Raw genomic sequence first — 64,800 nt, 5'->3', positions numbered from 1 at the left:
TCACAGGAGGAACACACAATGAGAAAAAGCGGGGACAGAAGAGATGGCGGCCGGTGCCTTTAATAGCGAGGCAGGGGAAAAGAAAGTCACGGTGAGTGCAGGGGAGCACACAAAGGGTCACAGCAGAATGATTAGTTTGATGGAACTAGAAAGCTCAACAATTGATGCGAACAGAAATCAGGATCTAGGATGGCAAATATAAGCCCGAAATGTATGGATGATCCCAAGTGTGAAGAGCTTCGATGGTCCTGGTAGGAGATAAAGAGGTGTCGATCATGTGACATGCATTTTAAAGAAAAATAACTACCTGACAGCTTGAAAAACATTAGCAAGGAGCCAAAATATTATAGGAGAAGGTCCATCAAGAAAATCAGGTGTGTGGGGCGCCTGGGGGGCTCAGGTCTGGATCTCCACATGGGCTTTGTACTCTGTGGGGCGTCTGCTTGAGATTCTCTCTCCCTCTGGTCCTCCCCTTTCCGTTACATAAATAAAATCTGTGGTTTTCTGGAAAAGGCATAGCTCTGGAGACCTGAAGAGCTCAGAGCTCATCAATCACCTCCCCGGCTGGGGAGGAGGGAGGGACAGGCAGAGCCCCGGGGATTCTGGGGGGCAGTGAAACTCCTCTCCCCGATGCCATCTGGCAGGTGCACGTCATTCTCTATGGCCCCAAACCCATGGGGTGTACAACACAAAGAGGGACCCCTCATGGAAACCACGGACTTCATGTAACGTGAGCGCACCGAGAGTGTCTCCCATGTCGAATATGACAAGTGCCCCACACGAAGACAGGAGGTCAGCGCTAGGAAAAGTTGTGCTGGAGGGAGGGGCGCAGCCGGCGAAATGTCTGGTGTGCTCAGTCCTTCTGGGCGTCTCAGACTGCTCTGAAGACATAAAACCCATTGAAGCAAAGAGGCAGTAGACACAGAGCACCGGAACAGAAAGGCTGACTGAACCCATGTTACGGGTCGAGTAATGCCCCCTACAAAATACAGCTTGATGTCCTAACCCCTGGCACCCGTGAACACGACTCGATGTGGACTAGGGGCTTTGTGGGTGTAGTCAAGACACAAATTAACGTGAGGTCATAGCGGAGTAGAGTCGCTCATGACCCAGGACGACTGATGGGCTCAGCAGCAGGGGAGAGAAGCGCGGAGGATGGCCCCGCAGAGAGACGGAGCAAAGAAGCTGCGAGCCCAGGAAGGCTGAGGGCGGGCGGCCGCCGCCGGGTGCTGGAAGAGGCAGGGAGGCTTCTTCTACCCCGAATCTCAGAAGGACGGAGGCTCTGACGACACCGGCATCCCAGACTTCCAGCCTCCAGGACTGGAGAGAGCAAATTTCCGTTGTTTTCAGCCACTCGGCTCTGGTGCTTGGCTACGACAGTCCTCAGACGCTAATGCAGCCCCACCACCGAGGGTGCTGGTCCTGACACACGCGGAGAGTCCTGGTCCTCTTATCTGGCATCTCATCCACATCAGTAACACACGAACTATGCCCGGCAATTGTGTACGCCCTCCACCGCCTATCCCTGCATGAAAGACATCCGTCCCCTCCTTGAAGTCCCCTGGTGCCCCGTGTCCAGACGAGTACTGCCACCTCCCTCCGTGGCAGCCCCTGTCTGGGATCAGTCACCACAGAGGGGTATCGCCCCCACTTGGCTAGGGCCCGTGGAATCCGACTGCCTGTGCCCTCCCGGGTCTGGTCTCCCACTCAGCATGGCGTCCTGGAGACTCATCTGCGTTCCTCATGCACGTGCGACCCATTGCTTCTCTGAGCTGAGGAGCTCTCCACTCAGGGAACGTTCCACTTCGCTTGCCTGCCCTTCTCTTGGTGGACATCCGAATTGTCTCCGGTCTGGGGCTTTATCAAGAAGGCTGATCGAAACATTCCTATACAAGTCTTTGTGTGGACATGTGTTTTCAGGTCTCTTGGGCAAATACCGGGGAGTGGAACTGAGGGTTTCCAGGGTAGGTGTGTGTGAACTTGCCCAGAAAGTGCCCAGTCATTCTCCCGAGTGTTCGTACCATTTTGCCTACATTCTTTGCAAATGCCCACAACAACGTTTCGAACAATCCATCAGTAAGCCATAAAAGAAGCTCAACACACTCCCCAGAGTTAAAATTATGCACTTGCTCTATTCTTGCTATGAAACTATACACCCAGAAACACACAACTAAAAGATTGCAACAGGAATCACAACCGACTCTTGGAAGTTTTAAGATTTCTTTTAAATAATTCTGAGTTAAAGAGGAATTAAAGCAGACTATTTAGAAAGGAATGACAGTGTGGACGAACCAACCAACAACAGGGTAGAGGCTTCTTTCAACAAATAAAATAAAGCAGATAATCCTGGAAACTCGCGTAAAAAGATCAGAAAGGTGGAGAAAGAAAGCACAAAGAAACCGCACTAGCGATAAGACAGTATGATTTTAGATTGCAGAGACTGAACGTTACTGTAAAGCTTAAATCCTGTTCTTTTTGCCAACAAATTTGAAAATCAACGTGTGAGGTAGACAATCCTCCGAGAGAATGTAAATGATCACACTTGACTCAGGAAGTAGAACACCGGAATGCGACTCTAGAAGGAACTCATGTGCCACAGAAGGAACCAGAAGAGCCCACCAAGTGTTAGCGCCATCGGTGACAGTAGGCTCCGCGGGCTCTCTGAGCAAAAACAAACCTCGAGATGATTCAGATATCCCAGAGCATAGAAAATAACGTTCTGAATTCAGTCTCCCAGACCATCTGGACCACAATAGCACAGTCTGCTGAGAAGACCCCAAACGACCCCCTTAGATGGGTCCTCCGGGTGACTACGGACAGAAGGAAGAAGAAACCAAAATGGCAGAGTGACGCACCACCACCGAGTAGGGCCAGTTCCAGATCTGTGAGGGGAATGAAGCCCAGAAATAAGGATTTTGCATTGACAAGTCATGTACATTAAGAGAGAAATTATATGATTCTCACAGTAGACTACAAAAAGATTTGACCTAACTCAAAATCCACTCCTGATTTAGCGGGAAAAACTAGTTTTCATTAAGCAAGACTAGAGGGAAACGTTCTCAGCGTAACAGGAGAGGGTGCCAGGCAGCAACCACAGGCAGAGTGTCCTGCGCGGAGTCCCCAGTGACACTCCACTTCAAGTAAGGAAGGCAACAGGGATGCCCCAGGCCAGCCACGGAGCCCCGCGGAGCACTGTCTGCAGGTGACTCTGGCTGGACACGGCCTGGGGGGCTAGTCCCCGAATCGTCATTTCACAGAAGACCAAAGAGTGCAAACTGTGTGGACCAGAGGCCAGGGGGTGTGCAGGGCAGCATGCTCCGAGCCGCGAGAACAGTGGACAAGAGGGAGAGAGAGAAACTGAACCAAAGATGAAAGAAATGGGGAAGCTCCAATTGTTTTTTTTCAATCTCGAGAACTACTTTCTTCATCAAGTGATTTCTGAAGGAAGTGTTAGGAGGGAGCTGGACAGGTAGGTCATCAGGCCAGAGTCCACAACAAGAAAATATGGAGTCGGAATGGCTAAGATCAAGCAGCGCTAACATCCCATTTTACGGCTTAGACAGGACCTAACTAACATTCTGCTTTATACCTTTGCAGAAATGACTTCGGCAAAACATCCTGAACTAAGGCAATTAACCACAAGGCATTTGTCCCTATCACAGGCAGGGGGCAGTTAAGACATAAGCCCCCAGATGTCAGCAAAAAAGGACCATCAACACATTGACATTAACCTAACAGGGGGACAGATATGTGACCAAAGCCCGAATGGCAGGACTCAGCAAGCCCTGACTGCTTAAGATAGTTTTGCAAAAGAGCTCATAAAACCCCCTAAAGTTAGAAACTCTAGGGGCAGCCCCCTCAGAGCCCCCGCCTCTGGGAGGTTTACACGCTTGCTCAATCTACTTTGCTTTGGTGTCCACCACTCTTCATCGGGTCTGCCTCGTCATTCTCAAAAGCTGCGGGACCAAGAGCTGCGGGCACTAAAGGCAGAGAATTCCTGCAACAGAAGGATCCTGTGTGTTGTGTTCTGTGAACTCTCAGCTGCTCAGAAGGGGGGCTGGGCACACACGGAGGATGGTCTGCAGAGATGGGGGCGGAGGGGGAGCAGGTGCACCAGCACAGGGGAAGCACCTGCAGCCGCCCCATGGGCCAGGCGCTGGGGGCAAGGAAGCGGCGGTCTCCCTCTAGCCTCAGGAGGACCCAGCCCTGGCTTGTGAGCCTTCCCGCGGACTGCGCTCCTGAGGCCACCTCCAGCAGCCGGCGGTAGTGCTGCTCAGCTGGGCGCAATACTTTTGAAAACTCCAGCCAGGGAGTCGGTGAAGCGTCTGACTCTTTATTTCAGCTCAGGTCCTAATTTCAGGGTCGTGAGATGGAGCTCCCAGCCGGCCTCCACACCGGGCATGAAGCCTGTTTAAGATTCTCTCCCACTGACCCACCCCCGCCTCTCACTTGCATGCTCTCTCTCTCTCTCTCTCTCTCTCTTTCTCTCTCAAAAACATAAATAAATTAAATAAATAAAAACTCCAGCAGGCTCCTTTCTGCAATTTGACAAAAGATTTAAAAGTGACATGGAAATGCAACAGCCGAGAGCCATCAAAGTACTTGTGAGGAAACAGGCGGGAGGGCGTGCGGCCCGGACGGAGGCTGGACTACGGGCCTCCAGGAACTAAGAGGGGGGTTATGGCCACAAGCCCAGACCCACAGACAGACCCAGGCCCATGGGGACAGACGACACTTGGAGGCCGATGATATTGCAAGTCAGGGAAAAGACCTTTCCCATAAGTTTCCAAATAGGTTTTCAATCAGTGGTGCTCAGATGATGGTTATCCAGAGACAGGAAAATTAAATCAAATCCTGACATTAAAAGCACACACAAGTCAGTGTCAGTAGATTAAAGACCTAAGTGTGAGGCAAAAACATAAAACTTCTGGACACTATCTTCTAACAGAAGACACTATCTTCATGATTTTGAAGCAGGAAAGGAGTTCTTAAATTCATCCATGTTAAAAGAGTTGTAGTAGCAACATAAAAACCAGAAGAAGAGATTCTTAGCTCGTGTCTGAGAAAAGTACTAACACCTTAAGCAATAACAAACTCCCACAAATCCGTAAGAAACAGAAAAACAACCCAAAGCCACCAGCTACCGATACACACAAACCAAACCCAGAAGCGTGCTTTCAGGCTGGGCCTCACCCATTGTCTGGGAACAGGGTCCACCAGGCTTTGAGGGGTCATGTTTCGAGAGTCTCTGGGCATCAGGCACTGTGTGGGTATTGGCGTGTACAAAGAAGAGATCCTCACCTCTGCCCTCAGGAGCCCACATTGTGAGGACCAAGACCAATGGGAAATGGAGGCAGAAGGGCAGGGCTCGGCCAGGAGGAGACGCTCTGGGCTTCACAGAGACGCAGCGAGGAGCCGCGCATCTCAGTGGTAGGAGGAAGAGTCGATCAAAGAAGGCTTCCCGGGGAGGGCGACCTTGCAGGCACCTTGAAGGACAGCCCGGTTTATACTGAGGAGGAAGGGGGAGCCTCCCGGGGAAAAGGACTCCGAGACCCAGGCGCTCAGGACAGCACCACATCCCCGGTGCCTTCCCAGGGGAAGCCCTGCTAAGGCGGCCGCCTTGTCGGGAGACATCCCGGGCCCCGGGCTCCTCAGTGCCGGATTTCGGCGTGATTCTTGGGCACCGCCACGTAGCGCAGTCTCTTGAGGAAAGGCGGCCTCTGCAGCATCTGTTCGTCCCACAGGTACTCCGGGGACAGCACCTTGGTGGGCTTGTGGTAGAGAAGGTACCTGTTCAGGTGGCTCTCGTCATGCCACACGGCCTCAATCCCATTGGCCTGATCGACCACCATCGCCTGGTGACAGGCCGAGGTCAGCCGGAGAACCTCGGCCACTGACCCCCCAAAAAAGCCTCCTGCGTAGTAGAAGTCACCCTCGTCTCTGGGAATGTAGGCCTGGGACTGCGGCCGGCGCTCGTAGGTGAAGGACTCGCGGGCCGCCCTGAAGAAGCTGGGGAGCAGGGTGCCGAAGAGGGGAGACAGGATCTCCACGCCCACCTGGTCGCTGAACTTCATGTCCACGTCCATGCACACCAGGTAGTCCACCTCGCGGAGGAAGCGCTGCTGCGAGAAATTGCTGATCATCTCCATGCGGTGCATGGACACCTCCTGCCAGCGCGCGTAGTTCCGGACCTTGAGGACCACCAGCTGCCTCCCTCCGGCGAGGGGCACGTTGGGCACATCGGCTGGCCGGTCGGTGAAGACGTAGTAGGTGACCCTGTGTCCCACCATGAAGTACCTCTCCGCCGTCTGCAGGAACAGCTCCAGGAAGACCACGTACCTAAGAGCAACGACAGCACCGCAGAAAGAGACGGTGGGCATCACACAGACCAAACAGCCACCGAAGAACAGGCGAGCGTGAGCAGCTTATGGCACCACAGCCGCACCTCGAGGGCACCCTGCTCAGTGAAATCAGCTGGTGGCGCCGTTCAGGTGCTTCCTGATCGCACTCGCACGGGCATCTAGAATGGGCAGATTCATAGAAACAGGCAGCAGGAGGCGGGTGCCAGAGGCTGGAGGCGGGGACACAGGGAGCCAGAGTGTAAGGGTACAGAGCTTCATTCTTCCCAGAGGAAAATGCTTGTGAAGGTGGGCGGCCCACGGCGGCACAACCATGCGAATCGAGTGTCAGCTGTAGAGTAAGAGGAGGCACGCAGGTCCCTTCCTATTGAACACGTAGCCTCAACCATAAGGTATTTTCTTAATCCATGAGATTGGCAAAAATTCAAAGGATGGGTAACATCTAATGACCAGTCTCTCCCGACTAAGGATCCACCAATGGCTTCTTCTCCTTAAAAAAGAAAATGCGAATCAAGATCCTACAGTGGTCTACCAGACCATACAAGGTCTGCCCCTGACCTCGGCTCCTTCCGCACTCGCCTCCCTCTTGCTATCGGGGCAGGCGTCTCTTGCGCCTGGCACAGGCCGGGCCTGCTTCTCTGAGCCCTGGCACTTCCTGCTCCCTCCGGCTGTCCTGCAGTGCTCACCCCCGCCGCACCTTGCACCCTCTGACTGGTGCCCGGAACCGTCCGTGCCCCATAGCTCCTCCTGCTGGCAGCAGCACAGGTGCAAGCTAACGGGAAAACGCGGTGGGCTGTGCACCTGACCCGTACATTTTTCCAGGTGGAAATCAGAACTCAATAAAAAGGAGCAAATAAGTCCACAAAGAAATGTGCAAACAAACCTCTCTCCACCCCCGACCCAGCCTGACCTGTCTTAGAACCCAAATGACCATGCAACATATTTTGTATTTGTGTTTTATTTGTTCTTCTGTCTTTTCCCACTAGACTACAGCTCCTTGAAAACAGGGCCTTGACCTGTGTGGGTAACTGCCTTATCCCTACAGTCCACATACAGTAAGTTTGCAGGAAAGACCTTTATAACAGATGAGAAAGTGGCTACTTCGCTGTGTGGTTGAGGGCAGGGGAAGGCAGGTATTCTCGTATGCCACTAATGAAAATACCAATTTTTATAATCCTTTCAGAGGGCATACGAGAAAATATATCAACACTTTAAAGGTTTATTTATTTATTGAGAAAGAGTTCGTGGGGGTGGGGAGGAGCAGACTCTGAGCACAGAGCCCAACGTGGGGCTTGATCCCACAACGCTAGGTCATGACCCGAGCCAAAATCGAGAGGTGGACGCCCTACTGACTGAGAGCCACCAATATACCAAAGCTTTAAATGTGCCCATTCTCCCCCAGATTCACTTCCAGGACTCCTCTCCACAGATCGGCTCATATGTCGGAACAAAGACCCAAGTATAAAGGTTTACAGGCGACTCACATCACAAAATTCTGTGGCGCATGCAGAGTGGTCAGAACCTCCCTAGATGGTGGATGGGGATATAAAATAGTACAACCAATATGCGAAAATATTGGGAATGCTTTACAATACTATACGTGATTTTGACCTAGGACTGAGCAATTCCACTCCTGGATGTTCGATCAAGGAAAACTATAATGTACGTCCACAAAAGATCTGTCCGACTATCCATATTTATTCATAATGTCCAAAACCTGGAAACGGGGTGTCGGGCAAAAGAAAAATAGGTTAACCAACTACAGTACACCCACATGATGGATGGAGTGCTGCGCAACAAAACAGAGCTGCTGATTCATGCAAAACAGCGGTAAATCCCCAAGGGATGATTCTGAGTGAGGAAAGACAACACTGAACAGTATGTACTTTACAATTCCATCTTAAAGAGTGGGGGAAAAAGTCAAAACACTCATGCGGGGGAGGTAGGAGGGGGAGGCATTGGCTGGGAAGGGGCACGAGGGAACTTTATGAGGGCTGGTGGGAATGGCGTATGAGTAGAAAGGATTCTGGTTACACAACTATATGCATTTGCCAAAACTCAGCAAACCTTTGTATATACAATTTACCTGGAAAGAAGGAAAGCCATCAACGCATCTCGAGTTCTAGTTGATGATCACTGCTGATGTCCCAGATTTACCTTCCGTGTATATCAAAAGCAGTAAGAACTGACAGGTGGACAGAAGGGTGACAGGTGGGCAGATGAGCGATCATGCCAGCATAATAAAATGTTCCTCGCAAAGCTTACAGATTTATGGGAAACCATGAAAAGAAAGAGTGTATGCAATATGGGAATCCCAAAAGGAGAAAAGAATGAGAAAGGGACAGAAAATACATTTAAAGCAATAATGGCTGAAAACTTCCCAAATGAGCCAGGGACATCCAGATTCATGAGGCTCAAAGGACCCCAAAAAATCTGAACCTGAAAGGAATTAGAGAGAGATACATTAGAATTAAATTGCCAGAAGTCAAAGACAAGGAGGGCGCCTGGCTGGCTCAGTGGGAAGGCCGTGAGGCTCTTGATCTTGGGGTCGTGAGTTCGAGCCCCACATTGGGAATAGCCATTACTAAAAAAATGAATAAACCTTCAAAAGTCAAAGACAAGGAGAAAAATGTCAAAGTAGCCAGAGAAAAACAAGTCACCACGTATAAGGTAACCCTTCTCTGAAGACTACGGGAAGCTTTCTCAACAAAACACTGCAGGCCAGGAGAGAGGGAGAAGACGTATTCAGAATACTGGGCACCTGGGTGGCTCAGTCGGTTGGGTGTCTGACTCTTGATTTCAACTCAGGTCGTGATCTCAGGGCTGTGGGATCAAGCCCCTGGTCAGGAGCCTGCTTAAGATTTTCTCCCTCTGCCCCCCCTTCCCACTCCCATGCTCTCTCCTTCTCCAAAAAACAAAAACAAAAGTAAAAATATTGAAAGAATCCTACCCCAGCAAAGCTGCTTTTCAGAAGCAGAGAGATAAAGCCTTTCCCAAAAAAAGCTGAGGGGGTCCGTCAGCCCCAGCCACGCCTTACAAGAAATGTCCCAGGGCATCCCACTCTTCCAGCAGAAAGAAACCGGTTCCAGTGACTTCCTATGAGCCTACTGGTGCATGTAGACAACTCACTGGTAACGGTAAGCGTCAGTCAAAGGAAGACGCCCTAGTGTCACGGCAGTGCATACGTCACTTGCAACTCTAGCTTGAAAGTTTAAAAAAAAAACACATAAAAACGAATCGTAACCACAATAATTTTTTCACGGAAACACCATATTTAAAAATGCACAAATGCAGCATCAATCACTAAACACGCGAGGGAGAGAGGATGAAAAACAGAGTTTATGGAGCCTATGGAAGTCAGGTTGTTATCAGCTGGTTATTGGGAGAAGATATTTTATGTAACCCGACAACCACAGCAGGAAAGCCGGTAACAGACACACAAAAGATTATGGTGAGGGTGTCAAATCTAAAGAGAAACGAGCAACAAAGGTCCACAGGTAGAAAACCGTGAGCAAACCAGTGAAATTAAGTCTTTCCCTCTCGATGATTACTTTAGACGTTTTTAAATGTAAAAGGATTCTGCAATCAAGAGACACTGAGTGGTAAATGGAGATATATATATATATATATATTTTTTTTTTTTTCCCCAAAGATCCAACGATATTCTGCCTGGAAGAGACTCACTCTAGCTTTAGACACACAGAGCAAGAGCAAAAAAAACCCAAAAAAGCTATTTCAAGCCAACAGTGTCTCCAAAACGGGGGGTAGCTATCCTGACATCAAAGTGGGCTTCGAACTAAAAATGATCAAACAAGACAAAGAATGTTATGATATGATGATAAGTGCTCGATCCCGGACGGAGAAATGACAACTGTAAACTCTTTTTTTTTTTTTTTTAAAGACTTTATTTATTTATTTGTCATAGAGAGAGAAGTGAGAGCAAGCACAGGCAGACAGAGTGGCAGGCAGAGGCAGAGGGAGAAGCAGGCTCCCCGCCAAGCAAGGAGCCCAACGTGGGACTCGATCTCAGGACGCCGGGATCATGACCTGAGCCGAAGGCAGCCACTCAACCAACTGAGCCACCCAGGCATCCCGACAACTGTAAACTCTTACGCACCCGACATGGGCGCACCCAAACCCATAAGGTAAATACTCACAAAACTAGAAGAGAAATAAGCAGCAATACCGTATTGATTGGGGACTTTAGTAACCCCACTCCCAAGCACGGACAGATCATCCAGACAGAGACGCGGTGAGGAAACAGCGTCTTTGAACAATGCTGCAGACCCAGCGGATCTCCCGCACACACACAGAATGTTCTATCCAACAGCAGCAGAACACACGTTCTTCTCAAGGGCACATGGGACACTTTCTGGGTAGACCATATGTTGGGCCACGAAACAGATGTTAGCAAACTCAAGAAGTTGAAATCAGACCAAAGAAAATGTTCAAATGTCCATGAGGTCCCTGAAAATGCTCAACGTCACTCCTCCCCAGAGAAATCCTGTTCAAAACCACAACAAGATGTCACCTCACACCTGTTGAAAGGCGAGTGTCTGCAAGACAGGAGATAACACGTGTTGGTGAGCACGTGGGAGAAAGGGAACCCGCGTGCTCCGTTGGGAGGGAAGGCAAACCTGTGTGGCCACCGTGGGAGGCAGTAGGGAAGCTCCTCCACAGTTACAGAGAGAAGGGCCCTGGGGCGTCCGGGGGCTCAGTTGGTTCCGAGTTGGACTCTTGGTTTGGGCTCAGGTCCTGCTCTCAGGGTGGTGAGACTGAGCCCGCATCGGGGTGTCCGTCGGGCCCTGTGCTGAGCCAGGATCCTGCTTGGGTTTCTCGTTAGCTCTGACTCTCCTCTGCTCACAATCTTTGTCTCTCTCAAATAAATAAAATCTTTTTTTAAAAAGATTTTATTTATTTATTTGACAGATGGAGATCACAAGTAGGCAGAGAGACAGATAGAGAGAGGAGGAAGCAGGTTTGATCCCAGGACCCCGGGATCATGACCTGAGCTGAAGGCTTAACCCACTGAGCCACCCAGGCACCCCAAATAAAATCTTTAAAAAAAAAAAAAAAAAGAACTGCCCGAGGATCCAACAATCCCACTTCTGGAGGCATAGAGGTAGGTGACAGAGACAGGGATCGGGACAGAAGATCAAAGCCGTATCTCCAAGCGATGACTTCTCTCCCACGTGTGCTGCGTCATCGTTTACAAGAGCCAATACACGGAAAGTACCGAAGTGCCCATCAGCAGCTGACCGGACACACAAGGCGTGTGCGCATGACATGCGTCACTCCACCACGATAAAGAAAACAGCCCTGCCATGTGCAGCAACAGGCTTGAAACCTGAGGCCACCAGGCTCTATGACGTGGGTCAGACAGACGGACGAACACCGTACGATCTCACCCGCACGTGGAACCTAAGAAAACCTGACCCACGGCAACAGAGAACAGGCGAGCGGCTAACCAGAGGCAGGACAGCAGGACTGGGAAGTGGTGGAGGGGCTGCACCGTAGAATCTTCCAGACGGAAGGCGGGTAAGTTCTAGGAACGAGACACGCAGCGGCGACGGCAGCTAACGTGCTGTGCCCACGCCCGTCAAATCACCGTGCCGTTCGTTCACTCTGCACCTGCTCGAAGTGACGTGTCCGTTATAGGCCAATGACACTAGGGAGAGTGAGGGGAGAGAGGAGAGAACGTCGGGGTGTCGGCGGCCGGACGTGCACACGCTCCCGGGACACTTCCTGCAACTCGGCCGCACAGTTAGATGTCTCGTGCCGCGGTGTTGTTTGTCACAGCGCCGCGAGGGCCTCTGCGAAGCAGCCCGAGCCGGGCAGGGCACCCGGGCTGGGGAGCGGGCTGCCCACCAAAGGAACGAGGATCGTCCCCTGGCGTCCGAGGGCAAAGGCGCCCGAGCAGCGGCGCGTGAGGGTGAAGATGTGCTTCGTGAGACACGAGGCGGTTTGCAGAGCAAACCAGCCATCCCGAAGCCCTGCCTGCAGCCTGGAGGGCTCGGATCCAGCTCGCCCCCCCTCCCCCGTAAACCCTCTGAGGCCAACTAGGAGACGAAGCCTCAGGCGGCGTGTCTGGGATGGGGGTGGGGCGACAGAGCAGCTGCTGAGGGGCTGGGGGGGCTCGGCTCCCGGCCCGGCGGCTGGCCCCCGCGGGCAGTCAGTGGAGGCTACTCACCCTCAAAGGCCCGCGCTCTGAGCTCTGGGGCAGGGGACTCTCGGGTGTGCGGCTGCTAATTCAAGCAGGGGTGTGCCTAGCGGCCCCTGCAAGTCCCACGGAGTTCACCTGCACCCCAAGCCACCCCTGCCTCCCTGCCCCCCAAGAGCATCTCATCCTGGAAAAGAGCGACACCTGGTGACACGCGCCCCTCTTCAGCACGGCTGCCCAGACCTTCCTTACTTTTTGATGGCGAACACGGTCAGCCCGATGGTGGTGTTTCTGAACTGCGCATCCAGCACGGTAGAGTCGAAGACCCCGTCCCAGACGATGGGAGCAAACCAGGGGGTCATGACCAGCACGTCCGCCCTCCTGGGGGAAGAGAGCCGCACGGGTTAGAGCCGGGCGTGGACAAGCGCGGCGGAAGGGCAGGGTTTGTCCAGAGGGTCACCGTGTGGGAGCAGCAGAACGAGAAGCAACAGGACCCCAACCTGCAGCCCTGAGCCATGACACTCCCGCCCCTCACTGCCCTTGCTTGGAGTGTGTCCTGTGCACCCACCGGGGGCCGGGTCCCACGGGACACTCCTGCTGGGAGGCTGCCGCCCTGATTCTGGGGAGGAGCTGCATCTCCGTGAGGCAAGAACTAAGCCCCTTCCCCAGCAGACGGCAGAGTTTACATCCTGGAGGAGGTTTTAAATCTGGGGGTGCCGAGTGCTTCAAACCCAGCATGTTCCCCCCACAGCCCATCTCTCTCCAGAGCGGTCACGTGTCACGTGCTCGTGGCCTCACGGGGCTGGTGGCTCCAGAATGTCCGGGAGAGGCGGGTGCCGCTTCCAGAAGGGCAGCGTGCGTCTCCAGCTCTCCCGGCAGGGAGGAACCGCAGCGGGGCTGGATCCCGCCTGCCTCTCCCCAGCTGCGGGGCCTCAGCACGTACCTTCACCTCTCTGAGCCTCAGTTTCCCTGCTTGTATGGCGAGGGCTGACCAGGGAGGCCTCTGGGTGACCTTCCTGTCTGAGGCCCCCGCGACGGGCTGCCGCGCTGTCTTGGGCAGAGCAAGCAGGGGGCGTGGGCGCCGGCTCCGGAGGCCTGGCTGTGGGGACTGGCCCGGAACTGTGGTCCCTGTGACACCGGCAGCCTCGGAAAGACCTCAGGGCCCAGCCTGCCCAGGCCCCTGTCCCCTGTCCCCATGAAGAAATAAGAGGACACGCATGGCTCCTGGGACCAAGGACGAGAGGTGCCTTCCCTGGCCCCGGACCCAGGATCCATGAACCCGGCCCCCGTGAGACAGTGCGAGGAGGGAAGGAAAGGCCAGGGGAGGCCGCGGCCCCGGAGAGGAGCCAGGGACCGGCGAGCCCGCGGCGTCGGTGACAGGGAACTGAGGGCCGGGCCACGGCAGGGACTCGCTCACTTACGTGGGCTTGAGGACCTGGGCCTTGGGGTAAGCCAGCCTGCGGAGGAGATGTACGTCAGGGACAAGGGACGGGCGCACCGAGACGCTGCGCGGAGCCCGTCAGTCTGTGCCCGCAGCTGCAGGGTGCCGGGCTCCCCGTCCAGCTGGCCCGCTCGGTGGCAGCCGGCATCCAGCCCCAGGCCCCCACCACCCCCTGCGGGCCCCCCTTCCTCCCCTCCTCCATCGGCCCCTGTTCACTCCCAGACCCCCATGGCGCTGCCCACCCAGCCATGAGGATGCTGCAGGCTTCCCAGGGACACAGGGATGAGGCTAAAGCCCCAGCAAAGGAAGGGGCCGCCCCTCACGGTCTGTGAGGACTGCTGAGGTTCTAGACCGCCGCACCTCCTCCTCTCCCTGGGCGCTCTAAGTTCTCACACGGGTCCGCCTCATTGCGGCTGAAGTCCCGGGTCCTGCTCTTACCTGCGGGCTGGGAGCATGAGGGCCGGCCCGGCCCACCCCATCCATCCCTACACTGCTGGCATCTACCTCACCGCCCTACCCAACACCCACCCACTGGCAGCCTCCTTGGTCCCCCAGACCCCGATGACCACAGCCTCCAGTTTTCCCCTGAGCTGAGTCCCCCACAAGTGCCACACCTGAGCTGGGGCGGCCACAAGGCCTGAGGTCAAGAAGAGACTCCCGTGACTCCCACCATGGAACGTCTCCCCCTGTTTTGCTTTGACCCTCATTCTCCTGCTCTGCCCGGGTCCCCTGTCCTTCCTTCCCTGTGAACCAGCCTTGGGAGGGGCAGACGGGCGACGGAGGGGAGAGAGGCTCCTGCTCCCTTACTTGGAAAGAGACCCAGAAACAGCTGAAAGAAGTGTCCCCCTACCTGGGTACCTCAGGGACTCTGCTGGTGTCCCGGTGGCAGTCACTTTCGCTGAGGGAAGAAAACAATACTCAGAGCCCAGGGCCAGGTCCCGGGAGAAACGCTGCCGAGCCAGACGGGCAGGACTCCTGCAGGGGCCCCCACGCGTGGCCCCTGCAGAGGAAAGCTCCCGTGTGAGGCAAAGCTTAGGCTGTGTGGCCAGGCGAGAAGAGTAGGCGTCCGCCACAGGACAGAGGGACCCTGGACACGCTGGCCTTGTCTGGGAGCTGGGGCGCAGCTCCGCCCAAGGGGCCTTCCCACCGGAGTGGGACAGCAGCCCAGGGAGAGCCCCTTCCTGCAGGGAGGAGGTGCGGAGACCAGAGGGTAGAAGCTGGGGTGCCCGGGGGGCCCCTGGAATCCCCAGGAACCTGGCAACAACCCCCAGGACCTCCCGACCCTGGGAGCCCAGCTCCCCGCCCCTCACCTGGATGGCTTCGGCTGTGGGACCGCAGGGTGGTCATCCTGGCTGCAGAGAGGAAAGGCGTCAGTTCACGAACAGCAGCGACCACCAACACCGTTCCTTAAGGGGGGGCACCCCGGGCGAAGGGGAGGAGTACACCCCTGCCCCCATCCCTGCGGACCCCAGCCAGCCCCGTGAGGCCGAGGGAGGCCCGTCTCGGCAAGTGGAGAGGGGCCATCCCTCAGCGGCGGCTCTCCCTCGGGGGGCCTGCTGCAGAGAGCCGTCGTGGCAGCTCGGCCCCAAGAGCCCCCGTCCATCCATCCTGCCTTCCCCGGACAGAGGGGGAGCGCTGGGGTGGGGACTTGGCTCTCTCGCGCTGCTGGCTGGGAGCACCAGCCAGGAGAAATCAGCTCCGAGAGGACAGCGGGGCCTCCCCTGCCTGGGCCCTTGTGGGGTCAGAGGGTGCCCCATCCCCGGTTGGCCCCACGGACACAGCTGGAGGGAGGCCGGAACCAGCGCACGCGCCGTCCCTCCTGGATTCCCGCGCATCGGCTGGGCCGCGAGTCAACTCCGTGATCGTGTCCGCTCCCACGGAGGTCGGAGCCCCGCCCTGTCCTTTGTCACGGTTTGAGAAGACGGTGGAGGGAGCAGCTGGGAGTCACCCTGGGAACCGAGGGCCTCTTTGGCTATAATTACCTCGAGTTTGATACATACGTGTATTTCTACTTCGGTTCTAGATCTTTCTAGAAGGAACCACCCTGACTCCAAAGACTCCGCCATTACCTTTGAGATGCTCCTCTCTGGCCCCATCCGGGAATCAGCCTGAAAACATTGCTGGCGGACAAACAAAGGCGAGAAGCTGAGTCTTCTCCGGGCCGGGCGCAGACCGGGCTGAGACTTGCACACACGTACTCTGAGCCTTTCGGCCTCTGGCTCCTGAGGGAATGGACGTGGGGCCCAAGCAGAGCCCTGCTGACCTCCCCCGCCCCCTGCCAGGCGACCGGGCCATTATAACCCTATCCTATCACCACAGTCACCCATAGCTTGGACGGGGACCCCGGCATCAGATTCACCTAGATGCGACCCCAGGCCCCGCACAGCCCTGAGCAGTGAGGAGGGCCTGGGTAGAAACCTCTCTTGCGAACCAGCCCCTGGGGCTCTGCAGGTGCTCTGAACTCGAGCCCCGCCTCCTCCGTTTTCTAACAACGCTGTCACATAGAGAGCGGAAGCCCAAGGGCAGGTCACCAGCTCCGTGGCTCACCAGCTGAGCGACAGGGCAGGGAGGAAATCTGGGGATGCAGCGGGGGTGTGCCATGTAGCGCTCGTAACCCCAGTCTTGGCGTGACTCGCTCTCCTGCCCTCCCCTCCCCTGCCCTGGCTTCCCCCACCCAAGCACAGCTGGTCCCTCCTCCAAGAAGTTTCTGTGCGTCCCTGTGAAGGGGCCTCCCCCTGCACTGTGGGTGGGATTTGGGTTAAGGTGCGAGGGCCTAACCTCGGCCCCTCCACATGGCCGCCTGGGGGGCAGGGACAGGGCCTGAACCGCCTTGGGGTCCCAGGTACCCAGGCTGGAGCCCCACAGGTGTGGAGGGAGAGAACATGTGAGCAAGACAGGGGTGACCGCTCAGAGGCAGCTGAGCTGATGATGGCCGCTGAAGACACCGCACGGGGAGAACAGGGGGTATCTATCCCCCGCGGCCTTGCCCACCTCGTGACCTCATCTGCTTTCGGACAGCAGCACCCACCGGTGCGGACAGACCGCTCGCTGGAGGTCCGCAGTCTCCTCAAACTCAAAGCGGGCAAAACAGAATTCCCGTCATGCCCCCTCCCCGACCGGACCCCCTGCAGGAACTACGTCCCCTGGTGACACCGCGCTCCAGCGGAACTGCAGAGGAAGGGGGGCTCCGATGGGCACAGACCAGACGGAAGAGGTCACGACCCCCCCCAGGAGCCTGGGGGCAGACCCCTGGGGAGTCAGAAAGGAGACCTGGCTCCGTCTGAGGCTCTGTCAGTGTGAGACTTTCTTCCTGTTGCCAAATTAGATGGTAATTTTCCCGTCGAAGAATTCTGTCCTAGGATTTATCCTGGTTCGCGTGAATTAAAAAAAAAAAAAAAAAAAAAAAAAGACGTCGAAAGATTTTAAAATCACTCTTTGCATATTGAGGTCATCTTTTAAAAATGTAAGTCTTCATTTGAAGAAAGAGCTCTTATTGTGAGCTCTTGAAAAGTGCCCTAAAGTATGTTATTTATATCCAGAAGGAAATAATCAGATGAATCTTTTGGTTTCTAAACTTTTACCAGTCTAAAAAAATTAACAAGGCAATGCAGGGTATGTCAAAATGAGGGGAAAAGAAGATAAAATGAAATGTAAACACGGAACAATGCAGAGGGAGAGGGAGCTAGACGACTAAGTCGAATGAACCCCGCATCTAGGTCAAGAATAGAGGCCGGACCCCTGACCCAGGTCCCAACCCAGAGCCATCGGGCCGCCGTTCTGGGCACCTGGCTGTCACATCCATTGTGAACAGCAAGGCCAGAGGGGGTGAGGGGTTCAGAGCTGGGTCACAGCAGGAAGCTGCAGGCCACAGGGACACGGGGCTCCAAATTCTTAAAGGCATGACCCGGGAGGCACCACGGGCTCTCTGCGCTCCCCGGGGTCCTTATGTTATGGGAAGAACAGGTTCTCGCAGTGAGAGGACGCGCTCCAAATCCAACTGCGGGACAGGCTGCTTCCCGAGGGCACGCCTCTCCTGCTGCATGAAGCTCCAGGCGGACCCGGCTCACCTGCGAGACAGGCCGTGGAGCCAGCTCAGCCCCCGTGACCCCAGCACGACACAGGCAAGCCCCGAGTGGGGGCCAGGGCCCCCGGGAGGACAGCACGGCAGCTCAGGAGGTCCCCCTGCAGCTGGGCAGCCCCCACATAGTGGGCAGAGACCCCCTGGAATGTCACGAGCCCAGTCTCTGTTCCACACGTAGCGGCTGCCCTTGTTGCTTAGGCCAGACTCGCTCTAGGAAGCCCCAGCAAGTCTCCAGCTCTGGCAGGTCAAGGGGTGTCTGCCACCCCGGCCAGGAGATTGCTCACATGACAACCTATCTCTGTCCACTCGCCCTGCCAGACCTGACGCTGTTCAGCACGGGGATCTGGCCACTCTCCGCCTTGGAACCTGGGTGTCACCGGAACCTCTGGGGCCTCGGTTTCTCGGGAGTAAAATGGGGACAATGATGCATGTCATCCTCTGGGTTGCCAGAGAAGGCACGAGAGCGTCCATCAGCGTTTTGCTCAGAGCCTCGCACAGAATGAAGGTCCGGCAGATGGAAGCTCCCTCGAACAGATAGATTCCTTTTCTTTTCTTTTTTGGAGAGAACATAGGCGTTGTGGGGAGGGGCAGAGGGAGAGGGAGAGATGCTCGAGCAGACTCCCCTGCTGAGCGCGGATCTCGACATGAGGCTCGATCTCACGATCCCAAGGTCACGACCTGAGCCAAAACCAAGAGTCGAACCCATAACCGTTGGAGCCGCTCAGGTGCCCCAGTAACCGATTTCTTTACGGAAGTCATCAGTGACGACGTGTAGAGCTCTGAAGCCGAAGCCTGAAACGCGAGCGCATGCTTGTGGTCTGAACTCCACCTGCCAACGTTCAGCATCCGCCGCAAATGGGGGCGGGGACAGTGTCACCTTGCGGGTAAGGACGGTGAACAGAAGAAGGATCCACCAGATCCTTGTTTTTCTAAGGGGATGCAAGTTACTAAGTTTGCTTTAAAACATAAAATTTACTGTTTCTTTTAAGCTAATAAAATGCGGTTTTAAAAAGAAAGTCTTGTCCGTCGTCCACAGAGGTACGTCAAGCGTCATGGGAGTTCCGTGCGCTGATGTTAGAAACGGGCGTTTCTAACAGGCTCTCCAGCTCGGCCGTCGAAGCCCTCCACACCCCTGGCTCCTACACGAGCCCGTAAGTCATCGGGGAGCCGAGCAGGGTGCCAGCTGCGAGCCGGTGCCCCGCCGAGTGGAGGGACCTGAGGCTGGGGCCCCACCACGCCCCCTCAGCTTCCTTCTCTGCCAAAGGAGAAGGACAGTGCTGGTCACGCCTTCTGCGGGGTCATTGCTGTGGGCCAACCCCCGCTGGTTTCGGGAACTACAGTCAAATACGCCATCATAAATCCCCACCTGGGGGCGCCTGGGTGGCTCAGTGGGTTAAGCCTCTGCCTTCAGCTCAGGTCATGATCTCAGGGTCCTGGGATCGAGTCCCGCATCGGGCTCTCTGCTCAGCGGGGAGCCTGCTTCCTCCTCTCTCTCTGCCTGCCTCTCTGCCTACTTGTGATCTGTGTCAAATAAATTTATTTAAAGAAATTAATAAATCCCCAGCTGCCATTGGGGTCCCAGCCCCCCTCCATCCCCGTTACCTGTAGAAGCCCAGGAGAGCGGCGAAGAGCAGGAGCCCGCACAGCCAGAGGTTGGCGCTCTTTCCCCAGGAGCCTGTGGAGGGAAAGCCTCAGTTACTCGGGGCTGGGTCACCTCAGTCACTTTGTTGAGGCCAAAACTGGCCAGGGATGGGCTCAGGATGGCTCCAGCTGGAAGCCCTCCTCTTTGGGATTCCCAGGGAAGGGGGGCTCATCTCTCCTGGAGGCACTGAGCTTTGCCCTGCAGCCCCCCAGCCCCTGCCCCGGTGCCCCTCCTTGCTGACAAGCCCCCAGGGAATGGGTCCCCTCTTAATGCTTTATTCTAAAGAGGGAGAGTGAACAAGCAAGAGCACAGGGGCTGGGGGGAGGGGCAGAGGGAGAAGCAGACTGTCCCCTGAGCAGGGAGCCCGGTGCGTCTCCATCCCAGAACCCCGGGACCATGACCTGGGCTGAAGCCAGAGGCTCAACTGACAGCCAGCCAGGGGCCCCGGGGCCACTCTTTATGCTCCAAACAGTGGGGGTGGGGGGAACGCAGCGTTAACTGACTGATGACAAGACACATGAGGTCGGACAGACAGGGTGCACCAACCCAGCAGCATCGAGGGCCTTCCAGACCCCACGGGCTTCTCCCAGCCCTGACGTGGTGGGAGCTCTCGCCAGAGTCCCACGCAGAACGCCCCGGCCAGAGAGCCCCCTGCAGCGAGACCCCTGCCGGAAAGACGCACGTCGGAGGGTAGCCACTGCATGCGTTGGTTAAATCTCAGCTGAGGGCAGTGGGTGTGGCAAGACCCACCACGGAGGAGCCTCCTCCTCCACGGCCCCCTACTGTTGGTCTCACAGCACCCAAGCCCCCGGTCCCAGCAGCCAGAGTCTCCTTGAGCACTAACGTGTCGGGGGTCCCAGGTCATGCGCTGAAAAATAAAACACTGTGACCACGGACAGCTGGGGGCAGCCTGGAAACCGTCACCAAAGAATTCCACTCGGTCCAAGACAGATGTGTCTGTCTCCTCTGAGCAGGAAAATGTGAAAACCCAGGGACGTATCCCAGTGGGGAATCTCAGAGACGTACGCACAAATAAGAGTAGGTTTCGTGGCCTTGGATGAGTCCAGGGTTTTAAAAATGTGACACCAAGGGGCGCCGGCTGGCTCTGTCGGTGGAGCGTGTGACTCCAGATCTTGGGGTCTTGGGTTCGAGCCCCACGAAGAGTGTGGAGATGACTTAAATAAATAAATAAATAAATGAGCTTTCAAAAAAAGAAAAATATAATACCCAAAGCAATACCCATAAGAGAAAAACGCATATGTGGGCCTGGATGAAAATTAACAAGCTCTGTGCTTTGAGTGACACAGTTAAGAAAATAAAAAGCCAAGCTGGGCCAGGAAAAAAACTATTGCCAAATCCCATATAGGGGAAATGAGGTTTATCTCAAAACTCAATTCCATGAAAACACACTCCACCCCTCTACGGTACACATCTCATGGGTACGTAAGTTCTGACCACGCGCTTCACTGAAGACGATATGCAGATGCCCTGAGCAGGTTTCACGGGGAGCATCCTGCGCCGGCAGGCACGAGGCACTGCATGTGCAGACCACAGTGACTTCCAACGACCTAACTCCTGGAATCAGACAAAGTGACCACACAGAACGCCGACGAAGATGTGGCCCAGCGAGTTCTCAGATGCTTGTGTGGGGACACACGCCGTGCAGCTGCTTTGAAGAACAGCTGGTCATTTCCCACGGTACAACCCTGTCACTGCAGGAGAAACAAAACCGTGTCCACGCAGAGATGTGCACGCACGTGTCCACCAGCAGCCTTATGGGTCAAAGCCCCAAACAGCAAACCACCCAGATGCCCATCACCTGAGGAGTGGGTCACCCAGTTGATCACCCCCTTGAGATGCGACCACAGGACAGCCAAAGGAAGGGACTGGGGATACGCCCCCCTCCGCGCGGAGGGATCGCAAGACAGGGACGCCGAGAGACGGGGGGATGAAACGAATAGTCACTGTCCAATTCCTTTTACGTCAGATTCTAGAAAATAGAAACTAGTGTGCAGGGATGGAAAGCCGACGGTTCCTTGGTACGGCAGGGGTGAGGCAGAGTTGGATGGATTGCGAAAGGGCAGGAGGGAGTGTCTGGGGGTCTGGTTATATCTTGATTTGGATAATGACTTCACGTATGTACGCAAATGTTAAAATTTATCTAACGGCACACTTTATGCGTTGTTTGTTGTAAGTCAATTAATCCAGGAGCTGGCTAAAAAAAAAAAAAAAAAAAAAGCCACAGTGAGGTAGCATCTCTCACCACTGAAAGGCGACAACATGAAAGCCCTGTCCCGGGCTCTCTGGGGGCTCCTGGGATCACGGCCTGCCTGCACCGGGGGTAGCTCTAGCCTTCTCCAGGCAGGAACAGGGCATAGGGATGCCACCCCTGAGGAGGAGAACATTGGTTCTTGAGGATACAAAACCCCCTTAGACATGAATGACTTCTGCCTCCCGAAGCTTACCTTAACCCAGCAAAATCTTACTCCTTAGTACTGCTCCTTTTAGGGACTTTATTTTTTTTTTTAAGTAGGCTCTGCACCCAACAGGACCCCAAGATCGAGAGTCCCAAGTTCCTCCCACCGAGCCAGGCAGGTGCCTCTCCCTCCTCAGGGGCGATTTAAATTCAATTTTGTCTTCCTCCTTACAGTGCCGTCACCCAGGAAGGGTGAGGCTTGGAGACGCCGCGGTAGGGCACGGAAGGAGGCCGGGCCGGTCTCCACAGGGAGGGACACCTGGCCGTGTGTGCCCAGAGCCAGACTCACTCCACATCTGACCCGGCGGACCCGGCGAACCCACCTGTGGGGCGCGACACTCCCGAGACCCCTGCCCACGTGAGAAGCGACTGCTGCTCGCCCCGGCTGTTTGCAGAGCGGAAGCAGGGAAGCGGCCGCTGTTCCTCGCGAGGGGCTGACTGAAGTCGCCAGCGGGCGGCCACCGAGGCGAGGCCGGGTGGCTCTAAGGAGGGGCGGGCGGCCTTGGCACAGGTGCGGTGGGGAGAATGCCAAGTCCAGAACGGCAGGAGCAGCACCAGCACGCTGCCTCTTGGGTGTTATTCATGCTCACCTGGAAAGCCCAGAGTGTGCACCGGCGTAGCCAGCAGTTAGCTACGGGGGGTGGGGGGGGAGACCCTGTCTGAGTTTGGCCCCGGATCTTTTTTAACAGTCCCAAACGAAGACAAATGAATATGACCCAGTGAAAATAAAAATTGGAAGCAAGTTTGGAAAAAAAAAATCGTGGGGACAAATTAAAAAACAAAAATAGTTTCGAACTCTACCCCAAAAACACTACACCCTTCACAACAGCAGCTCCTATGATCTAATCAGTAACAGCAGCTGGTGAATTGGGTTTTATTTTTAAGATTTTTACCTCTAAGTCATGTCTACACCTAAGGTAGGGCTTGAACCTACAGCCTGGGATCAAGAGCCTCATGTTCCACCCGCGGAGCCACCCAGGGGCCCCATGAGCTGTTTTCAAGGGCAAGTGCCACGGGGCGACCACCCACATTAAAGGCATTCCAGCTCCCCACGGTGAGAGCAACACAACGGAGACAGTCCTGAGAGGCCAGGTGTCCCCCGTCAGGTGTGCCCGGGGCACCGGCCGGCCAGCCCAGGTAAGGTGTGTGCCAGCAGGTGGCCGGGAGACCAGCCGTGATCAGAGCAGGGCCCGGATGGCCCAGCCACACGCCTGAGAAGCATTTGCTTTCCTCCTGACCTTCCCTCCCGGGGCCCTCCCCGTGCTCCCTCTCCCCGCAGAGGACAGCTTGAAACGTCATCCCCAGGCCCTCCGTCCCTCCTCCCAGTCTCCCTAACCAGCCTGTCACGCCAGCCACCCCCACGGGGACTCCTCTGTCTCTGGCTGGTTCCGCGCCACCTGCAGTCCTAACCCCGCACTCTCCCCTCTGCCCCCGGCCAACTCGACTCATCAACGCCATTGCACGCTGCTCCCTTGGTCTGCCCTCTGGACACACCTGTCCGGCCACCTCTGCCCCTCCTCCACGGGAGCACAGTTGTTGGAGGCTCCGTGCGTGGTCCCAGCCTTTCTTCTGTCCCCACCGTGCAACAGAGCAGTATCTGTCCCATCTGGGCTGCTGTCCCCCGCCCGCCATTCCCCAGCCTCCACCTGTCTGCGGACCTCAGACTTGGAGACCTAAGCATTCATGGGCGTTCCCCACAGAAGGCACCTCAGCCCTTTCACGGACAAACAGGCCTGTGGGTCCCCATCACCCCTGCCCCCCGTGGGGAGCGCTTCCTGTTTCAGGGCACCAGGACCCACGGAAAGCTCGGGGCCATCTTTCCACCTTGTTTCCTTCCACCCCAAACTCAGCGCAGCAGCGCACCGAGTCAGCCACACCTTCAGAGCGCAGGGGCAGCTGCTGGGGCGCGGCCAACGGCGGAGAAAGTGCGGCAAGCCCTCCACGATGGAGCACGGGATTACCTCACCATCCGGCAGTCCCACGGCCGGCTCTCTGCTACTTGCCCCCGGGGTCCTGCATGGTCTCCACCCTGCCCCGGGCACCAGTGCCGTGGGCTCTCACGCTTCTCTTGTCCCCTCTCTGGACAGTGCCAGCCCACAGTCGGAGGTCAACAGACGGCTGTGGGTGGCACCTCCAGCCCACACCTGGAACAGCCCAGCGGCCCATGGCTCAGAGCGGGGTCCGGGGCGTCCTGGCCCTTTCCAGCTGACTTTCTGCCTGCCCCTTCTGACACAGAGCAGGCCGGCCCAGGTGAACCTGAAGGCCCCGTCGGCTCACTGGTCAGGTAGGCCACACTCAGGGGGCTCTCCTGTGATCCCGGATGCAAGGCACACACGTCCCACACACTCCGGAAGAAAGGAGGGAGCGCTGAGGCGGCTGACCTGCTGGGGTATAGCGAGCCAGACGGGGAGAACACAAGGAGAGGCAGGAGGAGCGCAGGGGCGGGGGCAAGGTCAAGGGAAGGGACCGACAAAACCGCAGCAGCAGAAAGTACCTGGTGTCCAAGGACCTGGGGGTTGGGGTGGAACAGAGGCCCTCCCCAGAGGGACTGGAAGCCGGAACCCCGGGCCCCAGGGGGTGGCCTGCAGCACTTCGACCAGGTCAGGTCTGAGCAATCGGGGATAAACTGGGCGCCCCACCAGGTCCTGACTTTCAGACCAGAGTCCCCTCCTGTGAGGCTCTAAGGAGAGGTAGCCCTGGGCGAGGGACGGCAAGTCGGAGGCTGCCAGCCTTGTCTCCTTTGAGAAGCTCGGCATCAGAGCCAACGCCTACCCCTAGTGGACCCCACCAGGGTGTGACTGTCCCCAGAGCTGTGGTCCCCACCTTCCAGGGAACCAGGAAGCCCTTGGATTCTGCCCAGGGGCTCATGCCTTCCGGCCATGGGATTCGGCCGGCTCTAGGATGTGCCCTTCCCACCACCGACCGCCCACACCAGGTCTCTGCGTTGGTCATGAAGAGCAGACACACTCTAGAGCGAGGACGGAAGTAAACAGTGACGGCCCAGCACGTCCCCCCCAGCCAGCCCGGGAGAGGGTATCTTCAGGGAGCCTGGCTCCAGGCCCAGCCCCCGCCTGGCCACGTCTGGCTGCCTCCTATCCACAAAAGAATTCTGATGACTAAATATCAGGAAATTCAGTGGCTTTTGTCTCTGGTTTTCTCTTCTGGGAAGACATGTGCAGTCCTGCCCCGGCTGCACCGTGACTCCCGCAGGGGCCGGAGAAGCCCCATCCCACTCTGCGCCTCCTCCCAGGCTCTGGGGGGGCACCCACCCAGCCAGCCTGTCCCAGGAGGCTGGAGGGAACAGAGGGAGGACCCCAGGGCTCTGTCCTTGTCCCCCTGGATGTCTCTCCAAAGCCTCTTCCTCCTGCTCTCAGGGGAGAGGGCTGAGCAGAGCGTGGGGAGCCTTCCTAGAGGCCACCAGGATGTCCTCTCTCTCCTCGGGCCGAAGGAGGGGTGACTGCAGGGCCTGGGGTTCGACCCCAGCTGTGGGAGGCACCTGAGAGATCTGGTTATACAAGGCCCAGTCACTTCCATTAAGCTGGGCTTCGGACGGCTGTTCTGGAAGGTTCACTGAGACCACACTGTGTGCCAGGCCCCTGCAAAGGGCCACGGATGAGAGGCTGAATACAGAGCCAGGTCCTGGGCATTCACAGATGCCCACAAACAAAGGTCAGACCCTTGCCCTCCTGGTCACTGAGGAGAGGCAGCTGGGAACAGGGTGGCCCCGGGCAGAGCTCTGAGCAGGTGGACCTGGCGCTCTCCGTGCTGCCGTAAGAGTCCCTGAGGGGGCTCACTACTGTTCCCATCGGGTGGGGGACTTCAGATGCCCAGCCCTCCAGCAGGGCTGCCCCTTCTACGGCAGCAGGGGCTGGGCCCCAGGGCCTGCTGGTCCTGCTGAAAGGAACCAGAGCTGTTGATCTGACTTGAGTCCGGGGAACAGCAGAGGTGGCCGGGACAGAGGGCCAGGCAGGGACAGAGGGCCGAGAGCCAGAGAGAAGCCTCCCTACCTCAGCCAGAGAGGCAAAGGCCACCGTCGGGAAAGGGCAGCAGACCTCACCATCCTGGCCAGTTTGGAAGGGGAGGGGTCCGGGCCAGAAGGGGCCTTCCTCCTGGCTCTCCAGTCCCCTCCCCTCCAATGTTCCTTCCTTCCCTCCCCTCTGTCCTTAGAGGACAGCCTCACGAGGTGACCTTGGGCCAGTTCCTGGCCAGGTATCTGACATCGGGAGCCTGCCCGTACCTGCAGGAGACTCCTGTTCCCTCAGCCTACTTCCTCATTCCCCTCTCCCGGCCTCCTTCCCCCCACCCCACCCCAACCCCACCCAGCAGGTGCCCCCGCATCCCCACTCCAAGCCCTGGCTCTGTCTGCGATCTGAACTCTTGGGAGGGACTCTGGGCCCCCTCTCTCACGGGCAGGCTTCACCGCAGGAGGAGGTACCCTCCCGGCTACCTGCTTCACCCCTAGGACTCTGACAAATACAGAAAGGAGAGCCCAGGGGAGGGCTGGGCAGGACTCCTGGGCGGGGAGCTTTGCATGTCAAATCAACACATTTCCCCCAAGGGTCTGCCTCCAACCCCAACACTGCTCTTGCCACACTGTCTGTGATACTTCCCTGGGCACCACCGTCACCCCTGCCCAAGGGCACAGCCACTCCCAGGCACAGAAGCAAATGTAGCTCCCAGACCCTCCCTGCTCCCACTGCGGCCAGCTGTCCCCACCAAGGCCAGGTCTGGACTCCAGATCCTTGCCGCTGAGAAGATGGTCAGAGGCCCATGGAGGCAGCCTTCACCCCATGCTGGAGGCCTGGTTCCTCCCCCCTCACCTCTGGGGTCCATGGCTCCTCTGAGGACCCACGGGCCAGGTGCCCTGGAGGCGGAGGCTGGGGTCGGAGGTGGAGAGCTCCTAGGCAGAAGCTAAGCGCAGCTCAGACCTTAGGCTCAGATCCAGACCAACCCGAGGAACAAAGTCCCAGCTCCCTTCTGGGTGGGAGGAACCTCAGCAGGTTTCCGGTTTGCCCAGACCTGGCAGAGAGAGGCAGCTAGGTCAGTCCCATGACAAAAACCAGACTTTTCAGCTAGATGCCCATGGCTAGCTGCCCAGCTGGCACAGAGGTGGAAATAGCCCCCTATCTCCGATTACCGAAGGGCCCAGCTGGGGGGCTCCCCGCGCTCTCAGGGCTAAGGTGCCTATATTATGGACGCTCTGCACACACGTTCACAGCAGCAGGTTCTCAGGGGCTGACGGGTAGAAACAGCCCAAAAGCCCATCAACAAACAAATGAGACGCCGTCTGTCCACACAATGGAATATGATTCAGCCATAAAAAGGAATGAAGTCCTGCTACAGGGAAGGAATCGCAAAAAACCGGGCTCGGTGAGAGAAATGAGACGGAAGGTCCGCATTCTGTAGTCCCACTTCGGTGACGCGTCCGGAGGCGGTCACTCGTGGGGAGGAGCGCAGGCTGGTGGGTGCTGGGGTGGGAGGGAGGAGGGAGGGGGAGGGGCTGCTTAATGGGCTCGGGGTCTTTCTGGAGGTCACAAGAACGTCCTGCAGCAAGAGAAGGGTGGCAGCCACGCGACAGCGTCAACGCGCTCGAAGCCACGGAGTCAGGTGCTTTAAAACGTTCGGTTTTCTGTTATATGAATTCCATCCTAACAATTTTTATTAATTTTTTAAAGATTGTATATTAGAGAGAGCACAGGTGGGGGAGGGGCAGAGGCAGAGGGAGAAGCAGGCTCCCTGCTGAGCAGAGTGTGGCACCCCACGAAGGGACTCGCCCCAGGAGCCTGAGACCATCACCTGAGCCACAGGCAGACGCTTCACCAACCGATCCACGCAGCTACCCAGGCACCCCTTCCTAATAATATTTTTAAAAATCAGCTGTGTTGGGACGCCCGGGGCGCTCAGTCGGTTTAGCCACTGCCCTCGGCTCAGGTCATGATTCCATGGTCCTGGGAGTGAGCTCCTCATGGGACTCCATGCTTGGCGGGGAACCTGCTTCTCCCTCTGCCTGCTCTGCCTGCCACTCCCACGGCTTGTGCGCGCGCGCACTCTCTCTTTCTCTCTGACAGATAAATGAGTAAAATCTTTTTTAAAAAATCAGCTGTGTTGTATTTTCTACCGTTGGCTCCCAATGAAGCAAAATGATGTTGTGTTTCCCCTGCCAGCCCAGCCCCTGGTTGGGCTCCCCCGGCCCTGGGGGAGTGCTGGCCTCCGATGCATCAGGGGCCAAGGCAGAAGGCGGGTCCCCACTCCCACACCGAGTCTGAGAGGGCTGAACGTGCGACGGAGAGGCTGCGTGAGAACCAGCGGGGGCTGCTCACTGACACGGGCCTGGGCAGCCCGGCAAGGGCCCCCAGAGCTCCAGCCTGAGGTTGGGGTCTCAGAACCACCACGTGGTACCATGAGGCTGAAACAGTGGTCCAGACCAGGAGAAACAAAAGCGCACCTAAATGTCAACAACACAGACTGGGCCAAAGTCCCCAGTGCAGTGCCCGCAGGTGGGGCAGAGCCAGATCCAACAGGAACTAAGGTGGACCAGGGGTGATGCGGCCCATGCACAGCTGGCAAGGAGCCCTTCCCTGCGGTTACAACCGCTTAACAGCTCGTCCCATTACGGTTTCTTCCCTCAAAACCTTCTCCCCACGCTGCTGGCCTGAGAGACTTTACATTCACCCGGTTTTCTCGGGGAAGTTTTCTTCTGGTTGCGAGCTCACCTGCGTCACATCTTTATAAACTATGTTCCTTCCACACGTTACTAGTTCAAGCTGGCTCTGTGGTCCAAGTGGAACCTCCTTCCCTCTGATAAGGGACAGGACGGATTATCAGTGGGGACTGCTGTGTTTACTCTCTGCCCGTGACGTTCTTCCTGATTGCTTTGCTTTTTATAGCTTGGAAGGACAGCTCTCTTTTCTTTGTGCTCTTTGTTGGGCTCTTTCCTTGAGTCCCGATACTTTGGCATTTCTCTTTGCACCTACTGAATGCTTCCCCTTCTTTTATTTCCTTGTGTGTTTTGTCCCTGCCTCTCTGTGTCTTCATGGGTGAAATTGGAGGAGTGTGTAGTCTTTCTTATGCTGCTTCAGTTTTACTGCTGTGATGACCTACCTTTCTCCCATTCTGACCTTGTCTGACATATTTTAGAATTTTTTGTATTTTTTAATATTTTACTTATTCATTTGACACAGATCACAAGTAGGCAGAGAGGCAGGCAGAGAGAGAGGAGGGAAGCAGGCTCCCCGCTGAGCAGGGAGCCCCACACGGGGCTCGATCCCAGAATCCTGAGATCATGACCTGAACCAAAGGTAGAAGCTTAACCCACTGAGCCAACCAGATGCCCCTAGAATTATATTATTTTTAAGTGACTTCCACACCCAGTGTAGGGCTCGAACTCACAACCCTGAGATCAGGAGTCACATGTTCCACGCACTGAGCCAGCCGGGTGTCCCTTGCCTGATATTTTTTAATCCTTCTGTTGACTCACTATTGCCTCTACAAGGTCGTTTTTCTACTTTGGGCTTCCTTTAGAGAGGTGATTGGCTTTTGCGTGTTTTTTTTTTTTTTAATTCCTAAAGAAATATTTGAGAAAATTCACTGGCACATGTTCTTCAAGTGCACTTGTCCCTGGCTCTCTCCTTTGCACCGGGTGGTATTTCTACACAGATCTCACCCAAATTCCCACGTGGAAACTCATGACAGAGTAAGGTTCTTCCCCGCACAGGTATGTGCACGGGTCACGGAAGCAGGAGGAGATGTGATTATCTTTCAGAGCAACAGGATTTTCCTCATAACCGAGGGCTGGGTGTGTAGCTTCAGCTTTTACACCCCCGAGTCGGAGAGAACAGGAAGCTGTAGGGACAGTCTCGGAGCAATGTCGCTGTCACCCCACGCCCACAGAGGTGCTCCGGCCAGGTGGTTGAGTCTTTGTCCCCACGCCGCACTCCGCTTCCCAGGCCCAAACTCCCACACGGGCTCCAGCTGCCATGCTGCCCCTCATATTCCCGGAGCTGACACAGGCTTTGCATCTGCCTCTCGGAGCGGGGACTTACGGATCCTCCCAGAGAGCGACGACCAAGGACATCCGCTCCTCACTGCATTTTGCTCCCGTTCGTTTCCTGCTGGCTTCTGCGCCGTCAGCGGCTGTGTGGGTCGGGACGCCAATGCCTCCTACTTACAACAAGATCGTCTTGTTTTCTGCTTTTATTTTCCTCGCTGGCTTTGGTGCCTTCAGAAAGAAGAAATACCAGCTTCGTGCTGACTTCTTCAGGGTGGACGTGCCCTAATCTCTTAATCCCCTTACCGCTCAGCTCCACAGACTTGTCATCCACAGCTTGCCGCAGAGAGGCAAGCCTGATGTAGAAATGTGTGCCAAGGGCGCTGGCCGCCAGCCTCTGCTCAGGAGGCGTCAGCCTCTTCAAAGCAATCTGGCCCTCCCCCCGGGCCCTGAGCAGGTTGCATTTCTGTGCCCACTGGAAGTTGGGTGCAGCTGCGGGACTGGTTTGGGCCAGTGAAATGGGAGAACATGTGGCGCTTGCAGACAAAAGCTTTCAGATCCCACGTGGAGTCTGCCTGTTTTCTTAACTGATGAACTTTACCAGTTGAGCAGACCAGTTTCAGGTTCCCTGCAAAAGCGCGAGGAGCCGGCTTCCTCATCGCTACATCCATCTCGCCTTCCTATCTCTAGACCTGCAAGCGGAGTCGGACCCCAGCAGGCCCCGAGTACCCAATTACAAGGTCAAAACAGGAAGGTTGAACTCACTAAGGGAACAGAAACATTTGCTGCTTTATACTGGGAAAAAAAAAAAATCAGCGAAGTATGTGGGAACTGATCCTGGAAGTGCTTGGCCAGAAGGAGGGACGTAATCCCAGACTGGCTGGCGCGTGCGACCAAGGTCTGACGCGCTAGCTAGGGAACTAGGACGGATTCAGTGCTCGCCTCTGCTGCCCACACAAAGCCTGGAGTCCACTGAGGTCTGCACTAAGTGAAACTCCCAGACATCCCCTGGAACAGAAAGGGCAGATCCCCATGGAGAGGTAGATGCGGAGGAGCCTGGTCATGTCACCTGCTCACCCGCCCAACAGATGGTCGCGGGAGGATCAGGAAGACACACCTTTGCCACACGCAGAGCTCAGACCCTTGGAAAAGCAGCATGGTGGTTCCTCTCTGAAGCTGGAACGCTGCTATGAGACCATAACTGAGCTCCCAGGGCCAACGCGGGTGTCTGTCACGACCCAACAGCAGAGAACATGCAGCGAACTTTTAGTTCCACAGGCCACGTATGCAAGGTTCCCACGACTTCCTGCCAGACTAGAGCGGTGAGCTGGATGAGACGACCCACCGGGGTCTGCGGATCCTCGGTCCCCCATCCCCAGGTCTGGCCAACAGACGCCTCACTTGGGCTACCTGATTGGTTACAGCCCCTCTCTGAATTTCTGAACATGCATTAGTTCAAGTCCTGGGGCCCCAAATAGGAGGGACGGCCGGCTTCCTTCTTCCCAGCCTCACCCAAAGAACCAGTGCCAACGGGAGACTCCTGCTGACCTAAAAACCACCAGTACTTTGCCCCCAAAATGGCTTTATTCGGGAATAGCAGAGAACTATAATTTGGGACATGCAAGCTATAACAAAGCCACCGTGAAACCCAACAAAGAAAGGAGAGTTATTTTATGAGGATGCTAGAAGGGGCTGTCCTGACCCGAAGTCCCCTGGGTGGGAGCAGGACTTCAGGGCGAGGGCAGGTCCTCACCGGCTGAGCCGCTGGGCTGGTGGATTTCTCGTCGGAGATGCAATGTCCCTCCTTCCCTGTTGGGTCCGTCCTCGTGATTCCCTCTTGAGGTTCCATCTCCTGGGGTTTGGGACGACGGTTCTCCCTGGAACAGACTCTGGCCGGCACAGTGCCCAAGAGCTCCTCTTCCTCCCCTCCTGACTCCACTTCAGCGAGCTCTCCCCTTACTACTTGTCATCTTACCACGACGTTTGGGACTGTTGGAACCCCAGTGCCCGTGCAGGAGGGGTTCGGAATAGGGCAATCTTCATCCACTTCCCTCTGCCCCAGGAGGGTGGGCTACCTTCGAAACTGGGGACTACCACCATTTGGTTCTGGAAATGTCTCTGACCTTTGGTCCTTGGACGATTTCTCCCACGATGCTACACGCAGGTGTGTCACCCCTGAGGCACACAACACCCGGCTTTGTGTCCCAGGCCTCCGAGAACCCTCGTGACTTTCTGACCCTTTCTGCTCTATTGTCCACGTGCCGTCATCCACTAAGGCCCCCGAATGAGCTGCTCCTGTGGCCACCTGGCCCAGGACACATCACGGGCTGCCCTGCCCCGCACACCAGCAGCCCCGAAGCTCTGGGCCAGGGAGGGACGTGACCGGCCAGGCCTGGGGAGGCCGAGAAGGTGAATCAGGGTATTTTCAGGGTTGACACTTGGGGTTAGGTTCCAAGACCTGCAAGTAACTTAGAAGTACGTTTTCAACTTCTAAACGTGGAACTTAGGCAATCACCCCTTGACTCTAACAACTAAACCCTGCCACAGCCGACATCATGCCTGGGAGGGCACCGGTTCCTTGAGACGGACCTTGCTTCATGGACCAGGCGGTGAGTTCTCGTTGCTGCCCTAGATGTGGGTGGCCAGCCGGCCGCTTGTGCCCAGACACAGCGCTCTGGGTCCTTAGATCAGCTCCCAGCCCGCATCTAGCTCTCCCTGATCCACTGGAGTTCTGCCTGGTGTCTCTCGGCCTGAGAGAGGCACCACGTAGCCTCTGCCGTTGTTTTGGGCAGATTTCCCCTGGGGGACTCGCAGCTCTGTCACTGGGGGCGTCAGCACCCCCGATGGAGGTGTCAGAGCCCCTCCATCCTGCCCTGACCTACCTTAGCCTCTGCGGGGCTGTGGATCCTCAAGGCCGCTCCGGCCAGGATGGCCACGCCAGCCTTTCCGTTACCGTCGATGTAACTGGAGCTCCGCCAAACAGTTAGGAACGGCTTTACTGAGGAATGACTCATGAGCCACGAACCCCCAGTCTTGCGTGTCTGCAGTGGCTCTGCTCCCCTGCAGGGGTGTGTGGAATCTCTCCGCCTCCGTGAGCGGCGCGCATCGCCCCGCCGAGTCCTGGCTCCCAGCCGTCCTTGTCTGCTGCCTTCTCCCGCACGACACCCTCCACCCGCCCGGCTCCCCCTTCCTCCCGGCACAGCGCGCGCCCCGCTCGTCCTCCGGCCACCAGTGTTCTCTCCACCGAACACTTGTTTATTTCAGAGAAACAGCACAAGCAGGGAGAACCGAGCGAGAGCAGGAGAGATTGCAAGCAGTCTCCACGCTGACGGGGGAGCGTGATGGGGGCCTTGATCCGAGAGCCCTGAGGTCCGGACCTGAGCCAAAGCGAGAGTCGGGGGCGCCTGAGCCACGGAGCCACCCAGGGGGCCCCCAGCGGGCATCACGGTCTTAACACTTCCCGTGTGGCTGTTCGCCTTAAGCTCTGACTTCGCTGCTCTTGCAGAGACTCAGGACGGCGCCCTCCCAGTCCCAGCCAGGCCGGTCCCACCCTCTGCCCGTGGCGAGGCCGGTGCCAGCCTGGACTTGGGCTGCAGCAGCTCTGAGCTTCCTCCCTTCCAGGGGGGCTTTGGACGGACACCGACAGTCCCCAAGGCCACACTTTCCCGGCTCCTGTCCACACGGCAGGGGAAGGAGGAGCCAGGGAAGAGCCCCTCCACGCCTCGCCACCCCCCAGACTTGCGGGCAGCTTTGCGGCCTCCCAAGAGAAGGCAGGAACCCGGACCCGGTCAGCCCCTTCCAGGCTCGGAAGGACCCGGGCCTCCGTTCTCCTAACTCCCCCATCCGTCCCCCGGGGGCGCTGAGCCTTCCCAACCAGCTTGGGGGGAGCCCACGGAGCCCCCGACCGCGGAGGAGCGCAGACCGAGCTCCCGCCGCCGGCCCACGAGCTGGGAGGGCAGCCCCCGGCCGCAGACTCATGCCAGGCTGGCCCGTTCCAGGTCCTGGGGCAGGATCCGGCCCATCCCGCGGGCCTCGTCCAGGCGCCCAACCCCACCCCCGACACGGAGCCAGCGCGGGCTCCCACCGCAGGGCTGGGGCTGGGGGGCTGTGCACGGCGAGACCAGATCCAGCCCCGCTCCACGGACAGAGCCCGCACCGGCCCCACCGCCTCTCCCGCTGCGGAGCCACACCCGGTGCCAGGGCCAGGACCAGCGTCTTCCTGTCCGCTCCGGGGAACGCACTCCTTTTCCTTCAGGTTTTGCTTTTTTTCTCTTTTCATGATTCGGGTATGTTATGTTTCAAACCTAATATAAAATAAACGGTATCTTCTTAACCATTTCCAAGTGTGCAATTCCCTGATATTAACTACCTTCCCCAGGCTGTGAACCATCTCCACCATCCAGACCCGGAACGTGTCATGCCCTGGAGAAAACCCCTGCGCCCACGGAGCGGTCCGTCACTGGCCAGCCCCCTCCCGCCCGTCCCGGTCAACCACGAGTCTGGCGCTGGGCCCGCTCATTTACCTGTGATGAATTTCTCATACAAGCAGTATCAGGCAGTATATACTCTGAGTATATACTCAGTCTTCCACTGAGTATAATGTTTTCCAAGGGACCGCGAGTACCAACACGTGGTTCCTGCTCTGGCTGAATGAACCCCCCCGTAGGAACACGCCGCGACGTGTTGATCCACTCACCCGTGGACCGCACGGGGGCTGCTTTCCTCTTTCGGGTCTTGTCAGCAGGGCTGCTGGGAATACTTCTGTGCCGGCTTTGTTAGAGCGCCTGCGTTCAAGTCCTCGGTTTGGACGACCAGCGGAATGGGCTCAGTGAGGACACGATGCCTACCAGCTCGTGGACCTGCCACCCCTCGGCTCCTGTAGCTCCACCATGTTACGTCTCCCCCAGCGACGGTCCAGGGCTCCTGTTTCCCAGACTCCTCTGCAACACTGGTTCCTCCTGCTTGGTCCGGCTCGCCCCTCCGGGGTGGGGAAACGTGTGTCCCGGTGGTGTCGGCTTGCGTTTCTGCACCATCTGGTGAGGGTCCCCTTCCCGTGTGCCTGCCGGGCTGTCTGGCTGTCTTCTTTGGGGAAATTATTTGGAGTGGGATTGTTCATGTTCTTAAATTGTAGGAATTCTCTGTACATTCTAGAGGCAAGGCCCTTATGAGATTTAGGGTTTGCAAACATTCTACCACGCTTTGGGCTTCCTCACATTCTCTTGAGAGTGTCCTTTCATTCACAAACGTTTTTTACAATAATGAAGCCCGAGATACCTGTTTTCTCTGTTGTCCTGCTTTGGCTGCCGTATTAGAGACACCGCTGCCAGGTCCAAAGGAATGAAGACGTGCCCCTAAGTGCTCTTGGTTTACTTCTGAAGTGCTCAGAGTTTCTGCTCTTAAAGTTTGTTCCTTGATCCCTTTGGAGTTCACTTTTTTACATGGTGTGAGGTCATGCTCTGACTTCATCTTTGCAGGTGGACATCTGGTTTCTTCACACTGGTTGTCACAAACACTGTTCTTGCCTCCTTGAATGACCCTGGTATCCATGTTCGGAAACAAGTGGCCGCACACGGCTGTATTCCTGGATTCTCACTGGTCTTCCATTGGCCCATACGTGTCTGTCTTCTCTGCTCACACCTTCTCAGAAAATGTTATAATCTCACATAGAGGTGTCTTTTTTTACATTCTTTGGAGTTTTGCATAGAAGATGATGTCATTTATAAATAAACACTTTCTTCCATTCCATTTTAATAATTCACCTTGTATATTTTCTCTGACCAAATTTCAGTGACCCTATTGACATGAAGTGGTGGGAGCGGGCATCGCTGATTAATTTTGGATCTTAAGGAGAAAACTTTCAGCCTTTCACCACTGAGAATAATATACATATGAGCTTTTTATTTATTTTTTTTTATTTTTTTTTTTATTTTTTAAGATTTTATTTATTTATTTGACAGAGAGAGATCACAAGTAGGCAGAGAGGCAGGCAGAGAGAGAGGAAGGGAAACGGACTCCCCACTGAGCAGAGAGCCCGACGTGGGGCTCGATCCCAGGACCCTGACATCATGACCTGAGCCGAAGGCAGCGGCTTAACCCACTGAGCCACCCAGGCGCCCCATATGAGCTTTTTAAATAAATAACCTTTATCCTACATTTTAAAGACTATTTATTTGAGAGGTTGGGGGGAAGAAAGAGAGAAAACGTGAAAGAAGAGACAGGAGAGGGAGAGAATCCGCAGCAGATTCCCTGCTGAGGGCAGAACCTGCCATGGGCTGGACCGCAGGACGCGTGACATCACGACCTGAGCCCAAACCAGAAGCCAGACACTCACCCCGTGGAGCGACCCAGGCACCCTCCTTTATCACAACGTAATCTTCTATTTCTATTTTACCGTGAGCACCGATCATGAACAGGTTTGGATTTTGTCAAAGCGTATCCTAATCAATCGAGATGATCACGTTTCTTACCGATGGCGTTACGACATTAACTAGCGACGTTGAACAGCCTTGGCACTCCCGGTGTATGTCACCCTTGGTCATGATGCATTGTCCTTCCGATGTGCTGCCAGATTCTGTCTGCTGGAATTCTACTGAGGATTTTTTTATCTCTCTTCATAGTGGATTTTCACTAGCAGTTGTCTCTTCCTGTAACGTCTTTGTCAGTCTTTGGAAAAAGGACGATGTTGGCGTTCTAGGTTCATGGGAAGTGTTCCCTCCTCTTGTCCTTTTTTCAGTTTCAGAAGGATTGCTATGATCTCTTCTTTAATGCACGGACAGATCACCGGTGAAAGCCTCAGGTTCTGGACTTTTATTGCTGTGAAGTTCTCGCTGCTGCTGAGGGAATTTACTCACTGGAGGTCTACTTGGGGTTTCCATTTCCCCCGGAGTCACTTCGGTAGTTTGCTTACTTCTCAGAATTACCAGCTTCATCTCAGTGAGCCAGTACGTTGGTCTAAAATGGTTCCATTTTGGTCTCTCTTGTGAATTTGGTAAATCTCTAAAAGAGAACCGATTTTTCGCTGATTTTCTTGAGCGCTCTTCTCCAATTATCTCTGTTCTAACCTTCCTAATTTTTTTGCTCTACTCACATTAGGTTTCCTTAGATCTTCTTCTTCTACTGACCCAGAGGAAACGAATAACCACAAATACAAGTCAGCCTCAGGGCCACTGTCCAGGTCTGGGTTTTTGGGTGGATAAGCAGTTACAGACCCCCGTGGATCAGGCTACCTGGGCAACTCCTACCTCAGCTGGCATTCCAGGCCACCCCCAGACCGTCACGTCAGCCTGATGCGCCCCTGCTGCCGGGCATGACGCCCAGCAACAGACTGCCCTGCTTCCCATGAACCATGCACGACCTTAGGCACCTTCTGTGCTCGACGAACAAGAAGACTGGCTGAATTTTGCCAAGGAGCACTGCCCACGGGCAGAAAGCCCTGCACGGCCCAGGGCACTGTCTTCTGTGCACTTCCTCACACCTTCCTGCGTGTGGGCCACTGCCACCTGGGCCCATACGCAACCAAGAGCACCCACTCACCAAGGGCGTCTGCTCAGTGCAATGTCAGCCCGTCGACTCCACCACCAGACCCCGACACAGCAGCCAAGACCGAAAGGAGCCCCCACTCCACGTCCTGTGAGCAGCTCAGATGCAGCCCCTCCCCACCCAGCAGGGACACTGCCTCCCTACTTGGCTACACTCAGGCAGCTCCTCCAGCCCGACGTGGATGTGGAGGAGATCCACATGGGCCGCATCGCAGAGTCCCTGACGGCCAGGAAAAGAAGGTGACTGTCCCACCCTTTCCCCCTGACAGATCCCTTCCTGGAGCCCGGGTCCCCACTGCACACCCACAAGGACCCAAGAAGCCTCAGTCTCCAGGAGCCTCTGGGCGAGATGCTGCATGGAGTGCCCGGCACGATCCAGTGTTTCTGACAGTCCTGCAACTCCTCTCATTCCGGAGTTGACCTCCCAGTCGTCCCTGGAGACCTCAGGCCCCATCACAGCCTCAGGCAGCAGCACCTCCCCCTCCTCAGCCTCCTCCAAATCGGTGGCAGCCTCGGGCTCCCACGAGCTCTGTGGCTCAGGATCTGCAACCACAGCTCCTCGCTGCCAGTGTCCACCCAGCCGGGGGGCGAAGTTGCTCCCCGTAGGCCTGGACGTGTGGACTGGCACCACGCCCAAGAGTGTCCTACTCAGCTGGGCAGAAGGGGCGTCCCTTTGGTACTGGCCGCTCTGGAACAGCTACTGACCGGGAGCCATCTCTGGACCTTCCGGGCAGCACGCCCAGGCCTGGGAGGAGGCAGGCGATCCCCAGGGACCCCACTCTACACAGGAGGAAACTGAGGCAGCCTCCTCAGCCCTGGCGTGGTGATCCACGCTTGAGTGAGGGCAGTAACATGCCCACCAACCTCCCTCCAAATCTTGGATGAGTGGCTCTGATAAGACTGCCCGGATTGTGTCCCTTGAACCCCACATCCGGCAGGGACCCCGACTCCTTCCCCAACATCCAGAGAGCCCTGCGTGATGGGGTCCAGATGCCCTCCCCAGTGTGCACCCTTCACCCCACGCCAGCCTCTACAGGGCGTTGCCCCCAGGGAGCCGGTCAGGAATGTTCCGCTCAGAGCCCCCTGCCGCCCCTCCCCACGGCCCCATCCCACATGGCCTAACCCCAAGGCTGCACTCCGAGGCTACTTCCTCGGGCTCCTCTGTAAACTCACGCTTTGGGTCAGATGGATCTGGGTTCAAACCCACAGCAGGGCCATGCCACAGCCCGGTGCCAGGCAAGCTCCTGTGGTAACGTTGGGCACCCCAGGTTTCTACTTTGAAAATGGGGTCAGGGACTCCCACCTCAGGAGGGCGTGTTGGGGATTAAGGCGGGAGATGAAGGTGTTTGGCGTGCTGGACTTGGGGAGAGGGGGGTGCTGCCAGGAAGACAGGGGGAGGGTCCCCAAGGAGGAAAAGGCGGCCTGGCCTCCTGCCTGCCCAGACGGGTCCCCTCCAGCTCCCCCTCCCCTGACCCCGCCCTGCACTGAGAGGAACACGGCAGAGGAACATGGGGTCAGGACAGCAGGGTGGGGGTTTGTGTCATTTCTCTCTAGTGCCCCGGTCTCCACGTCCACTCAGTCATCGCCCCCGCCTAAGAGGGGGGGAGGGTCCCCGAGCCGGCCGTGGAGACGGGGACACAGGGACCCGCCCCGTAGGAGCCCCCCTGCCGCGCACGCCCTCGGGAGCCGGGGTCCCGCGCATGCGCTGTCTGCGGGTCCCTGCGCGCGCCCGCAAGGATCCACCTGCCACCGCCGACCGTTGGCGGGGGCGCCCTGCCCGCCCCAAACGGTCCTGCGCCGCGCCCGCCCCGAAGGTGGGATCCTCCAGTCCCGCTGAGCCCACTCGTCGAGTTCCTCGTCCAGCCCCTCCTGGGACAGGGGCAGACTGAGGGCAGCAGCGGCGGGGACTGGCCCGGACCCGACAGGTGAGCAGAGGCTCGAGGAACAGGGAGGGTTTCGGCCCCCCAGGCCCGGGCTGCCCCTTCCTGAGGGGTTTCCTTGGAAAATGCGCCCCTGAGATCCTGGGGGACCCTGCCCGCCGTTCCCATGTGGGGCCCGTTCCTCTGGGCATCTCCGTGTGGGCACAGGTGCCCGGGCGCGCCCCCGCCGACGCACACGGACTCACTCCGCAGGTGGGGTCAAGGGAGAGTGGACCCCAGAGGTGGGGGGGGGAGAAGGGCGAGGTTGGAGGCAGCTGGGCTGTGGGGTGTGGGCGTTGTCTCTTGGGAACATACCCAGGGCCATGGTCTGGGGGTGGGGGACATGCCACGCTGATGGCCAGGGGTCCCCAAGATACCCAAGGGGCTGCCACGGGCACCCCCATTCTACAGGCAGTCCCCATCCAGTTTACTAGGCTGAGATGCTCTGATGGACAATCTGTTGTGCTGCTTTATCCTGATGTCCATAGGTCGTGGTCTCAGGGGAGCCGGCAGCGAGGGCCATTTCCTACACTGCAGACTGTGGATCAGGTCTCACCCGGCTATTCTGGCCATTTGCCTGGAGGGCCCCAAAGGTAAGACAGGGAGGCCCAGAGCCAGCCAGTCCCGCCAGACGCTGCTGTGATCCGACTGTGCAGCCGCAGTTCCCCTGCCCGCGTGTGTGCGTGTGTGAGTGTGCTTAAGAGGAATGGGGGGGGGCAGCAGGGGGCTCAGTCCGAGCAGGAGCAGGATGCTGAGGGGTCAGATGCCTGCTGGGTGGGTCATGTTCACAGCCCAGGTCAAGGCTGAGTGGGTGGGATGGGGTGCAGGCTTCCCATCCGTCTCCCCAGGATTTATCCCGAGCGCTGTAGGTGTACGTGCCTGCATCCCAGGTGCAGGGCTGTGATCCGGGCTGCTCCCCCACCCCCCGGCCCCCGCTGCAGCCCTGGCCTCGGCAGGTGCACGATCATCCTTCACACACGTGTAGGACGACACGGCCGTCCTTCATACTCTGTTGCCCCTCAGGATAGGGACGGGAATATTCGTGCAGTTTCTGTTGTGGGACCGTCCCGCCTTTGTCCAAAGCTTAGCCCCATTGTGAAAATGAGTGTGCCCTGACTGTGGACGGGAGCCCGAGATGCAGACAGCTGCACTCACACCCCGAGGAAGCCGGTGGAGCCAGGGCGGCGCCCTCTCCTGTGTCCCCTCTCCGGGTGCACCTGCACCTCCCACGGGAGCGATCCCCACTGCCGGTCCCACACCTGCTGCACCCAAAAGGTGAGCAGGGTCCCCCGCCCGGCACAGCGGCTCCCCCTCACCTGCAGGCTGTGTGTCTCGGGCGGGGCACTTCCCCTCTCTGAGCCTCAGGTGTCCCATGTGGACCCTGTGTGCCCCGAGGCCCGACCCCACACATGAGGTTGCTGTCGGGCCTGTCGGGTCAGGTTCCCGATCCCGTGGCCAGCCCGTGGAGAGCCTCGTCTCCTCCACGACACGCTCTCTGCCCCAATCCTCGGTATCCTGTGTCTCGGCGAAAGCCGCTTTCCCCGCTGTGAGGGGTTTCACATTCTATCTGGGGGTCACATCTCGACTGTAGCCAGAGCAGGGGTCCCTGGGGGCTGGCAGAGGGGCCGCGGACCCACTCAGAGACCTGTAGATGCTGTGGGGCTTCGTTCGCTCCGCACATGGACAGGAAGCCCCGTCTAGACAGCCTGCCTAAGTCAGGGAACAGGGCGGACAAGTCTCCCTGCCCCGTGGGCCTCGGTTCCAGGTGGGGGTCCGCTGGGAACCCTGAACTAAAAAGCAGCGGTGGGGACAGGACACTCCGTGGGACACACAGCTGGCCTTCTCTACATATGGACCTCTGTGCTCTCGTCATCCGAAGGATGAGGGACCCTAGGACAGAGGAGAACCCCTGTCTCCCAGGTTGGGGACATCTGGGGCTTAGGCAGGGGCCAGGGTACTGAGCAGAGCCCTGGCCCACCATGTCTGTGATCACCACTGGAGGGCGGAGCTGTGGGGCCTCTCCTGCAGGAGGACGAGTCAGACGGCTATGGCTGGGCTTTGGGGCCTGGGGGCAGAGGGGAGGCTGGGGCTGGGCTTGGGCCCTGAGGGCCGTGTGTCCCCTGCTTCACTGCCCACTCCAGCCCTGCCTGCCCTGACCCAATCTGGGGGCCACTGGCTCACACGGGGGCCTCGCGCCTCGGTGCCCCAGGCCAGCCACCCTCCTGCGGTTCCCGAGAATAGTGTCGGTGGGAAGAGGAGACCCCACGCGCCTGGAAGGGGGTCCGGCAGGCATCGGAGCAGGCGCTGGGGTTTGCAGGGCCACGAGAGCCCAGGCGGGCTGGGCAGAGGGACATCGCCCGTTCCCTCCTCCCTCACAGACTGCTGCAGCGCCTACCGTGTGCCCCAGGGCTGGGACAGAGCAGACGCCGCGCCCCCTCCCCACCTTCCTGGGGTTTACGGTGCAGCAAGGGGGACCCCAGACAGACAGAGGAGTGGGTCAGGCCCCCCGGGGAAGGCAGGGGTGCTCACACCAGAGATGGAGGGCTCCCTCCCGTGGAGACCCGCACCTGCTGGCCAGACCTGCCCCTGCCTGGATGGCCAGTGGGGGTGGGCGGGGTGGGCCCGGCCTCTGGATGGAGCATCCCCGGGGGTGCCCCAGGGGGCTGTGCAGAAGGAAGGGCCAGGCCACTGACGCTGCCGCCTGCCCGCCTGCCTCCAGTGCCGTCTCCTCCATTCTGGGCACCTGGCTGGACCAGTACTTGGAGGACTTCTGTCAGCCCCCAGACTTTCCCTGCCTCAAGCAGCTGGTGGCCTACGTGCAGCTCAACATGCCCAGCTCTGACCTAGAGCGCCGTGCCCGCCTTCTGCTGGCCCAGCTGGAGTGCGCAGAGCCCGCGCAGGCCGAGCCCGAGGGTGAGAAGGCCGGGGCTGGGTGCCTGGGCGTGTGTGGGGATGGGTCGGTGCTGGGCCCCACAGGGATGAGCCCCACAGGCTGGTGTGGGGCCAGGAGCAGGGACTGGGCTCAGAGCACCCAGCAGGTGCACCGCACTCGGGGAGCCGTCCCGCTGAGGCTTCCTTCCTGGGTGCGGCTTCTCTGGGAGGCCCCCATTTGGGTCCCGTCTGCACAAAGGCACACGCAGGGCAGGCCTGCGGGTGACGTTCTCTCCTCTCACAGCTACTCCGCCATCCAAGGAGCCCGGGCCGGCCCCACAGCACCCCTAGCACACTCGAGGAGCCAGGTGCAGAAGCAGAAGCCAGTCCAGCCTCCCCGCAGCTCTGCGAAGGCAGCCGCTGGAGCGCAGCTTGGAGGCCTCACAGCTCTGCCCAGTCCCTTTGTCGCTCCCTGATCAGACCCACACCTGTAGGGCCCTTGGGACAAACCTTGAGCAGAGGGCTCAGACCCTTCACCCTGTCCCACTCAGCCAGCCTTGACCTGGGCTGTGAATGTGACCTGCCCAGCAGGCATCTGACCCCTCGTCACCCTGTTCCTGCTCGGGGTGGGCCCACATTGTGTGAGTTCTCTTTACACACACACACGCACACACACACATACGGGGGGGAGCTGGGACTGCACAGTCAGATCACAGCGGTGTCTGGTGGGACCAGCTAGCTCTGGGCCTCTCAGTCTTAACTTTGGGTACCGCCAGGCAAACGGCCAGAGGCGTCAGGGATAAGACCTGACCCAGAGTCTGCAGTGTAGGAAACGTCTCTTTCCGTCGGGCCTCCTGGGACCACATCCTCTGGACATAGGGATACAACAGAAGAACAGTTTGCTCACTGGAGCGTCTCCAGCCTGGTGAACTGGGCAGGGCACTCTTCTCTAGAACGTGGGTGCCTATGGGGGCCGTTTGGGCATTTTGGGGACCCCTGGCCATCAGCCACCCCATGCCGTGGCCCTGGGCATGTTCCCCAAGAGTTACCAGAGGAGCCCAAGGAAGCCTTGGGCCTTTATTGGTACAGCTGAAGGGGACATAAGGTTAACTTTTACTGAATCTGCACATTAACCGTTGCAGGTAAAAATCATAAACACGTGACAGAAGAGATTGCTCTGTCACAGGCAAGGGGAAGGGCGGCTCTGGGTGGAGGGGCTCGCGCGCGGGACAGAAGCAGGGGCCGGAGCCATGGTGCATGCCGGGGATGCCCGTGGCTCCTGCCGTGGGCCCAGCCAAGGGCTGGAGCCTGAGCCCGAGCGGGAGCTGCCTCTGTCCCCGGTGCTCGCTCTCGAGCTGGTTCTGAAACCGATCAAGGTGTCCGTGGATGCACCCTCGGGCATTGTCGCTTCATGTGGGCCGGGGGGGTCCAGATGACTTGCTCTGGAGCTGGTCCAAGTGGGCAAGGGGGGGCCTTGAGGTCGGTGACCCGCACACCTCGAGCTCCGGAGCCGCTGCCTAGGTGGCCTCAAGTGCAGCAGCCAGTTGTGCATCCTGAGGCGATGCCGAAGCAGCAGGAGGAGAGAAGGTCACCAGCCCGACCGCCTGGCCCTGTGCCTCCGCGAAGGGAACAGCCGTGGCCTTCTGGTCGACGTCAAGCCGGCTGGAGAACTGGCTCCCACTCTCGGGCTCTGACCCGGGCGCTGGAGCCGCGCTGGCGGCGGGAACGGGTGTGCAGCGGGCTGTCCTCGGGAAGGGACGCCGGCGCTCACTTTCCCTCTGGGGCGTCCACGGGACGAAGCCGAAGCGGCTCTCGTCTGTGGGGACCCGGCTCGGCCTCTAGAGCTGCTTCCAATGGCTGGCTCGAATCCCGCGCCAGGGCAAGTTCTAGGGCAGGACGTGTTTCTAGATCTCAGCGCTCCACAGCCGGGCGCAGGCTGGTGCTGGAGATGCTTGAGCCCCGTGTCCCACGCTTGTTGACCGCCGGCAAGAGGCTGCCACACAGGGTAGGCTGGGAGCTCCAAGGGTGGGGAGGGTGTCTGGGGTTCACTCTGCACCCCAGCGACCGGACCCACTGCCGATGCCACACAAGTGGCTGAAAGCGTGAACATGACACTCTGTGGCCCCCACGTCGCGGGGCTGCTGGGGGAGCCCACGGATTCGTGAACACGTGACATGTTTGGGTGCTTGGGCACAGAGCAGTGAGGAGGCATGGCCCCTGCTCGCCTGGGGCTGGCTGGAGCAGAGGTCCGCGAGGACTTCAGGTCCCAGGCAAGGGTCTCCGCTCAGCTGGGAGCAGCGGCCGGGAGCAGCAGGGTAGGCAGATGCCCGGTCTACTGGCTCAGGACTGACCCACATGGGGCCCGTGGTGAAGGAAGGGGAGGCAGGATCCTTGGTCTGAGTCGCGCCGAAGCCATTCTCCCCACGTGGCCGTTCCGGTCACCGCGGGCATGGCAGGAATTCTGTTCCTAGATCCCCCCCATGAAGTCTTCTGGATCCTCCACGACCTACAAGGAAGCAGTCCCCATGGTCACCCTGAAGGGCGGGTGTTGTGGTCACTGGGGGAAGCGGGTGGTGGTCTCCTCGAGAACTGGTGGAGGCTTCCCCTCTCGTCAGTGACTGAGTCAGGCTCGGAGCTCTGTGGCCCCAGCCCCCGTGGCAGCAAACAGCAGGGCACTGACAACGCACTGGTCAAACTGCTTCCCAAGGTGCTTGAAAGAGCTGGCTCCCATGTATGGGGCGGTCCCCTGAGGGTCAGTCCTGCTAGCCAGTAGGATCAGAGACGGACCTTTGCAGATCAACACTTCCAAGGTCTGTCTCCACTTCCTTCCCATCTCTGTCGCACTCCACTGCATCCCATCGTGGGGAGGGCCCCGGGTGGACCCACTCTCCTTCCCGGGCTTGTGGGGCTGTGTCCAGTCTGTGCTGCTAGGAAGGAAGTTGCCATGAGGTTTGGTGTGGAGACGTTTCTACTGAACGCGGCGTGACGGCAATGTGACATGTGGTTCCCATCAATCTGGCCAGAGCACCTGCCCAGGAAGGCGAGTTATGTTCTTCCCAACCATGAATAAAAGTGCCTGTTTCGGGGCACCTGGGTGGCTCAGTGGGTTAAAGCCTCTGCCTTTGGTTCGGGTCATGATCTCGGGGTCCTGGGATCGAGCCCCACATTGGGCTCTCTGCTCGGCGGGGAGCCTGCTCTCTCCCTCTCTCTCTCTGCCTGCCTCTCTGCTTACTTGTGATCTCTGTCAAATGAATAAATCTTAAAAAAAAAAAAAGTGCCTGTTTCTACTGGTCTCAGAATAAATTTTCCAACTTTTCTGACAGTTATGTCTCATTATGACTAAGAAGCATATTTTAATGTGTTGAAGGCCATAGTTATTTTTGTGAAGGGTCTGAAAATGTCTTCTGCCCTTTTCCCACTGTGCAGCCGCTCTTATTTTCAGGAATTCTTTATAAATGGGGTGTCGGCCCCCCTTCTTGAGTAATGAGTGCCATGTTATCATTTTCTCCTCTTTCCTATGGCCTCAAATTTTTCCTCTAAGTGTTGGTGTCAAGCCCACCCCCGTGTCTCAGGAAGATGTCCGTTACCCCCAACTTGAGCGAAGATTCGATACAATCACTATAAAATACCTCGGCAGGTAATTTTGTGTGGAAACTAGTGAGATTATTCCAAAAGGTACAAGAAAAGACCGGGCCCACGATGCTCAAAAAATCGTGCAGGAAAACGGAGGAGGACACACACCACCAGACGCTCAAGCTGTGGCTAAAACCGGAGTGAGTAGGGCAGTGAGGTCGGGGAGGAAGGAGCGGCGGAGCCGTGTGCGGCGCAAGGCAGACTCACGCCGGTGGGCGCCGAGGAACCCTAGGAACATGCCGGAGGAAGCCAGACACGCAGGCTACACTCTGAGGACGGTGCGGCGCACCCGCAGACGTACAACCTCATTCCCAGCAGGAAGGAGAGCCCCCCCCGGCCATGTGACCTGACCCAGAGATCTGAGCACGTTCCACAGCCCACCTGACACAAACACGAAACCAAACAGGAATCGAAGCAGTAGCCCAACACGGGAGAAAAGCCACACCGAGCAGCACCTCGGTGGCTGGAGACTGAATGCTTTCCCCAGGTCAGGAGCAGGCGGGGAGACCTGCCACTTCTGCATCTCTTTCCAATAGTGCCCGCCTGAGCCATTAGACAAGACCAGAAAAGAGTGGATCCAGGTTGGGGGGAAGAAGTCGATACTCTGCCTGCGGATGCAGAAAACTGTAAACACCCACCAGCCTTTTAGAACCAGCAGAGGAATTCAGCAAAGGATACAAAATCAACCCAGAGAAAAATGAGTTGTGCTGCTCTACACAGTACGGAAAGAAAAGAAAACTGCATTTGTTGAAGCAGAGCGAAGTGCTTCGGGACAAGCCCACCCGAGGAGGTAGAAGGTCCGCACACTGAGAACCCGGCAGAAAGAAGTGTAAGGAGACGCAACGGAACGGCGTCTCGGGCTCTCAGAGTAGCAGGCTGCCTGCCATCAGGATTCCATGTTACCACAGCGATGTCGGGGGTCAGTCTCTGTCAATCCCAACGCTGCTTCTTGCAGAAATAGAAAATATATTACAAAGGAACGTTAGTCCGAAATGTGGGGTTGACTGAGGGCCGACAGTGTCGGAACAGAACAGAGAGCGCAGAGGTAAACCGTGTCTGTGCTCAAGCGGGCTTTGGCAAGACCAGCGGACAGTGCCGGGGAGCCGGACAGCCCATGCCAAAGAGCAAAGACGGGCCGCTCCCTCTCACCGTGCACAGAAGCGAACTCAGATATGGGTCAAAGCCCTCCACGCATGCCCTAAAACTGTCTGTCTCCCATAAGAAATCACAGAGGAGAAGCTTCCCGACACTGGATATAAGTGATTTCTTAGGATTGAAGAATGCAGGCAGCAACCGCGACAAGACAGTCGAGTAGGACCACACCCCAGAACAGAGCCGCCGCGAGTCGCAGGAGCAACAAGCGAGAAGGCATCCGACAGGACGGGAGAAAGCACCTTCGAATCACAGATCTGACGATGACTCACGATCCGGGGTAAGGACTACGACACAGAAACAGAACAGTCCAATGACCCAGTTTCAAAATTGCCAAAGGCCTAGAACTGACATTCTGCAAAGACAGATGCACTGACCAGCACGCAGATGAAAGTAGGCTCAGTACGACCAACAGTCAGAGACGACGGACTCAAAACCACGAAGACAGCACCTCACACTTATTCTGACGGCTACCGGAGAGGAGAATTAAAAAAAAAAAAAAAAAAAAAAAAACCGGAGACAGAAACACCGAATGCTGGCAAAATGTGGAGAACGTGGAACGTTTGTGCATTGCCGGTGCGGCTGTAACGTGGCATGCCACTGTGTACAAGAGTCCTGATGCAGCTCGGAAAGTAGGAATGCAAGTACCGTATGATCCAGCCGCCACGCCTCAGACTGTGTGCGCCAAAAAACTGAAAGCAGGTCTGGAAGAGAGGTCCGCACACGCGTGTCGCAGCAGCACGCTGCACAACACACACATGGCCAGATGCCAGAAGCCACTCAAGTGTCCACCAAGGATGAATGGATAAATCCATCCTGGAGACATCATTCAGTCTTAGAGAGGAAGGAGATCCTGACGCCTGCTACAAGGGGCGTGGACCTTGAGGACACGGTGCTCTGTGAGATGAGCCCGCACAGAAAGACAGACTGTGTATGAGCTCTCCAAAGCAGCCATCTTCACGGAAAGAGAAGCCAGAATGGTAGCGACCAGGAGATGCGGAGGAGGGGAGACGGGGAAGCTGTGGTTTACCCGGCCCAGACATTCGTAGGTCTGCCAGAGAGACCGATGCCGTACGGTCGCCCTCATAGGTGCAGCTGAAGAGAGAAAACACATACACATGTGGGAAGGGGAAAAGAAAAAAAGAGAAGGAAACAAGCCATAAGAGACTCTTAATGACAGAACAAATTGAGGCTGCGGGAAGGCGGGACAAGGGAGGGCCCTTGTGCTGAGCGCTGGGCACTGCGTGTAAGCGATCAGCAGATCCAGCACCGCCCCGTCTGTTAAACAGCTGAAATTTAAATTAAAACCTAAATCAATAAAGCTTCTACATAAAAACATAGTAGCAAAGGGTATAGAATTTCAGATTTGCAAGATGAAATGTCCGCAGACATGGTTCACAGCAGTGTAAATATACGAAATGTTTAAAATGGCAAAATCAACGTTATGGTTTTTTAACAATATTTAGAACTCATTCTGTGAGAGTCCAATCTTTATATCGACTCCATTTGTTCATGTGAGAGAGCGAGCGAGAGCAAGCACGCATGAGGGGGAGGGAGGAGCGGGGGGAGGGGTGAGAGAACCTTGAGCCCAGTGTGGGGCTCAGTCCCATGACCCTGAGGTCACGTCCTGAGCCCAGATCAGGAGTTGGTCGCTTGGCCCACTGAGCCACCCAGCGGCCCCCGTAAGACTCCTTTTATTTATTTATTTATTTATTTATTTATTTATTTTAAGATTTTATTTATTTACTTGACAGAGAGAGATCACAAGTAGGCAGAGAGGCAGGCAGAGAGAGGAGGAAGCAGGCTCCCTGCTGAGCAGAGAGCCCGATGCGGGACTCGATCCCAGGACCCCGGGATCATGACCTGAGCCGAAGGCAGTGGCTTAACCCACTGAGCCACCCAGGCACCCCGTAAGACTCCTTTTAGATGAGAGCCGTCGCACACTCACTCACAGCTAGAAGGTTCTGCAGAGCAGCGGCGGAGGGTACCTCCACTGAAGTGGTCCAGGGTGAACTGCTTCCATCTGGGAAAAAAACCCTCTTCACGCTTACCTCGGCCGTGAACGAATCAACGCCAGGAGGATCTTGATCATAAGTGCGGAAGTTTCAGACAATAATCTTTCTAAAAGGCGCCCTGGGGAATAATTTCCAAGATCTTGGGCCCAGCGAAGATTTATTATAGTGTGGAGTGTACCAAACAAAAAGAAACATGGGTTCATTGGGAATTACTTAAACGGATGACTTTTTATCAGAAGACACCTTTCAGAGAGTCAAACAGGCGGAGCAGGGAGGAGCGCGTGCCGGCGGTTTATTGGACAAAGGACTCGTATCTAGGACACGTGCCTACCATAACTTGATCAAAATACAGACGACCCGCCAGAAAACATGGCCATGGGATTTGATGAGGCAACTTCCAGGAAAGAGAGCAAACTGGGAAGAAGTGCATGAAAAGGTCAGTCCTTCCCAGGAACCTGCCAACGGCATCCCCAGGAGACCCCTCCACGCACAGACCACGCTGCTGAAACGCACACCCTGAGCACACCCGGTGTCGGAGAGGGCGTGGACCCACGGGAACTCACACCCAGCTGTGAGTGTGAACCTGGGAGTCTCCTCGGTCAGATCTCCCAAGACGGACACACGCTGACTCCATGACCCCCCCCACCCCATTGCACACGCAGGTGCACGCCCAACACCGATTGGCACCTGCATGCGGGAAGGGCTCAGCGCGGTGTCCTGCTGCTGTCTGCACCCCGGAAACAGGCTCAGCCGAGGCGGGTAAACGGAGGGGCGCCGGGTCGGAGAGGGGGTACTGTGCACGCATCGCCCTCAGCCGGGCCACCCGGGGGGGCGGGGGGAGTGAGGACTCCAGGGAGCGCAAGGACAGGGGCCTAGCACGGCAGCAGATGCTGTCTGATTCCACGTCACGAGGGTCAGAGACAAGATGATGCGCCGGGAAGCTACAGGACGGAGTCCCCGGGAGAGGGAGAACGGAGACGGGGTGCGCGCGTGGGCGGCTGTCCGGCGAGTTAGCAGGGAGGGGTGGTGGGTTCTGTTCCCCGCGCCCCCGTGGGACCGTTCCGGCAGCCCTGCGAGTCCCAGTCCCAGACCGTCCGCGGGGGACCTCTGTTCCAACCTGCAACCCGGACCCTGCGTGATAACGGGCTTTCCCGGAGAGGCCCGAGGCCGGACTGCCCGGGGCTGGTCCAGACTCCGGCTTTCTCCCTCTGCCGGGGTGGAGCCCCGCGCGCTCACAACTCGGGAGGGTCCTGCCGTGGCCCCAGGCACGTGGCCCCGACGGAGCGCGTTTGGACCAGCTGCTGCGACCCGCTGAGCTGCCCTGGATGTGCTCCTGGCTGGAGGGAAGGGGCTGCCGCCGGGAGAGGGGACAGCAGGCGGGAGCCTCCATCCCTTCGGCCTCGGTCTGGCCAGGCAGCGCGGAATGCTCAGCTCCCCCAGTGACCGAGCAGGAGGGGCCGGGCCGAGCAGGGGCGGGGCCCGGCTGGAGGCGGGCCACCTCCAGCACCTCAGCACCCACATCCCAGCTCCTCTACCTCCCCAGCCCTCCCTGAGGCGGCAGGTCTCCGCACCCCTGCTTTCCCCCAACAGGGCTCAGAGTGCACCAGGAGACCGCAGGCGGGGACATTGCGGTCAGCAGCTCACGGGCGCTTCCCTTGAGCGGGGACTGCTCACGCGGCAGACCTGTCCTAAGTAACAAGGAGTGGGGTCACCGGTGCTCCCTGCATTGCCATGAGGCAGGCAAAACAGCAGGACGGCCCCGTCCAGACCCAGCCTGGGCTCCGGGCGGATTCTCGACACAGAAAAGCCAGGGAGGAGCGGGGTGGAGGGGCCTCGTGCAGGGCAGGGGAAAGCAGGTTCCAAGAAGAGCCCGCGCTCCGCCACCTGGCCCGCCGCACACGCACGGCTGCACACGTGCACACATGCACCCAGGAAAGGGTACGAGGACAACCAGCCCCGAAGGCCGAAGGAGCCAAAGGACTGAAGAAAATGACACCAGTTCTGTGGACAACAAGTGGTTTATTCCAGGGACCTGAGGACAGATGGACGTCTCGGGCACCAGCAGACACAGTCCATCGCCACAAGTCCCTGCCTGGAGACGCCTGTTCTCAAAGCCCCGGGAGGAGGATATGGGCGGACAGGTGTGTGTCACCACCTATCACCAGGGCAGATGGAGGACCTTGCGGCCAGAGGCTGTCCTTAAGGGTGTGGCTCCCAGAAAGAAAGGATGTGGTGGTGGGGGCGGCTGTGTTCGGAGGCGGCAGTGGATCCGTCCTTCTCCTCGGGCATTAGCGCCGTTCCGTTCCCTGCTGTCCCCACCACCGCTGGGCTGAGCACTCCTGACCATACATCTGAGAAAAAACAAGCCAGTTTCCAGGCTGAGTCCCAGGTCAAGCACTGCTAGGTGCTGGGTGCCCCTGCGGCCTGGGATGGGCGCTGCCCACTGTTGTCCCAGACAGGGGTGCCTGTCCCCCTTCTCTCCGGGGACCTGCACTGGACCTCTGTGTCCTCCCGTACTCCCCAGGGCTGCTGGTCCCCAGGCCAGACACCTGTCGGTCTGAGGGTGACCCGCGCTGGAACAGGGGTCTCGGCCCCGACATTGGGCCCCTATCCACTCAAGGGGCCTCCATGATCCCGTCTCCTCGGGAATCCATTCGGGGTTTCGGTGTGGCAGAAGTGAAGTTCTATGTCCAAGACACCCAGGACAAAACCCAGTCCCCTTTGGAAAGAGGTGGGCAGACACCAGGGCAGCTGCTGGGTGGTTCCCCTCCCAGAAACGTCCAGAACAGGTGAAGGAAGCGAGAGAGAAAGCAGCTGAGGCATGTTGAGGGGCCGGACTGGGAGAGCCATGGGCAGGGAGGGCTTGGGCTCAGGGTCCCCTTTGAGGAAGGAGGTGTTCCCCAGCGACTTCTGGGCTGTGGGGGGAGGGCGCCGGGGATGGGCTGAGCGCTCAGCATGAGATCCACGGAAAACAACGCATTTTATTTAAAAGAGATAATAGAGAGCGTAGAGGACATGGAAAGCGACAATGACAGTGACACTGTACGAGAGGGAAAGAACACGGGGGAGGGGATGAAACACGGGGGTGGTGGCGGGGCGTCGGGGTTGGGCATGGGACTGAGGGGAACCGTCCAGGGAGCTCTCCCTGCAGAGCGGGGGGCTGTGGAGGGGGCTCTGGGAGCCCCGCAGGAGCAGGTGTAGGGGCAGGGGTTGGGCCAGGGGCCGGGCCAGGAGCACGGCCAGATGCAAGAGCAGAGACCGGGGCAGGAGCGGGAGCCAGGGGAGGGACAGGGTCAGCAGGAGCGGCCGGTGCAGGACGCAGGGCTGGCGCCGGGTCAGGGGCGGGAAGAGGAGTGCAGGCAGGGGCAAGGGAAAGGGCAGGGGAAGGGGCAGGAGCTGCGTGTGGGGCAGGAACAGGGGCCCAGGCAGAGGCAGGGGAAGAGCCAGTGGCCCTGCCAGGGGCCAAGGGAGGAGCAGTGGTCCTGCGGAGGCAGGGGAAGGGGCAGGGGCGGGACCTGGGTCTGGGGCAGGAACAGGGGCCCAGGGAGGGACATGGGAAGGGGCAGTGGTCCTGGCAGGGGAACGGGCAGGGGCAGGGGCAGGATCCAGGGTAGGAACTGGGTGTGGGGCAGGAACAAGCACAGAGGCAGGGGCAGGGGAAGGGGCGGTGGTCCTGGCAGGGGTTGGGGAAGGGGCAGGAGCTGGGTCTGGGGCAGGAACAGGGACCCAGGCAGGGGCAGGGCAAGCAGCAAGGGCCCTCGCAGGCTCAGGGGAAGGGGCAGGGGCAGGGGCAGGATCCAGGGTAGGAACTGGGTCTGGGGCAGGATCAAGGGCCCAGGCAGGGGCAGCGGAAGGGGCAGGGGCAGCGGCAGGGTTTGGAGCTGGGTCAGGTGCCCTGGTGATGGCTGAGGCAGGATCCAGGGCAGGAGCTGGGCCTGTGGCAGGAGGAGGGGCTCAGGCAGGGGCAGGATCCGGAGAGGAGCTGGAGCAGGAGCTGGGCCTGTGGCAGGAGGAGGGGCAGGGGCAGGGGCAGGATCCGGAGAGGAGCTGGAGCAGAAGCAGGGCCTGGGGCGGGAGCAGGCACCAGCTCTTCCTGGGCAGCGTCAGGCTCCCCATGGCCCGGTTCCTGGTCACCTGCCGGCTGCTGGTCCCCGGCTGAGGTGGCGCCAGGCACCGTCCCCCAGTGCCCAGCTCCTGCTGATGTCAGGGCCGGCCCGAGCTCCTTGGATGGCGGAGCTGGGAGAGGAGAGAAGGTCACCCGCGGGCCTGCCTCTGCTTGTGCCTTGGCGCAGATGGACCCAGCCCGGGGCCTCCCAGAGAAGCCACAGCCCGGAAGGAAGCCTCAGCGGGACGGCTCCCCGAGCGCGGTGCACCCGCTGGGTGCTCTGAGCCCAGGCCTTGCTCCTGGCCCCACACCAGCCTGTGGGGCTCGTCCCTGTGGGGCCCAGCACCGACCCATCCTGACACAGCCCCGGGCACCCAGCCCCGGCCTTCTCACCCTCGGGCGCGGCTTCCGCAGGTGGCCTGGGAGGTTCGGAAGCCTTTCCTGGGACTGCAGACTCCTGGGTCAGAGAGGAGGTCCTGTCCACCTGCCTCTGCTCCTCATCCGTGGCCTTCTGCAAAGACAGGGACCGGTCGCCGGCCCGGATGCGTCACAGCCCCGCCCGGCCGACCCCACTGTGCTCTTGCCCCGTCCCCCGGCGGCTCCCACATCAGACACAGACCTGTGTGTGCACAGCCCTGCGCCCGGGACCGGGACCCACACCTGCAGGGCTCTCGGGATCAACCCCGGCCAGGAGCTCGAATCCCTCCGCCCCGTCCCACCCAGCCAGCCTTGACCTTGAAGGAAACCTGCCCACCAGGCACCTGACCCCTCATCCACCTGCTCCTGCTCGGGAAGGCCCCAGCCCACGTGAGTCCCTCTTCCATCCACATGCATGCACACCCACGTCCCCCCCCCACACACACTCGCACACGCTTGCACACGCATGCACACACACACAAACACAGGGGGATGGGGACCCGGGGCTGTGCCCGTCGATGAGAGCGTGTGGGGCTGTGTGACCGGCTCTGGCCTCCCGGTGTCACCTTTCTCTGCTTTCGGCCGAATGGCCAGAGGCGTCCGGCAGCCCTGAAACGACCTCCCGAGCGAGGGGAAGTGTTTGCCGAGCGCGCAGTCCTCTGCTTCCAGCGTCCCGCGTTGGGGATGCAACGTGCGAACATGTTGTTGGTTGGACGATGTCCAAGGCAATGAGCTGTCCAGGGGGGCGTCCCTGGAATGTGGGTGCCTGGTGATGGGGGTTCCAATTCTGTTGGGCTCTGTGGTCAGGGAAGTGAGGTCACCGCTCCAGGGGACCCCTGCCCCGACTTCCTCCTTACACCAGAGCCTTCTCCAGCTCTGGAGGAAGAGGGACATCCTCTGCTTCTCTAGGCATGGGGTCCTCTGACCCACGAGCAGCCCCGGAAGGTTTCTAGTCTGACTCTGGAAGTGCACCAGCACTGAGTGGGCCAATCATTGTCGACACCTGGACATGGTACTGTGCTAAGGAAGCGCCGCAGGTGTTCCTGTGCCAATGGCCTGTGGTCGGCGGGACTGGCGGCTTCAGAGCCCTCCAGTGGGCCCCCTTTCCCTGGATGGGAATCCCCCTGGAGTCTCTGTTTTCAGCACTCTCTTCCTGCTGGTTTCAGGACCAAGGGAGACACTGTGGTATGGCTTAGAAGGCTCCTCTAAGGCCCTCCCGCCTTCTGCACACATCACTGCTCCCCAAGAAGCAAGGCTGGTGTGAGGCACTCATTCCCTCCAAGGCCCAGTCGCTCCGCTCCATTACATACACAGTGGCCACGGCTGCCTGGCTGGGCCAGGAGTCCCAGGAGAGCTCTCCTTTCCTTGGATCAGGGTTCATATTTCTGGCCAGAGAAAGAAGTCCCAGCTGTCCTCTGCTAGAGGAGGTGAACTCCTGGGCTGGGTGGCCCTCAGGTGCCTGAGGACATGGGGGTCCCCTTGGAGAGAAGGGTGATGGGCACCCCTGCCTGGGAGAACAGGGAGCCGCACCCTTCCCCAGCCACAGCGGCACCCATCGTCTAGCAGTGCTCGGCCTGGGACTCAGCCCGGAAACTCTGGCACAGGTTTCTCACAGCTGCAGTGTCCGGAGTACTCAGCACAGCGATGGTGGGGAGAGTAGGGACCAGTACTAATGCCTATCGAGGATGGCGTCCAGGGTCCCGGTGCACAGGGTGGAGAGAATGGTCTGGAGCAGGGAGATGGGTGCGGGTCTCTCTATGCCGAGAGGCAGACCCTGGGGTCATCTGCTGTAATGCTCGGGACCCACGGTCTGCATCCAGGGGCTGGCACTGCCCGTTCTGAAAGCAGGTCCCACAATGGTCAGGACTGTTTGCCTGTGGCTGCAGGGAGCAGAGTGAGGAGGACGAGCCACACGGCCCGGGGCTCCCTCCCAGCCTGCAGCAGACCTGTGGACCCCCAGAGGCCGTGCCTGGCTCGGCTTGGCACACACAGCAGGGGAGCCTCCCTCTGGCCTCTGCTGCGCAGCTCTGCCATCCCTGTCCCAAACCCCAGCTCCGCCATTACAAACCGGGAGACCTGGGGGAGGGTCTTCTGGGGGGGGGGCAGATTACCGTGGGGACTGTGGAGAGAGGACAGGCCCCAGGCTTCTGCACTGCGGGTGGGTGCATCCCAGGAAGCCGGACAGATACACAGCTGGGTGGGGCCTGGCTCCAAGGGCTCCTGGGCTCCTGCCCAGGAGGGCCTGCTGCCACCTCATTAGGCCGCCAATGGGCACCCGAATCCCTGGGAGACCAATTCGGAGCTCCTGGTATGTGGCCACAGGACATGCACAGGGCATGAAGAGAGTGCTGGAGAGGGTGGGGGGGAAGATGTCTTCTCGGACTGAGACGCTCCTTCTGCTACCTCCATTGTGGGCCCCTGGCCTCCTGTGCTGAGCGTTCTCTGTGGGTAAGAGTGCACCCCAGGGTCTTCATTGGCTCAGGCCACGTCCTCAGGTCCTGAGCTCCGCTGTGACTGGGGACCCTGTCTGGGACTAGGGGACCTGGGATCCTGGGCGGGGCTGTGGCCGAGCTGAGACGTGCCCCCTGACCCCCAGAAGCTGTTCACAAAGGCGGTGCCCTACCACTGCCTGGCTCCAGCTGAGACAAGAAGGGCCGGGAGCACGTGGCTCCCTCCACCCCGCCATCATCACCGGCTCAGCAGCGAGACCAGCTGCTTCGAGGACCCGGTGTAGCCGTCAAGCACGCGGCCAGGGTGACCCCAGCCCAGGCTGGCCCCTGGAAGCCGGGGCCCTGCTGCTCCTTCTGTCCGCCCTGCACTTGCAAGGGGACAGCACCACACCCGCCCCCCCTGCCCTCCCCCGCCACTGGGAGACGCGTCCGAGCGGGTGATGCAGCGGTCCCGCAGGGGCTCGCGGGGGCTCGCGGGGGCTCGCGGGGAGGGGCGCGGGCAAGGCCCCGAGAGCCCACGCCCTTCTGCAGGGAACAGGGGTGGCAGCAGCCGCGGAGCCGCTCGCGGGTGCGGACGGGCACGTCGGGGGCCCCTTCGCGCGCGGACGGGCGTGGCGCCCAGACTCTGCACGCCTCGCGCTGACCCGCCACCACCAGGACCCGACCCTGGGGCCTCCGCCGTCGTCGGGGTCCCACCGTCCCGGAGGAGCGGAGATGGCCGCCCGCCCCGGACTGAGCTGCAGGACAGCGGGAATTCCCGCCCGCGGGTCCTGCCTGCCTCTGGGGGCCCCCGGCGCCCCCAACGCCCACCCTGCCCCCGCCCCCGCCCTCCTCCCTCCACGCCACCCGCGAGTCCCGGCGCGGGCAAGACCAGGGGGGGCCGCTAGAGGGCGCGGCGAGCGGCGGCGCGGTGTGACCCTCGCAGGGCGCCGTACGGCCTATAAAAGGCGCGGCGCGCGCTCTGCCGTCCTTTCCCCGCGGCGGCCGGTTGAGGAGGCCGCGGCCGGTGGGCCTCGGGTGGCGGCTCGTCCGGGGGCCGTCGGCTCCGCGGCGGTCAGGCAATGGCCAGGTAACGGGGTTGGCCGGGCCGGGCGGGGACCGACGGGAGGTGTGGGCAGCGCGGGTGCCCGACTGCCTGGCCCCGGGCTGGCTGCGGGCGGACCGCGGCGCCGCGACCCCGGCGGGCCGGGCAGGGGCTCGGGGACGCGCGGGCCCGGGGCAGGGTCTCCGGGGGGCGGAGGGCGGCGGCGGGTAGCGCTCGGCCCCCCGGTGCCGCGGCCTCGGGGTCGTCGGTCGGGGCGGGCGGCGGTGATCCGCGGGGCCGGGGACGGCACGCTGCCCCCAGAGGCGTTGCAGGTGCGGCTGTCGCCGTGTCCCACCTGTGTCATCGGTGGCAGAGAGGAGCGGGGCTTGTCTGCGCGCGGCGTCCCAGCTGGGGCGTCGCCGTGGTTCGCGGCCCGACAGCCGATCGCCCCCTCCTGCGGCCCCAGCACCCACTAGAGGTCACGGTCTGCGGCCTGACGTAGGCGGTGACCCTGGCCCCTGCCCGCCGGGGACCCCCGCTGTCCAGGCGGGAGACTTCTGGAGCTCCAGGGCGGTGCGTCCGGGCCGCCCGGCCTCGTGTGGATGGCGGGCTCGAGCGCCCCGGGAGAGGCTGCGGAAGGCCCCTGGCCACGCGGGGTCTCCCGGGCTCGCGGACTGGGTGCTACCAGTACAGGCTGCGGTCCTGTCCCGGCCTGCAGTGCGGGCTGCCCGTGGGGGCCCTGACAGGCGACAGCAGGAGCGCCGGGTTCCCTTGTCCCTGGCAGCCTTCTCCGCTCTGAAACCCTAGCGGAGGACAGAAGGACGGATGCTGCCGGGCCGTTCGTTCCCGCTGCGGCCTGGCCGGGTGAACGGTGACGGGGACAGCGGCTTGTGTTACACTTTTGTCCCTTAACACAGGGAGGAGGGCAATGCCCGGCCCACGGACAGGAGCCAGAGGAGCCGCCCGCCGGCCTCCCAAACCAGGTAGGCGCTGGGGCCGGCCTCCAGGTGGGTGGCGGGTGCGCGGGGAGGGCGGCCCCACAGGTGCTGGACCTGCCAGCACCCCGGGTCCAGCTGCTCTGCTGCACCTGGGCCGTCGGGGCAAAGAGCAAGCGGCTATTTCTACGCTCAGTGCTCAGAACCGTGAGCGCTAAGAATGGTTTGTAGCCGGACATGCCCCAGAGCTGCCGTGGGGGCAGCGGGTTCCGTGGCCGCGTGGCGGGCGCCCTTGGCGTCGGGCTTCTAGCTCGGATCGCCAAACGCGTGGGTTTTCTGAGGCGACCGTCAGTGAGCCGAGCCGGGTGTGAGCGGGCGGCCGGCTGCGGACAGTGGGATGGGCCAGGAGACGGTCTCCTTTCTAGAGATGGTCCCTCTGGAGCACTTTCTGGAAGTCGTGTGTCCCTGGCCGAGAGCTGCTCCGAGTGGCCTGGGGTCTGCCATCGCTCCCTGCGTGGGCTCTGGGCCCTGTGCCCACGGACACCCCTGCTTTAAGGACTCTTGAGACAGGCAGTGCAGGAGGCAGGTCTGGTCAGGCTGGGGCGGGGGAGGGACACAACTGAGCCCTGTAAACCAGCGGGGGGGCGGGGATGGCCTTGGGAACCCCAGTGGGGCGACACGTGTGACTCGGGCATTCCTGCCTTCTTGCAGGGGTAGAGCTCAGCAGGGTACAAGCAGGCGAGACACGGGCAGGTTGCTCGGGGAGAGGCTCACCGATTTCGAGGTTTAAAAAAAAAAAGGTAAGACACTACGCATTTATTTTCTAAAACGTTTGCAGGACGTCGGGGTGTTTGGAAGCGATCACGTTTGCGCAGCAGGTGGAGCTGCCGGGGCTGTCACAGGGGTGTCGGCGGACACTGTTCCGGGTTCCAGAGGGTGCAGGCGGGCGAAGGCGGAGAAGTGGGGCCCGGGGGTGGTTTGCAGGGGCGCTCCCCGTTGCTGCTCTGGCCTGGGCAAGGACAGGGCGCACCCCAGTTTGGACTCCCCAGGCCTGTCCGCGCAGCCCTGTGTGTGCCTTGTGTAGCAAGCGAAGGGTGAGCAGGCTTCCCCTGCACCCTGTGTCCTGATTCTTAACCCCCCAGCCACTGTGTTCAGGGGGACGAAAGTCTTGGCAGAGTTTTCTGGCTGCCAGAGCCCGTGATTCTAATTTTTTTTCCCTTTAAGACGGACTCACTTTAGAGCACAAGCCTGGGGCGGGGGCTGGGAGGAAGAACAGGGAGAGTCTGAAGCAGAGTCCGCACTCCGCCCGGGGCCTGACCTCGCGGCCAGAGCCGAAATCGAGTCGGACCCTCGACCCACGGAGTCACCCCCGGCGTCCCGGTTCGAAACTGCTTTTTGTGCCGTATTTGGATTATCCACTGCCCACCCCACAGGGGAGAAAAATCTAGATGGGCAAGAAAGCTATTATTTGACGTAAGTAGGATGAGTTTTAGGAATTAATACTAACAAGACGGTATTACAGTTGAAATTTTGGAATGTTTTTTAGTAAAAGTGTTTCTCTTTTGGCAAAACTTGAGAATAAATTGATCTTAAATAAACCATCTTAACACTTGGCTTTTCCTCAGTGTGATTAGCTGGGGCCTGAGCAGGAGGGTGGTGGTGGGGAGCCGCACGGTGTCCGCCTGGGTCCCCACATCGCCTTTCCAGGCATTGTAACCGCTCGCTAAGCTAAGCCTGCAAAGGTCAGCGGCCCCCAAGGACTTAAGGAGTAGGCTCTCTGGCCCACCACGACCCGGGTTGGGGGCACAGCCCTTCCCCCAACTCCCTGAGCCTCCTGGGGTCTGCCGTCCACTTCCCAGAACGGAGGCAGAGGGAGCCACCTGCACTGCCCCCTTGGGGCGGGACAGGGAGATGGTGGTGGGTTTCCCATCTAGTGGTTCCTGGACGTCTGTTGAAGTCCTGTGCGGCGGCACTGCCAGAGCGTCTGGAACGGGAGCAGCCCGTTACCAGGACACCTGGTCTCCCATGGTATCTTCTTGGGAACCCTACCACAGTTCAGCACAGAACATGTCCGCATCTGGCGTGCCCATCACCCCCTCTTGCACCCCCCCTCCACCCCCTGCCCCAGAACGTGGCTCTAGGAGAGGCTGTACCTGTGCTGCCCGCTGAGGCCTGTCTGGCAGACTGGGACCCAAAGGACCACGCTGCATTCCGTCCGGCCTGGGCAAGGGCAGCCCCCCTCGGACCCCACTGGGCCGATGGCGGATATGGGGGGCAGGTCCAGCGTGGTGGGAGGGAACCCAGGGACACTCACAGAAAAGCGGTTTATTAACATCACACGTTCTCGCAGTGGGTCCTCCGGCCAGCCCTTGTGGTCAGGCCCCAGGCGCTCCTTCGTGCCCCCACCCCCATTCCAGCCTGTGTGGCCCAGCCGTGGCTGGGGGCCCCGGGGCAGCCGTCACGAGTACCTGGTGTTGGAGATCTCCTTCCAGAGCAGGGTCTTGAGGTGGCTCAGCACCAGCGAGTGGTGCGCCTCCACCTGGCTGGCCAGCCCGCTCAGCGTGGTGCAGGTGCGCAGCTGGCGGCCCAGCTCCTCCCGCAGGTCGGCGGGGGCGCCGGGCAGCAGGTAGTCCCGCAGCAGCTCACACACCTTGGCCAGGTTGGGCTGGATAAGGTCGCCCTTGCATTGGCGCACGAGCTTGTCGCAGGGCGCCCTGCAGTCCCGGCCATAGGTGCAGTCAGCGCTGTGCCGGCAGGGCCGGCCCTGCAGGAAGCGGCGTACGGTGGCCTCGGGCGCGACCTGTTGCAGGTCTGCCATCTTGAAGTCGTACTGGGCCGTGTAGCCCACGTTGGCCAGCGTGGTCTCGCACATGTAGAAGGTCCCGTAGGCACCGTGGAAGAGCTCCTCCACGAACTCCAGCAGCCCAATGGCAATCTTGGCCCTCCAGGGCCACGCGGGCCCCAGCCACTGCTGGAGCACCGTGTGCAGGGCAGGGGGCAGCAGTGGGCGCAGCAGGGTCGGGAGAGCGGCTCCGTGCCAGGAGCTGTGGGGGATCCCCTCGGTGACATAGAGGTCCCCGCACGATCCCAGCAGCCGGGATGCATGCTCCTCCTGGAGAGACAGCAGCAGCAGGAACTCGTTCCGTTGGAGCAGGGCCCACACCGACTTGGCCTCGGCCAGCGACACCCTGCTGTCCTTGTTGAAGTCGGCCATGAGCAGGACCTGCCCGACCAGCGCGGGCAGGGAGGGCAGATCTCCCAGATTCGCCTGACATTTGGGACCCAAAGAAAGGGAGACCAAGTCATTTCAGGACCAGCAAGCCTGGCCTGGTGGTGGGTTTCTGCATTGGCAGATGCCACCTTGACCTGTCGCTCTCGACCCGCAAGATAGTTGGCTTGGACCCTTGGGAGTCTGCTGGGTGGGCTGCACACGGGACCCCAGTGCTTCTGCCAGCTTGGGAGAGCCTGGCGTCCAAGCACGCGCATGGAGGGAACCACCCAGGGCTGTGGGAAGCCCCCTCACTGACCACAGGAGCATTGTTCTTTCTCTAGTAGCTGCTCCTGGGGCTCCATGTCCCCATGTCTCCACAGTGCTCAGAGAGCTGGGGGTGGGCACTTGGGTCTGCTTCCCATGCGGAGAGTTCTCACCCCTCCCAGATGCCCTGGGTGTGGGTTGGCCTGGGGCGGGGCGGGGGGGAATAGAAGGGGTCCTCTGCACCCAGTCATTGCTCGCAGACCCTGAGCCGGGGTCTGCCTGGAGCTGCGGTCCGGCCAGATGCCTGGACACTGCCGTGGCTCCCACCAGCCTGTCTCCTGCCCTGGACTCCACGGCTCCCAGGAACCAACTGACCTTGAGAAAGCTGAGGGTCATCTCTCGGAACTCCTTGATTGACGTCCCCCGGGTGGGCTTGTCGAACAGCAGCAGCTCCTGCCGGGGGGCTGGCTCCGACCTGGCCTTGGGGTCCAGGCCCTCCTCAATGCCACACTTAATGGTCACCTCCTTGCCCTGCCACAGCCCACTATACACCTGCATGGGGCCACAGGAGTCCTCAAGCTGACATCCCCTCCCGCTGCCCCCAGGGTGACCCCAGCCAGACCCCACAAGGCTCACCTGCTGCCCTGGGACAGAGGACAGACACGCTCTCCACTCCACCTCGTGCAGGCTGCACAGGTCCTGGCAGATGGAGCCAGAGATGATGCCCTTGCGGTACTGGTCACACTGGGCACAGGAAGGAGAACCAGGAAGTGGCCTGAGGCCGTGGGGCCCCTCCCCCAGCATCCACAGGTTGCAGGTGAGGCCCCTGGTTCTTAAGCTGCTCTAGACCACTACAGCTGGGAAACCAGCAGCCTTTGGCCATACCTGACCATGCTGGCAAGACCCTCTGCTCCAAGTCAGGGTCTCCCCAACGTGTGCTCTCCCCTGTAGCAGGAAGTAGGAGCAGCAGAGCCTGGGACACCATGGGGCCCTGCCCCTGCCCCAAGGGTGGTGGAGGGGGGCGGGCTAGGCCCCCTCCTTAGCCAGATGCCCTGGGAGCTGCTAGCAGCCAGAATCAGGCAGGGCTCTGGGCTCAGAGCAGCGGCTGCTTCCCTGCAGCCCCTGATCCCTGGGTCTGAGCTGACACAAGCAGGAAGGTGGGGAAGCCGGAGTCGATGGAATCAGGTTCGGTCCCCCCCACAACAGGGAGGCGCAGCCATCTGGAGCTGGGGGGGGGTGCCTTCCTGGAAGAGCAGCAGCGTTGCCATGGAGCCCAGGCCCTTGGCTGGGAGGAAGGAGTGTGGGCAGTGTGCAGAGCAGGGTGCCACCAGAGTGTGGGGAGGACGGAGCGCAGGCCAGGGCCAGAACCAGAGGCCCCACGAAGAAGGCATCTGCGTGTGGCATCAGAAAGCCACGGCCACTCATCAGGACAGCAAAGCAGCCATGAGGAAACCCATTCCACACACTTGCAGGGGGTTCCACAGGGGGCTGACTCTGAGCCCCAGAACCACCCCCCCCAGAACTGCAGGGCCTTTGAGGGGACCGGCTAAGGACGGGCTTCTGCCCGGCACCGCCCCTCCTCACCCATAGCTGGGAAGGAGCCTGGCTGCCTCGGGCAGAGGGGGTCAGTGTGCCCCGTGGTCCTGGCCCATCAGGCTTGGGGCAAGTTGCCCGACCTCCCAGCCCGTTTCCCACCTGCAGGGGAGTGAGTACCTGCCAAACACCCAGAGCCCATAGGAACCCATGACCCCTGGTCCACCCTTGGACACACCATGAACCCCCACAAAGCAGGCAGGTTTCCTCTGGAAAGGAGGGGGCATCCCCACAGCCTAGGACAGCCCAGGGAGATGCCCCTGGGCACACGGTTTCCTCGGGCTCAGAAATACTTGCCAACCCTCTAGGCTGCTGCTCCCTGCACCCCTGGGCCAGAATCCACCCCCCTGCTCCCGCCCCCCCTCATTCCTGCCCTGTGTCCCTCCCACCCCCAGAGCTCCCTCCAGCTCCCACCTGCCTCTCAGGGCCGGTGGCCACACCGCCGGCTCCGAGCCTTGCCCAGCCCCATCCTCACCCTGAGCAGTCCAACAGCAGGGCCTCACCAACACCCACCCACCCACGGCCAGAGGCTCCATGTCTGCCCTTACCTGTCTCCCAAGCCCCTGGACTGTGAGGGAAAAGCCATCAGTGCAGTGCCCAGCTCAGGCCTGGGCCCTGGAGGCCACTGGTGAGCTGTTCTGAAGTGTGCCGAGAACAGGCAGGAGGAGGCCTTTCCCCCGAGCATGGGCACTGCATCCTCGGTGCCCTGTGCCCGCCCAGCCCTCTGAGAAGGTATTCTGCCGTCAGCTGGGGGGACTGGGGCCCGCCTGGCCTCCTGCAAATCCTGTCACAGGGGTTCTCCCACCTCTGGGCTTCCCCAAATTGGGCCCTGTGGGACCTTGGCCAGAGCAGACCTGCCTGCACCCTTCCATGGCCAATGTCAGTCCCACAGAGTCCCCAAGGAGAGGCGACTCTGTTCATCTTACAGCGGGAGGAGCAGCTCCAGGCCCAGCCCGGGGCATCAGAACCCCGGCCATCAGCTCACTGGGGGCTTCAAACTCCCTGGGAAGGCCGGCCAGGGTGCGGGACGGGCTCAGAAGAGTCAGGGCCTTGCCAGGGCCACTGGGGCTGGTGTGGCTGGTCCCTCCAGCCCAGGTCACGGGGTGTCCCACTAGGGATGCACCCGTGAGCCCATGTGCCTTCCTGTGTACAGGCACACACAGGCTCATGACGCCTCCTCCCTCGTGTGCACACCCATGATGCACACGTCACACTCACTCTGAGGCCACGGGCTGCCATTGAGCACGCCCCCCCACCCCTTGTTCCTCGCAAGGACCCTACCCACAGCCTCCTTTGGTGAGCCTCTGGCCCCAGGAGTTGCACTCAAGGTCCCCAGCATCTGTTCATCCCAGGCTCCCTGCTTAAAGTCCTCCCCGCACACATCTCTGACCATCCCAGCCCTACTCCCACCGCCCTCGGCTGCATCTCAAAGTCCCCCACTGGTCCCTCTGAGCATCCAGCGCCAGCTCTAAGTGGCCCCCGCACACAGGCCAGCACCAGGCAGGGAGGAGTCCGGCTGCAAGGTTG

At 59.2% G+C, this 64,800-nt stretch overlaps 3 protein-coding genes and 2 non-coding genes across 12 annotated transcripts in view; 3 read left to right on the top strand and 2 right to left on the bottom strand.

The window, feature by feature from the left end:
* Positions 1 to 4,317: 4,317 nt before the first annotated feature.
* On the bottom strand, positions 4,318 to 28,957 carry ABO (ABO, alpha 1-3-N-acetylgalactosaminyltransferase and alpha 1-3-galactosyltransferase). Of its 6 annotated transcripts, XM_032307303.1 has the most exons (9): positions 28,873 to 28,957; positions 26,980 to 27,178; positions 19,644 to 19,716; positions 16,030 to 16,080; positions 15,271 to 15,312; positions 14,811 to 14,858; positions 13,941 to 13,976; positions 12,772 to 12,900; positions 4,318 to 6,339 (listed from the first exon to the last, which is right to left on the bottom strand). In XM_032307303.1, the coding sequence occupies exons 2-9, from the start codon at positions 26,990 to 26,992 to the stop codon at positions 5,652 to 5,654; spliced, it is 1,080 nt and encodes a 359-aa protein (XP_032163194.1). In that variant the 5' UTR covers positions 26,993 to 27,178; positions 28,873 to 28,957; the 3' UTR covers positions 4,318 to 5,651. The 6 variants fall into 6 exon arrangements, with proteins under 6 accessions (XP_032163194.1, XP_032163195.1, XP_032163196.1 ...); XM_032307304.1 differs by lacking the exon at positions 26,980 to 27,178 and having other exon boundaries at positions 15,271 to 15,308; positions 16,030 to 18,027; XM_032307305.1 differs by lacking the exon at positions 28,873 to 28,957 and having other exon boundaries at positions 15,271 to 15,308; positions 16,030 to 18,027; positions 26,980 to 26,999.
* Positions 28,958 to 39,425: 10,468 nt separating this feature from the next.
* On the top strand, positions 39,426 to 45,619 carry LOC116571094 (ral guanine nucleotide dissociation stimulator-like). Of its 2 annotated transcripts, XM_032308847.1 has the most exons (5): positions 39,426 to 39,609; positions 40,092 to 40,196; positions 40,687 to 40,878; positions 42,323 to 42,516; positions 42,779 to 45,619. In XM_032308847.1, exons 3-5 carry the CDS (start codon positions 40,739 to 40,741, stop codon positions 42,823 to 42,825), a joined length of 381 nt encoding a protein of 126 aa, XP_032164738.1. In that variant the 5' UTR covers positions 39,426 to 39,609; positions 40,092 to 40,196; positions 40,687 to 40,738; the 3' UTR covers positions 42,826 to 45,619. The 2 variants fall into 2 exon arrangements, 1 of the variants encoding a protein (XP_032164738.1); XR_004277706.1 differs by lacking the exon at positions 40,687 to 40,878.
* Positions 45,620 to 57,580: 11,961 nt separating this feature from the next.
* On the top strand, positions 57,581 to 57,711 carry LOC116571259. The gene has a single exon (XR_004277817.1). It is a non-coding gene; the product is annotated as a small nucleolar RNA SNORA17 (small nucleolar RNA).
* Positions 57,712 to 58,310: 599 nt separating this feature from the next.
* Positions 58,311 to 58,446, top strand: LOC116571257. The gene has a single exon (XR_004277815.1). It is a non-coding gene; the product is annotated as a small nucleolar RNA SNORA43 (small nucleolar RNA).
* Positions 58,447 to 59,721: 1,275 nt separating this feature from the next.
* The window catches only part of DIPK1B (divergent protein kinase domain 1B), an 8,716-nt gene continuing 3,637 nt past the window's right edge, over positions 59,722 to 64,800 (bottom strand). For both annotated transcript variants that reach the window (XM_032307628.1, XM_032307627.1), the window contains exons 3-5: positions 62,317 to 62,424; positions 62,056 to 62,232; positions 59,722 to 61,473 (exon numbers count right to left, since the gene is read on the bottom strand). In XM_032307628.1, coding sequence (XP_032163519.1) covers positions 60,664 to 61,473; positions 62,056 to 62,232; positions 62,317 to 62,424 — 1,095 coding nt within the window. In that variant the 3' untranslated portion in view covers positions 59,722 to 60,663. The remainder of the gene's footprint in view (positions 61,474 to 62,055; positions 62,233 to 62,316; positions 62,425 to 64,800) is intronic.

The sequence above is a fragment of the Mustela erminea genome, chromosome 12 (assembly GCF_009829155.1).
Source record: "Mustela erminea isolate mMusErm1 chromosome 12, mMusErm1.Pri, whole genome shotgun sequence".
Taxonomy (NCBI): Eukaryota; Metazoa; Chordata; class Mammalia; order Carnivora; family Mustelidae; genus Mustela; species Mustela erminea.
The sequence above is the reverse complement of the archived record's forward strand: the minus strand, read 5'-3'. Positions and strand labels throughout refer to the sequence as shown.

What these genes read in the sequence shown, in the direction of transcription:
- LOC116571094 (XM_032308847.1), top strand. Translation starts at nt 40,739, where the DNA reads ATGCAGACAGCTGCACTCACACCCCGAGGAAGCCGGTGGAGCCAGGGC. An exon ending in ACACCTGCTGCACCCAAAAG is followed by an intron (nt 40,879 to 42,322) that starts GTGAGCAGGGTC and finishes GCCTGCCTCCAG; the next exon opens with TGCCGTCTCCTCCATTCTGG. An exon ending in CGCGCAGGCCGAGCCCGAGG is followed by an intron (nt 42,517 to 42,778) that starts GTGAGAAGGCCG and finishes CTCCTCTCACAG; the next exon opens with CTACTCCGCCATCCAAGGAG.
- ABO (XM_032307303.1), bottom strand. An exon ending in CAGAGAGGAGCATCTCAAAG is followed by an intron (nt 15,313 to 16,029) that starts GTAATGGCGGAG and finishes TCCTCTCTGCAG; the next exon opens with CCAGGATGACCACCCTGCGG. An exon ending in CCACAGCCGAAGCCATCCAG is followed by an intron (nt 14,859 to 15,270) that starts GTGAGGGGCGGG and finishes TTCTTCCCTCAG; the next exon opens with CGAAAGTGACTGCCACCGGG.